This window comes from Mchenga conophoros, linkage group LG15 (genome assembly GCF_057382185.1).
Source record: "Mchenga conophoros isolate Kocher_MC1m ecotype Shallow Benthic linkage group LG15, M_conophoros_male_GT1.1, whole genome shotgun sequence".
Lineage (NCBI taxonomy): Eukaryota > Metazoa > Chordata > Actinopteri > Cichliformes > Cichlidae > Mchenga > Mchenga conophoros.
In genome coordinates, this window is record NC_140540.1 from 23969316 (window position 1) to 24040625 (window position 71310).

Below are 71310 nucleotides of genomic sequence, written 5' to 3' on the forward strand. Positions count from 1 at the left end.
CAATAATGACAACTTTTAACAAAATCACTCCAACACACACTCCCCTAGCCTGGCACATTGGTTTTCTCCAGGAGCTCATAAGCAGGTGATTGAGCTGCTTTTACTCTTTACAAAGTGAGTACTGTTAACACTTCTCTTTTTACATATACAACTAATTTAGGTTACAGACAAATGATTAAATGTGAACAGCTCTAACACAGGTTCTTTTCCTGACACAGGTAGGATGGCCAGTCCCCCTGTCTCTTCACCTTTAACGAGTCACTTAAATAACAACCCAAAAAGCCTAATAAAGAATCACAATCAACCAGTGTGTGTTTTTCTTCATTACGGTTTTTAAATACAAATCAGTCAGTCAATTAATAAAAATACAAGTAAGGGTAATGGAACCCCTGGTCTCCATTACACACATAAATACCATAAAGACACTAAGTCGTAGAGCTCTGAACTCCTTGCTTCTATGATATTTACACTTCTTCTTGGCCTTCTCCTTCACTCTGAGTCACTCCAGGATAAACGCATCAGCTCAGACATACAATAATTAAAATATGTGTAGGTGACCGTTTGGCAGAAGACGATGTCGAGGCGGTACTGCAGTGACACGTCCGTGGCTATCGTCGGGGCGGTGTCCTGCATCAGAAGGAAGTCAATAGACTTCTTGGCTTTGTTGCTCATCATGGCGCTGTAGTCCGTGGGCGTGGCCTGCAAAAAGTGTAAATAAACCATCAGAGACCAAACACAAATATGCCTTCCAACCACTAGTTTAGACAACATCTTGCAAAGAGTGTGTATTTCAGAGTGCAGTTGTTTTTAAATTTGACAGAAACAGAAATAAAGACGGAAGAGAAGGACAACAGGGAAAGCAGAAGCACCGACACACTGAAATCTTTTAGGGTCAAGCTCCAGAACTAGCCACAAATCCTGCTGGAAAGAACCTAAAAATACTTAAAAATACTTGCAGAGATCGAATGGAGCCGTTAACTCAAAAACCTGGTGTCAGGCATGTTCTTTAATAAATAAGAAACGAGCTGATATGTTACAGACCCCAGTCTTTACGTAAAGAAAAAGCTGACATTTAGAGAGAGAGGTCTGGGCTTCTCTGCTTGGGCTGCTGCCCCCGCGACCCGGCTCCGGATAAAGTGGAAGAAAGTGGATGGATGAATGAATCTTGAAAATGAACAAGTCTTCCAGTACAGAGTAAAATGTGAGAGTGAAAATATTGCGTGTACTTAAAACCCCTGGAGGGTCTTGGGTCGATTTGTGGCTATTTTCAAATTTTGATTACATGCCATTTGCACAGTGTTGAATGGACTATAGCCAAATTCTCCAAAAAAAAAGTTTGATATGATTTTATTTCAAAATTCAAGTCTGACTTCCTTCAATTAGCTTCAGTGGCTAAGCTACAGACAAACTTACACTATTGTGCTTAGTGGTCGATTTGTGCCCCATTGAAACCCATTATAAACGCTATTTTTCACTGCAAATTAATTACGGTCAAAGGGATCGTTGATGTTTAGCGTTCATTTTCATTTTGCAGGACGGGCCTTAGAGTTGTAATGTTTTTATTTGTCCACCGGGTGGCGCCCTTGCTCCACATTTGACCCCGGGCTGGAAAACAGCGGGCTGCTTAGATAGACCTGCGGGAAATGAAGCCTCATTTCCGGCGTGCAGCAGCGGCTTCGCCCGCTGATCGGGCGGGACAATTTTTTGGTCCCTAGGACCGTGAGAGGGTGCTTTTTTTTTTTTTAGTCAACAGGAAATGACATATTTGTTGTCACGTGGTATCGGGCGTGTGTGCTGGAAAAACGGGTCCCCGGTGATCGTGCCCCGGTAACAATGGCGTGTCCAGCGGGGTGGCCTGGGGGGGCACAGGCCACCCCCCAAACCAGACTGGCCACCCCAGGTGCCACCCCAAAGGCAAAACAATAAAATTCAATCAAATATCAAATGTCCGATTATGTTTTCACGGTGACGCTCAGATATCCGAGTGTAAGTGAATGCAGCATCGCTTCTGCGCTATGCGCGTCACGTTAGCAAAGGTAGGAGAGCCAAGCGCGAAAGATGGCACTGCAGGAAACAATTTTTCGGTGAAAGAAAATGAGGACAGAATAAATGTCCCGGTAAGTAATATCAAGTTTGTTGAGTTTAGTAAACTTCGGTGAAATTAGAATACCAAGGAAAAAAATAACACTTAAAGAATTATTGCAGCTGTGGAATATTTCAGACAGTATGCTACTGAGGGCAGCTAACATAAGAGTTATGCGTTATAAGATATAATCTAAGTCGTAACATTGCTGTATGGAGCTGCAGATTTGGTTGCAGGTTAACATAGCTGGACTGGCCATCGGGCATACCGGGCATATCCCCAGTGACTTATTTTTTATTTTTTTTGTAATGGCATGAACAATGAGAGGTGGTGGATTGGCCAGATGCAGGTCGATGTGTAGAAATAACTCAGTTGTTTGGTGGTGGCTATGGCGGGGCTTCCACAGAGGCAACAGGTGGATGAGGGAAGGGGAGGCAGGAGGAGAGACCCGAAGCAGCCACCAGTCCGAGTGTCAGGTGAACTGAACTTCAGGTAAGAAGTTATGACCTGCAGTCTATCTGGGTCAGATATAAACCAAGTTTAGGTGGAGTTTATTTTCATGTTGCTGACTTTTTACTGTCAGTTGCAATAACTCATACTGCGTTCTAGCCAGTTTGACGGAGTTTTTATACAGCTGGGTGGGTGCTATGATGTTACTGATAGTGAACTTTATTTTATTCATAAGGTTAGTAGAGTTGCCAACGGCTCCTTAAAAAAATGGAATGGTCCCTCATTCAGAGAAAATATTACACGTTTCGTATTGAGCTGAGAAGAGACGCAGTTTGTCCCGGACTTTAGCTAGAATGGAAAAAAGACACAAAGCTGGATTTATTCTGTCTTTATGCTGCACAGCTGCCTCTTCTCTCATTCTCTCCCCCTCCCTCTCCTGTTGCTACTTCAATCATGAAACTGATCAATGATCAGCTGATCGGCTTTTCTCTCTTGTTTATCGCCCACTTTGCGCCAGAAAGAGGAAACCAGCAGATGTTGCGCTAAACAACAGCAGCACGTTTAAGCTTGATCGGCTGTTGTTAGAATGTATTTAATATTAATTTCTAGTATCAGCTGATGTTTGCTGGAGCCACAGCTGTAAAGCTGCTGGTCAGGATGTCTGTTTAGATATGTGGTGAGAGGGAAACATGAAGATGAAACCAGGAGATGTCCTTACTGAACCATCAGAGCTGAACAGGTGATGGAGAAACAGGTTTACCTTTTAGGTGACATGAATGAGTTGAAGGGAAGTTATGAACTGTTTCTGAGAGACAAATAACACCAGGATCCTTTTTTATGTAGCAGACAGCTGGTAACTGTGCAGGGGCGGGTCTAGCAAAGTTTTGCCAGGGGGCCAGGTAGGGCATTAACAGGGAAAGGTGGGCACAAAGAAATACTTTTCTTTCTTATTCTCATTTAAAATACCTAGTTTTTATTAAATAATTATCTAAATCTTACAACCAAAGTTTTTATCTGACGTAAAATGTATAGAAATCATACATATACCAACAAGACTGTACATCACTGTCACAACAGGGTTTGTTTTCAGTCAAAGTCTTTATGGCTTTACTACCTGGTGGGTCGGTCTGTAGTAAAAATGCCCAATTTTTTTGTCCCAGTCCAGCCCTGCAGGTTAATACTGGCAGTGTCACCATGCCAGCTGACTGTATTTTATCATCAGCCAGTGTTGTTCTTTATCAATATTACCAAAGTTTACGATAAGGCAGCATAGAAAGTATTTACTTGCTTTCAGGTTTCATTCAAATGTTAGTCTTTTCAGTTGTTTCCCCACTTTTTTCCTGTTTCAAAATCAAACACCAGTTTGTGAGAAGATTATCTTCTTTTTTTAACAGGCAGATAAAGTTTTGCATTGGCATTGGCTAATTTGTCAATTGTTTGTTACAAATGTTCGTATTTTAATTTTCAAAAATGTTTTTGCCCAAAACATATGTGCACTATATGTCAGTAAAAATACTATGCAAATATTGTTGTCCTTGACTGCTGAGTAAACACTGACAAAGCACTGATTGTATCTCTTGTACTTTATCAACGCAGTATCTAAAAACTTTGCACCGTAGTGGTTAAAATCTCATTCTAATAAGAGTTAAAAGTGCATTTGGTTATTAGGTTTATAGGATTATTGAATTATGGTTAAGGGTTGGTAGAATTTTTTTTTAAAACATTATCTGCCAATTAAATCTGCCACCCTTCTCCAAATCTGTGCCCCTACCTGGCCCCCCCAACAAAAATTTTCTAGACACGCCACTGGAGTGACATGGTAAGTAATAGCCTGCATGTAACTCATGGTAAGAAGAGCAATATCGCCCCCTCCTGGTTCAACCTTTTTTTCTTTGCAGTAACCTTTCCAATAATAATACATATGCACTAACCTCATGCTTGCTGTTAACAATAGCCTAAAGACACAAAATCAAGTTTAGTTTTTTCCTTAAGTTTATGTTTTTTTTTATATGGTTGGCATTTATTTTGTTTCTTTTTAATAATTATATTGATTCTATTGATTGTTTGCCAAGCACTGAGGTCTCTGCTTAGACTGTGCTACTGGGATCACTGATTTAAAAATGAGGCAAAAGCACCAAAGTTGTGCTCAAAAATAGTACAGTGAGCTACAAGCTGTTGCTGTAGTAATTCTAACACACTTATTGTTTTTAAATACATACATGTTTAGTTCTTTTAAACCTAATTATATATATATTTTTTGCAAAAGTGTCACCTAAACACCCAAATATACGTAATTCAAAACTTAATTTAATTATTACCCATTTGGCTGGTAACATGGACCCAGTCTGATGGATAGTTACTGAACAGATAGTCTTTTCTTTAAAGGCTGCATTCAGAGCAAATCATTGTAAAAACAAGACAAGTCAATAAAAAACAAGTAATAACTATAATACTAAACTACAATAGAGAGAAAATCCAGTAAATATAATTATATTATGTAAAAAATATACAAATATTTACCTCTAATTTAAAAAGACATTACAAGGGTACTAGTTTCATTTTAATCTAAACATAATCTAAATTGACACTAAATCAGTTTAAATATTACAGCTGAAGGTGATTTTAATAAATGTACTGCTGCTTGACTTTGTTTTACTACTGCAGTATAATTTATCATGTACAAAAGCTCCAAATGTTGTTTCTCTGACTTAATGTTCTGATGACGTTTGTGTTACTTTGCAGGAAATAGTCAGGACCCAGATGAACCTGTGCTGGAATTCAGTGTGGGTGAGTAATATGAGCATTTATGAAGGCTGTCCATGACCTGTAATTAAATTTAGCGTCATTAGTGCCACTCATTGCAAGTGACAGTGCACATGCTTTCAGCATGGAGTCTGCTCTTATGGTAGCAAAATAAATTCAGAAAATCTCCATCAAAAAGCAGCTCAGCAGCAGAAATATATATGGTCAGCTGGTTGTGAGTTAATGAGCATGTGAAATCAGTGTGAACATTTTGAAACAACAACTCTCCAACCTCGTAATTGTAAGACTGCCTGTGCAGCCACAGGAGCCTTCAGAGAGTCTTCCTGCTTGTCTCTTGGGTTGATTTGCTCGTGTTTTCTCACCCAGTCAATGACTGTAAAAGGGCTGGACTAATTGGAGGCAGGTGTAATTGATTGCACTGATATGCTAGTCTACTTATAGCCCACATTACAAACACTGCTGTGTTATTTTGTCTCTCAGTGCAGGTATGTAATGTGACAAAACCTCTAATGATCTGATATGTTTGGGATGGATGGGCTGTGAATTATATAGTGAATTGTCTTATTTTGTCGCTCTGTGCAGGCTTTCTACTTACAGGGTGGTGGGTCTCAGAGGACAATTGCTACCCCTGTTGAAGTGAACAACGTGTGGAGTGCAACTGGCTTTGTGGCATAGCTGGCTCTGGCCTTGGACTGTGTGTTTTTACTTTGTACCTAAATGGGACACTGGACTTCTAACTACTATTCATTGTGTTTATAAATAAAATTTTAGAATTTTATTGACTGTCATCTTTTTGCCCACGGTTGGTGAGACCTAGAATCTCTTTGTGTGTGTGTGTGTGTGTGTGTGTAACATCAACAGGGTTTTGCATAAAAGAGTGTGAGCAGGTCAAAAGGTCAATTCATTTATTGTAGTTTTATGGCAGCACCCTCTAGTGGCCTTGAAGCAAACAGTCTCCTAACTAAGCCATGGCATCTCTGGTCTCTCCTACTTTTGTGTGCTCTGCTGGAGGAGCAGCATTGGATCTAGTGATACTGAGTAAGCTGATTAGGACAGGCCTGGAGAAATGTGGTTTGCATGAAGTATCAGGAAAAAAACAACCTTGTATTGTAAAATAATAATACACGAATAATAAATACTTTTCATGACATTCAGATTTCTGGACTCACGAGTTCATAGAACATTAATGTTACGAAACATTGAGAAGTCTTAAAACTACATTGTATACTTCTTATTTATTTACTTTAATCAGATTTGACTGGTATTTTTAAACATTAAGTTTTTGTTCCTTCAACTATTGTATTTAAGCTTATGACTCACTCCCAGTATGTTTATATAACTGCCTAAAAAACGGTGAGGATGTGGCCGCAGTGGCTGAGAAGCAAGAACTTTGCTTTTTCTTTTTTTTTTTCTTTTTTTTTAAATTGGGAAGCATAAATGAACATACCAGAAAACCCTGCACGAAGGAGCCATATTTGTTTTTTGTGTGTGCATAAGATGACGCTTTAGTATTATTACACATATGATAAGGATGTTAGCATGCAACACACAAACTCAAGTGGTGTTGCCAAGATAGTTGCTGACTGGCAAGAAACTTCTAGAAGAAATCTGGTGACAGTCCAAAGCACAAATTAGATATTCACTGAGATATTCAACATCTCTTTATCTCAGTCGGTGATCCCCACATGCTTCAAAGAGTCCATCATTGTTCCTGTCCCGAAGAAACTCCACCCTGCTTCTCTCAATGACTATCGCCCTGTAGCCCTCACCTCAGTAGTGATGAAGTGCTTTGAACGCCTGGTCAGAGACTTCATCATTTCTTCACTACCAGACACACTGGACCCACTACAGTTCGCTTACCGTCCAAATCGTTCCACAGACGATGCCATCTCTCATCTCCTCCACACATCACTCACTCACTTGGACACTAGAAGGGGGAATTATGTTAAAATGCTCTTCATAGACTACAGCTCTGCATTTAATACCATAATTCCCTCCACACTCACCACCAAGCTGGAGCATCTGGGACTCAGCTCATCTATGTGTCAGTGGATCTCCAACTTCCTAACTGGCAGACCACAGGCAGTAAGGATGGGCGGACATGTCTCAGCCTCCACCACTCTCAGCACTGGAGCCCCCCAGGGGTGTGTTCTGAGCCCCCTGCTGTACTCTTTGTACACATATGACTGTGTGGCCACTACCAGCTCCACCACCATCATCAAGTTTGCTGACGACACCGTCGTGGTGGGCCTGATCTCTGATAACAACGAGACGGCCTACCTGAAGGAGATTAGGAATCTGGAGAACTGGTGCCAGAGGAACAACCTCCTTCTAAACGTCAGTAAGACAAAGGAGCTGATAGTGGACTTCAGCACTAAGCAGGAGAGGAACTACCAGACCCCCGTCATCAACGAGTGCCCAGTGGAGAGAGTGGACAGCTTCAAATACCTCGGAGTTCACATCACGCAGGACCTGTCATGGTCCTGTCACATCAACACCGTGGTGAAAAAGGCCCGACAGCGTCTCTACCACCTCAGACGCTTGAGAGACTTCCAACTGCCCTCCAAGGTGCTCAGGAACTTTTACTCGTGCACCATAGAGAGCATCCTGGCGGGAAACATCTTAACCTGGTTCGGGAACAGCACCATGCAGGACAGACGAGCTCTACAGAGGGTTGTGCGGTCAGCTGAGCGCACCATCCGCTCCGAGCTCCCTGACCTGCACTCAATCTACAGCAGGCGGTGCTGGACCAAGGCCAGGAAGATGGTGAAGGACCTCAGCCATCCCAACAACAGACTGTTCTCTCTGTTGAGGTCAGGAAAGCGATTCTGCTCCCTGAAGACCAACACAGAGAGACTGAGGAGGAGCTTCTTCCCGCAGGCGATACGGTCTCTCAATCACACCACCACACAGTACTGACCCACACATGTGGTTCTTACACACACACTGGACTTTCTGGACTTTGGTTTTGCACAACACTGGTCACTATATTCTTCATTTCCGGTTAATACTTGTACAGCTGCTGTTATTGTGTATATATTTATTTATATTTAGATTTCTTCATACATTCTTATATAGTTCTATATTGTGTATTTTGTTGTACAGTTATTTTATTTTCAACTTTAATTTATATACACTCAACAAAAATATAAACGCAACACCTTTGTTACTGCTCCTATTCCCCATGGGATGGACGTAGAGACCTAAAATTCATTCCAGATACACAATATAACCATCCCTCCCAAACAGTGGTCACAAATCAGTCCAAATGTGTGGTAGTGGGCACATCTGCTATATTGAGATAATCCACCCCACCTCGCAGGTGTGCCACATCAGGATGCTGATCTGACATCATGAGTAGTGCACAGGTGTACCTCAGACTGCCCACAACAAAAGGCCACCCTGGAATGTGCAGTTTTTTGCGCTATTGGGGGTCTGGGGACCCAGAACCGGTCAGTATCTGGTGTGACCACCATTTGCCTCATGCAGTGCAACACATCGTCGCATGGAGTCTATCAGATTGTCAATTGTGGCCTGTGGAATGTTGGTCCACTCCACTTCAATGGCTGTGCGAGGTTGTTGGATATTCGTGGGAACTGGTACACGCTGTCGTATACGCCGGTCAAGCACATCCCGAACATGCTCAATGGGTGACATGTCCGGTGAGTATGCTGGCCACGCAAGAACTGGGACATTCTCAGCTGCCATCTGCCCTGAACAATGTGAACCATGATTCATCCGTGAAGCACACACCTCTCCAACGTGCCAGACGCCATCGAATGTGAGCATTTGCCCACACAAGTCTGCTACGGCGACGAGCTGGAGTCAGGTCAAGACCCCGATGAGGACGACGGGCATGCAGTTGAGCGTCCCTGAGACGGTTTCTGACAGTTTGTGCAGAAATTGTTTGGTTGTGCAAACCAATTGTTCCAGCAGCTGTCTGGGTGGCTGGTCTCAGACGATCTTCGAGGTGAACCTGCTGGATGTGGAGGTCCTGGGCTGGTGTGGTTACACGAGGTCTGCGGTTGTGAGGCCAGTTGGATGTGCTGCCATATTCTCTGAAACGCCTGTGGAGACGGCTTATGGTTGAGAAATGAACATTCAATGCACGGGCGACAGATCTGGTTGACATTCCTGCTGTCAGCATGCCAATTGCACGCTCCCTCATTGCTTGTGGCATCTGTGGCATTTTGCTGTGAGACAAAACTGCACATTCCAGGGTGGCCTTTTGTTGTGGGCAGTCTGAGGTACACCTGTGCACTACTCATGATGTCAGATCAGCATCCTGATGTGGCACACCTGTGAGGTGGGATGGATTATCTCAATATAGCAGATGTGCCCACTACCACACATTTGGACTGATTTGTGACCACTGTTTGGGAGGGATGGTTATATTGTGTATCTGGAATGAATTTTAGGTCTCTACGTACATCCCATGGGGAATGGGAGCAAAAACAAAAGTGTTGCGTTTATATTTTTGTTCAGTGTATGAAGACGTGGATTCTCCTTTTCACATGTTAGCATGTTGTTTGGCCAGCTGTGGCTTACATTACCACAGCTGTGATAAAATTATCAGGAGTACTTCTATGTCTATGAGGGGAAAGCTTTCCTTGTTTACATATAATATAATAATGATACAGATAATGAAAGTCAGACAAAGTGGATCATGTCTTTTACAAAGTGCATAAATAAATCAAGCAGATTTTTTTTCGGTTGTGGTTTCTGAGTTGTGAAATGTCTGCAGCTCCGGAGTGGACTGTATTTGATTTGTCACATTGAAAGAGGGCCAGAAAATTACATAATCAGTGAAGCCAAACACATGTCTCTTTCCTAATATGGGCAATGTCTTTAGTAAAACTCAGCTGTAAGCATGTCTCCAGGCTCTGAATTGAAGGATTTTAGCACACAATGTTATGTGTTTTCAAACTCACAAAATCATATTTTACGTTCTTGAAGCAATAACCACGTGAAACTGAAGTTTAAATACTTTTCTTCCCTACATCCTGTGTGCAAGAGTCAATTATAGCATCATTTGGAGAGTTATATTTCATTTAGCATGTTATCGCATATCTGAAGGGGACCTAAAATAAAGCACAGTTCAGTCAGAGGGTCTCTTATTGATTGAAATCAACTTTTCCTGCTTTTAGGAGATAACTGAAAGTATACATGAAAGTGCCTTATCTTTTATAACCACAGGTTTTTTTTTATAATGGGTGTTTGTGTAAACTGTGTGTCACAGAAATAAAAGGCTGCTGTGGCGTGATGGTTCTTCGTAGTGGTCTGACACCGAGGGCAGAGGGGCTGCTCTGAGATCCTTCCCTTGCTAGCATGTGAAAAACCGGTTGAGCTGTTCGTCTTGTTTCATTAACGGGAATAAGTCTCTAAAGCAGCGGGGCCTGTGGAAGCGCAGACCCAACACTTTCCAGTAGCATAAGATTTTTTGCCAAGAAGTGCGACAGCAAAGAACTGATTGTCCAAATATAAGTTTCCTTACTTTTTCTATGAAGTTTATATGTTTGTAAAAATAAAGTAAACCATCTGCTCTAAACAGGTTTACATAGACTCAAGATTCCTTTTATCATTTTCTTGAAAATGTGTTTTTGGGGTGTTTTGCAAAACTAACTTTCCTCAGTCACACACTTTTTTCCTTCAGTTAAAAAACTTGTAGATCTGGCATATTGATCGATCACAGGTTTGATAGCTTATCTCTGGACAGTCAGCTTAAAGAAGAATTTGCAAAGTTCATTGTATTTATTTAAGATCATTTTTGACAGCCACAGCTGTGACACATCAATGATTTTTATAAGATATTTATCACAGACTGACAGAACTACGAGAAACACCTTTTAGTTATCGTCCTTTTTAGTCGTCTGAAAAGTTCATATAAAAGCAGAGGTTTCTCTGTTTTAAAGACACAGAACATTTTTAAGACACAATCACACAAGTAGATATTTCAAGAAGACAGTGTAAACAAACATTTAGGGGCTGTGGTTTCACATGTTGCTCCACCTATCATGCGTTAGAGTCACCTTCCAGTAAGTTTCCAGGTCACTTACCCAGTATATGTACTCAGACTGGAACCAGTATGTTTGAGATTCATACAACCAGAAAACTGTCTCCTCTGTTTATTGTGTGAATTCACACTATTGAGATCCTGTTTCTCTTTAAACTTTATTCTACCTTATTCTAGTTGCTCCGACCTTTGCTGGTTAACTACTCCCTCCGTTTTCAGCCGATTTCCACCATTTAAACTTGAATCTGTTCTGCTCCCTGTGCTAATGCCAGCTGTATCTTTTGGTGGTCATACCTTTCATACTTTTTGAGATATTACAGTTTTTGCCCGTTGCTTGAACACTACAAACCCATGCTTAGACTAAAGTAACACAACTTGAAGCTTTTGTTACCATACCTCAAACACATGTACCCCTACCTTAAACAAAAGCGCTGCTTTGCACCCTAGTTGCAATTATGCAACACACTTACTCCTTTATGCAACACACATGGTCCTGCATGCTACACTCTATTTCATACATAAGACACTTTGTTCACAAAATGAAATTTCAGGGTGCCATTTGGAAAACACATGTACCCAAAATACAAAACACATCGGGTAATTGCAACCACTCAAATACACACCTGAAGGCACTTACTTGTAAAACTGAACACCAATTAGCCAACTACAAAAAGCCCTCAGTTTAGCCAATTCAAGAACTTTGCAAGCATGGATGGAGGGAGAGCAGGAGGAGGAGGAGCAGGTCGATGTCGAAGTCGAAGTCGAAGAGGCCATGCACGGACCCATATTTCTGATGATATAAGAGCAACTTTGGTGGACCATGTCATCAACCATGGCCTGACTATGAGGGAAGCTGGGCAGAGAGTCCACCCACATCTAAGCTGCTTCACAGTGGCATCTGTAATAAGAACATTCCGACTAGAAAACAGGTCTGTCTTCACCTCTCTACCTTCTACTCCACTCAGATGGTTTTTATAGCACTGTTCTACAGTATATACCATTACCATATCAAGTGTACAGGGTATTGCAGGGTGCTAAGGCTCCTTTTGCAGCCAAAGTGGTAGTTTCTGTGAAACATAGCATGATTACTTATATTGAAGTACAGTGGATGACACAGTACATACAGTAAAGTACTGTAAGAAAAATAAGCAAAGCGATGACAATATGTGGTTGTATTTCTCTAGACTGACTCGAAGACCTTCTGGGGGAGGACGCCAACGCCTGTTCACACAACAGCAGGAACTTGCCGTTGTGGACCTAGTGAGGGCAGACAATGCCATCCGTCTCCACCAGCTACGAAAGCAAATACTTGCAGACAGGCAAGTGTTCAACAGCATAAACCATGTGAGCATCACCACCATCAGACGCATCTTGGGTAAACACAGCATCACCATGAAGCAGCTCTACAGAGTCCCATTTGAGAGGAACAGTGACAGGGTCAAAGGACTTTGAGCTGAATATGTACGGGTAAGTGTAACTGTCCTTTACATGTACAATACAGTATTGGTGAAATCCAGTAGCAGCTGAATATGTACCATATCAGTACCACATGGATCCATTCTGAGAGCTACACAGGTACCTGTGTGATGGGGTTCTGTATGTGTAGCACTGTAGTACAGTAATATGTTCTCTTGGCCATGGATGGAGTTGCACAGCCTCATGAATTCATTTTCATTGATGAAGCTGGATTCGACCTGTGCAAAACAAGACGACGGGGTCGTAATGTCATTGGTCAAAGGCAATTGTGCACGTCCCAGGGCAGCGCAGGGGAAATGTCACATTGTGTGCCGCCATAAGCCTTCGAGGGCTTCTGCATCATCATGCAAAACTAGGTCCATACAACAGCCAACATATACTCACATTTCTAGATGCTCTCCATAACATAGTTGTACAGAACAGACCAGATCAGCCCAGGTTTGTTTCCATCAGGCTGCTCTGGTCCAGGCCTGGTTCTCCAACCACAACCAACTTGAAGTGGTATACTTGCCCCTTACTCACCATTTTTAAACCCTATACAGGAATTTTTTTCGGCTTGGAGATGGCGTGTATATGACCGCCAACCACATGCCCGCATGCCTCTTCTGCAGGCAATGGAACAGGCCTGCGGCGACATTCAGGTGACAGCAATCCATGGATGGTTTCGACATGCAAGAGGATATTTTCCCCGGTGCCTAGCGAGAGAAGACATTGCTTGCGATGTCGATGAGGTCCTGTGGCCAGACGCCAACAGACGGCGGGATCCATGAGCCCACGTATGCACAATTGTCATGATTTTTTGTGTTTACAGTATGGTGTTTTTTCTATTACTGTATTATGGTGTTTTTTGGTTTTTTTTTTGCTTTCTCTGAATTCATGGTAAATGGCCTGCATTTGTATAGCGCTTTACTCAGTCCCTAAAGACCCCAAAGTGCTTTACACTACATTCAGTCATTCACCCATTCTCATGGTACTGCAATGTACAATACTGAGTAGGCCTATTTGTTGTTTTTGGTTGTTTGAAAATGTGTCTCCTGAAAATATGCCTTCTGAATAAACAATGAAAGACTGCAGTGTTTTATATAAAGTAGACTAGTGTGCTCCCCCTGATCTGTAAGTGTTTGCATATGATGCAAGTATGTGTCATTTTGTCAACAGTTACATTTTGACAAAGGAATGTTAGGTTTTGACAGCAGAGTTTAGGTTTTGAGAGTTTCAATTTGGCACAGATGTGAATGGTATATTTCCCAGTGTTGTGTCGTGTGTACCCAGAGGTTGCCCTTTGTTACAAATTAAAGTCTACAAATCAATGACATCACACTGGCCTATGTTTATTCAGTCTATGATTACATGTCAGTGAGATCTTGGAGCTGCCAGCATGCAAAGCTGCAGCTTTAGAATTTAGGCTCTAATCCTTTTTTCCACCATTTTTTTTATTTTTCTTCTTCCTTTGTTTCTCAGACATGTATGTTTTTTTTTGTTTTTTTTTTTCTCCCATCATTTCCTCTTATTGTCCCTTTACATACTCTTTGCCTCGCTCCAGTCTACTGCCAGAGTTTCAGTATTTTATTCACTTAATAGCAGGACAGAATACCACGTGACTGTGGCCTTGTGTTATACCCTCTCTGCTGCAGTGATGCTGCAGACAAACACAAACATCGTGATCAGACATTTAAGAAAAGCCTCTTACAGATGAAGGTCTGTGTCTCTTGACCTAAACACATAATCAAGTTAAATCTAATTTATGTTCATCAGTGCCCCTCACACTGTAACTTAAAGTAATACATTTGTTACTGGTTAATTACAGAAGCACGTTTGTGAGCATAAAGATGTAAGCCTTGGACCATCGGGATGAAATGTGGTTGGGAAACTTAACAAGCATTGATAAAGCTTCATCAGTAGTTCGAACAATGCCTCAAAACCTTCGCTCACCACAGGTGGTTAGCAGACTGTGGTTGTACCATGCAGCCTAATAACATGCAGTAAATTGCAGGTTAAAGCAGTCTGCTTACACATTGTTAAACGAGGGAAGGGAACTAATGTGGCTGTCACATGACCCTTTTGTCCCATTTCATCCCAGCATTTGATTAAATTGCTGCTCACTACTTAAAACTGATCACATAAAACTATTTTTCTTCATCTTTTAATGATTACCAAAGTCTGTGAATCCCCAAATTGTTCAGTTGTTCTTTTTGCTCCCTATGAGGTCACTTTTACCATGTGACAAAAACAACACCCCACTGTACACACTTGAGCCACCAGCAACTTTATAAATCCCCAATAAAAAGCTGACAGGTTGCAATGATGTTCCAAATAACTTATTAAGAAAACAACTAAATACACAGAAAATATTATGAAAACTGGTTTATTTTATATCTCCTAGTTTGAAGTGAAGCAATAAACACATGTATAAAACATCACAAACTGTAATATTATACAAATGCTTACGTCCTGCTGATGCAATGGAGACATCTTCCAGTGACAGTCTTCATCCGTGTGAGTGTGAGGAGGCTCCTAAACCCACCGACACAGAAGTGCATGTTCACAACTCCCTCTGTGCAGGTGGGGTCAGGGCCCTCCTCACCCTGGGTGAAGAGGGGTGGTGCTGTGGCCAGTCAGGTATGAAGTGCTGAGAGTGGATCTTTGGTCCTCTGTGCAGCTCTGTCCACTCTCAGCTGCCCTGCAAAGCAATAACACGAGAAAGACGTCATTTTAACACAAAACAGCATTTCCATTGTTGGTAGCTGCAGCATGTTGTTAAAATGCAATTTTAAACTCAACATATACACACAATAACTATAACTAAACTTAAACCTACAGTACTGTAGGACGATGATTTACACCAGCTATTGGAAGGATTTAGTCTTCAAGACAGTTTGTAGCCAATGTGAGGTGATAACTTACATAGCTGGAACACAGCACCACTCTCCAGTTTGTCATTTGGTCATCCATCCTTCTCATCGGGTTGGGGTAAGGCTGTCTTCTGGGTGGAGTATCTCTCTGTGTTAGCTCCGTCCTGGGCGTTGAGTGTCTGAAGTGCTGAATGCTGGGAGAGGACAAGTGTAAAGCACCTGAAGACAAAAAGACAAAGAGAAAAGCATGAATTCACAGATCACAGAGTTGTTCACTTTACTTTTCTTCTGTTATGTGTTTTTACCTTACCTCTGATCCCTGAGCCACAGGCTATACCTTATGTAAAAACAAGAGACTACAGTCAGTTCACGACATCATTTTAAACCTTTTCTACTTATTTGTGTTGACATTAAGTACGGACTTACCTTTGTCCTGCATGGTGAGCTAGAGCTTGAGAAAAAAATGTTAGTCATTTACAAACACTGCAAAGGCCAACTTAAACATTTAAAGCTTAAAAACAAGTTCTAACATAATCTAGTCAGAATCGCTGTCATCAAGTGAAAGGTTAAAAGGCCTTTCCCAGAAGCGTCTGACACCAACAGAACCCGAGGATGTTGAAGGGCCATAAAACGTGTCATCACTTACCTTGCACCTCTTTGCACTTACCTCATCAGTGCAGGTGTCGTCTCCGCTTCTCTTTGCTGAGGAGGTGAGAGCTGAGGTTGAAGGAGAAGCTGAGAGAGTAGCGGAAGAAGGAGCAGGAGAGGAAGGAGCTGAGGGAGCAGGGGAGGAAGCAGCTAAGGGAGCAGGAGAGGAAGCAGCTGAGGGAGGAGCAGAGGAAGCAGGAGAAGCTAAAGGATCACCAACCGGGAAGAGTGGGGCGTTGGCCTGGCCGAAAGGCGGCATGGCGAACGGGGCAGCACCTGGAGCAATAGGATGTTGCCAATCGTGCCAAAACGGCTCTGGAGGGAGCTCCTGGATGAGAGGGGAATCAGCTCTCTCATCCATGGTGTCATACCCCGAGTCGTCACTAGGCCAATCGGCCCACTCTTCTGAGTTGTTCCAGTCAGAGGAATTGTCAGTGTCTTCACTCACCTCTTCGACGTCCTCAGGTATGTAGGGAGGGTACTCACCTTCCTCTTCACTGTCATCAGGATCCTGTGCTTCAGGAGAAGAGGGTGAGGATGGGAGAGGGATATACTCACCATACTCACCTTCACTGACACGCTCGGTATCAGAGTCATCCAGGATCCTGATGACCTCTGGAAGGCCTTCTTCTGCAGGACGCTCAACCACGTAGTCGAGACGACCTGTGAGGAAACAAGTTTAAAATAACATTAAGAATGTAATAAACATCAAGTGCTAAAGGAACAGAGCTACATCTGTTAGTTTGAGCAGACGATGAGAGAAAAGCATTTTAGGCTACATTTATGTCAGACTGAATGACACTTCTACTTGTTCATGCAAGCAAAAAACAGCTAAGTCAACTAAGTTCACATCATTAACTGCTATATAATAAGATATAGTAGTGGCATAACATAAGGATACCATTATTACTACTGTACTATGATTACTGTTTTCATATTCTTTTTTATATTCATTTATTTTTGTTATTTTTTATTATCATGTTTTGTAGCAGGGGAAAAGTTATAGTTTATTTCAATAAAGCCTTTGATCCAAGAAGAACAGGATGTTAGGAAGGGACCGGGATCTGGTGTGTTTACACCTGTGTGTTCTGACGTCATGACATGCTGAAGATGCTGTTACCACAGAGACTGATTTTGGGGCATTTTACAAATTTTAGTCCGTTAAGCTATTTTTAACCAAATCATTAAAAAAGTGTCAAATTTGAAGCCTTCAAATCAAAGTAACACCTTTTTTTTCAAATTCATACACCAGTCGTTAATAATTTCTACACCTCTCCCGGAAAATTTAAAGCATACAAACAATTTACGGGGAAAAATCTTGGAATAAGCATATTTTGATAACATTAAAACTTGATATTCACACTGGAACTTATTAAATTATTACAGTCATTTAGTAGCTCTTAAAATAACTGAAGAAATGTTAAAAGTACCTGCAGCGAAGTCCAGGGGGCTGTCGAGTCCACGACGAGCCATCTTCAGGCTTTGCTGTATGAAAAACAAGTACAAACAATCCAAAGATGAAGTACTTGTTGTGGCGAGCAAGTCAAATCCGCTTTCAGTAAATATTTTCCCGAAAACTTAACTTTCCACAGGCTGAGGTTGGAGCAGGTCAAAACAAGTCCAATAGCAAGTGTAAAGGGACGAATGGAACCTTGTGCAGCATTTATATACCCTCCGCAGGCCATGGTTACGGTTGCCAACATTTTTCTTTTAAAAGCTAACAATAACTTAGCGTTCTCGCTACTCACTATGCTGTTAAACAGCTATATGTTAGCAATGACAACATTTAACAATGCTAGCCGTGCTGATTAGCCTTAGGATTGCTTGAGGTTGTTTCCAGCTCTAGTGGTCATAAGCGAACTTAGTTCTGTGCCAGCTTTTAGCACGAAAATCAATCTTGTAAAGCTCACTATTAAACTGACAAAGCCTTAGAGCCTAGAAACTATGATACTTAAAACTGTGCTATGTTTGTCTCATAGCATATAGCAAGACCCCATAACTGACCTTTGACCTCTTCTCAAGATTAGATAATGCTATATAGAGCTATTTTAACACTATGTTTCTTACTGCCATTGTTTGACAACATATAAGCATAAAGGAAATGATATATGGAGATTCTAAATATCAGGTTATTATGACTTTATTATAAACTTTACAGTAACAGTTCAGAACTATTAAGCAAGCTTAGTTTTGGAAAAATCCCATTTGTGATCAAAACTTTTTACTTCATATTTATTACTAAATAATTCAATAAATTATACTCAAGTACTGAATAGTCACAAAAAATAGTAATTATGCTGAAAATTATGTTAAAGTGGTTTTCGACTGAGCATATAAACAAAAGCCTGGGAAAAAGTTCTGTTGAACAACACACATATGTTACCAATATTGTAGCCGGTGTTATTTAATAATTTGTTTTATTTTTGATACAATTTCAAACTTTATTAACCTTTTCAATAAAACAAAGTCTCAGATTTAATTATTCTGAAACTAAGTTTAAGCTTCCCAGAACGTTTTGTTGCAAGTTACATTACTGATATAAGAAATATAAAATGTTTGTATTGTTCACCCACAAGTGCAGTCTCTGGCTCAAACACAGAAGCTTGATATGTTTGGTTGTCAGTCCAGACATTCCTAAAGAAAGTTGTCCTTCTTCAGCTCCAGACCTTTCTAGATAAAAATGGCATTAGTGAAGTATTTCAGTCTGGTTTTAAAAACGCACCACAACACTGAAACTGCTCTTGTAAAAGTTTTTAATGACCTTTTAACTTTTCTGACTTGGGAGATTTTGCCATTTTAATACTGTTAGACCTCAGTGCTGCATTTGATGGGATTCTTATCGCTCGGCTTGAGCACTGTGTCAGAATCAAAGGGACTGCTTTGGAGTGGTTTAAATCTTACCTGTCCAACCAAAGTTTTTCTGTTAGATTGGGGGAAACATCGTCCTCAGAAGCCTCACTTTCTTGTGGGGTCCTCAAGGAGTCCAATCTTGGTCCAGTTCTCTTTTCTATTTATATGCTCCCCATGGGTTCAATTTTTTGAAAAACATGGGATCTCATTCCATTGCTATGCAGACAACTCACAGATTTACCTGCCACTGAAACGTGAATCTGTGAGTCGTCTGAAGGGTTTGCTAGATTGTTTGGAGGATGTTGAGGATGGCATGGATGGCTTTTAACTTCCTTAACCTAAATGAACAGAAAACAGAGGTGATTGTGTTTGGTCCCTGTGACCGCTGTGACTTTGGCCCTTTAGGAATTCATAATAATAATAATAAAAACCTTTGCAAGGAACCTAGGAGTGTTTTTTTTTTTACTCTAATCTAATGTTTGATAAACAGATTAATGCTGCCTTTGCTGTAACTGCTCCTAAGCTCCCTTCACGTCAGGACTTCCCCAACATTGGACACTTTTAACTGACCATTCATCCTCCTCTTTCTCTCATTTTTTACATTCATCAGGTCCTCAGAGTACTCGTTCCATCTTCCCAACACACTCTTTTCACTGTTTAGCACATTTCCATCTTTATCCATCTTACTCCACAAATAGTCTTTTCCTTCGGGGCCGACAAACTGACAACTTTCAACATAATCCATTTGATTTCCAGCTTCAAACTCGACGGACACTCTCTTCACCCTGAAACAGCATTCATGAAATCTTCCTTCAAGATTACAACTACTTGATTTACAGTGGAGTGAAAAAGTCTTTGGCTTCTTCCTTATTTCCTTTTTTTGTATGTTTTTCACATGTGAAAGTTTCAGATCAATAAACAAATTTAAATATGAGGCTATTTAAAAAAAACAAACATCAATCATCCAAACAATTTATTCAAAAAATGGAATTTTGAAACAAGTGAGCTGTAAATACAAAATTGCAGTTGCACTAAAACACATTTTTGCATTGTCCAACTTTCTTATCTCTCGTCTGCTCTCACAGTGAGTCACACACATTTGTATTTACAGAGCACACTTTGACAAGTAGTCTAAACTCTGGGTGAAGTGTGTGATCACACCGAGTCCCAGCTGGTTTGAGGAGCAGACTGAGTCTCTGCAGGGTTTAAACTCAGTCCCTGGAAAACAGACACAGTCCAGTTATATCTGGATGAAAACTGTCTCTGTGAAGGCAGTTTTGTTTTTGTTAACACTCCCTCAGAGAGGGACAGCTGGTTCATGTTTATTTAATCCCATTATCCAAAGACACTTCTACATCATCATCCACAGTTATGGGTCAATGACAATATCAAATAACAAGATCAGAATAACAACCTTAGGATTATTGAGATTTGTACTTACTGTGGTTTCATCCATCTGAGTTTTGTTCCCTAAAATGAGAGAAGAAAGTCAATTTCAGTTTTGTTTTAAAATTCAAAATCATTCAATCTTAAATGTACCTTTATGTCTTGTCCTTATATTGACTGTTGCAGCAGTTATTAAAAGCGCTGCTAATCCCACAGAGACAACAATGAACCTCAAAGAAACAAAAAATCTGTCAAACACAAAAAATGTGATTATTAAAATTATTTGGTTGCAGTTTTCTGTTCTGTGTAAATTCCTTTCTTTTAAAAATGTAACAGCATTTTATTAATAAATGTGCAAATTTCTGTGATATGATTTGTATTTAAAAGTATTTATATACAAAGTTAAAGTGAGTTTTCATTTGCATATCATTTCAAAAGCTCAAATAAATTTAAAATAAACAGATATTTATGCAACCAGCTTAATCTTCAGTCCTGCTTTTGAAGGACTCTTCATTGTTGGGGTTGTTTCTGATTTTGTGCTTATTTCAGTTTTTCTGGCTGGATTCTTTGTTGTTTTTGTGTCACCTGAATAAATGAAAAAGTAAAAGCACAAAAGTTTTTCATCTTTCTCATCTGATGTAAACATGAGAAACAATATTCTACTTTCACACTTGAAATATTTAAGTAAATGTTTGATGTGATTTTACTTATATTACAGTTTTTGCCCACTGCTTGAACACATTTTGCAAAACCCCGCTCGCTGTGCCAAAACTGTACACACAAGTACACATGACACAACACTGGGAAATATACCATTCACATCTGTGCCAAATTGGAACTCTACTCCCAAAACCTAAACTCTGCTGTCAAAACCTAACATTCCTTTGTCAAAATGTAACTCTGTTGACAAAATGACACATACCTGCACCATATGCAAACACTCACAGATCAGGGGGAACACACTAGTCTGCTGTACATAAAACACTGCAGTCCTTGATTCCCATTGTTTATTCAGAAGGCACATTTACAGGAGACACATTTCCAAACAACCATAAACGCAAATAGACCTACTCAATACTGTACATTGCAGTACCATGAATACAGGTACAGCAAATAAAACAACAACAACACAATAGTACTGCAATAGAAAAAACACTATACTGTAAACACAAAAAACCATGACAATTGTGCATAAGTGGGCTCATGGATCCCGCCGTCTGTTGGGGTCTGGCCACAGGACCTCATCAACATCGCAAGCAATGTCCTCTCCCGCTAGGCACCGGGGTAAATATCCTCTTGCTCTCCCTCCATCCATGCTTGCAAAGTTCTTGGAATGGCTACGCTGAGGGCTTTTTGTAGTTGGCTAATTGGTGTTCGGTTTTGCAAGTAGGTGCCTTCAGGTGTGTATTTGAGTGGTTGCAATTACCCGATGTGTTTTGTATTTTGGATACATGTGTTTTCCGAATGGCACCCTGAGATTTCATTTTGTGAGCGAAGTGTCTTATGTATGAAATAGAGTGTAGCATGCAGGACCATGTGTGTTGCATGAGGGAGTAGGTGTGTTGCATAATTGGTACTGGGGTGCAAAGCAGCGCTTTTGTTTAAGGTAGGGGTACATGTGTTTGAGGTATGGTAACAACAGCTTCACGTTGTGTTACTTTAGTCTAAGCATGGGTTTATAGTGTTCAAGCAACGGGCAAAAACTGTATTGTCTGTTTGTCTCTGTTTGTCTCTGTTTCCCCTGCGAAAGACTGGCGACCTCTCTGGGTTGTACCCCTCCTCTCGCCCTATGATAGCTGGGATAGGCTCCAGCTCCTCTGTGACCCTGGTAAAGATAAGCGGAAGATAATAAATATATGGAGTATGTTGATGTGGTGGAGGAGGTACAAGTATCTGGGCATCCACATCTGGCCATTTTCTCTAACAGGCTGATTCAGTTCCACTGTCACAAAGACTGAAACAAAAAGCATTTCATACCCCACATGTGATCACCTTCTATTATAAGCTACAACAATAATAATAATAATCATCATCATCATCATCATCATCATCATCTCATCATTGTTGTCCATGTATCTTCTCGTCTTCACTGCGTAGGCAGATCCTGAAGTTTCCTACGCTACGCTACACCAAAACCACGAATACAGTTTTTTTAATTGGTTTGGCGCAGTTTTCACAAGCAACTGGTACATTTTCAAAACTCTTAGTACTTATATCACAACAGATCATCAAAAGTGCACCTTTTTCAAACATTTCAGCATATTTTCAATTGTGTTAGTACAATACACATAATGACAAAATATCATTTTCACTACACAAAATAAGTGTTTCATCTAAATAAATGTTTCGTTCACAGTTACTGCCTTTCATAATGTTGTCACTATAAAATTTTTGATTTGCATCTCTTATCATTCAGTTTACAGTTTTTTCTGAATGCTTAAACCCTAACTGTGATTCCTGTAGCACAATCTCTAAAACTATTCAGACTTATAGCAAAACCACTCACTGAGTTTGCAAAACTAAAAGCACAAAAACTGCTTTGCACTCAGTTTGCAATTTTGTAACACACACTTTGCAAAACTGTAGGCACAATTCACTGCACAACACTCAATTACCAAATTTCCAACACACTCCTAGCAAAGTATACACATGTATGGCTATCATTAACACTATTTTGCCAACTGTCTGGCACACTTTCACATGTCAAAACTTTTTTAGATAATTAGTTCACTTTGCAATCAGCCTAAGCACTATAATACAGGTAAGCTGTGTGTGCGGAGTACAATGGAGGGAGCAGGAAGAGTGAGAAGTAGAGGAGGCCGAGGAAGAGGACGTGGAGGTGAAGAAGTAGGATGAAGAGGACGACAAGGACAAGGAGGAGCAAGAGGAAGACGAGGAGGGGGGAGAGGAAGATGAGGGGGGGGGAGAGGAAGGGTAGGAAGAGTAAGAAATAGAATTGTAGAGCTACAATAGTGGACCATGTAATCAACCGTGGAATGACCCTGAGGGTAGCTGGCCAACGGGTCCAGCCTAACTCGAGCCGCTACACTGTAGCAAGTACCATAAGGACATCTTGAAATGAGAATCGGTTAGCACAGTCACTTCGCACAAAGATTTGTAGCACTGCCATATGCCAATGAGAAACACACCAATACCATTGATGTAAAAATACTGAAATTGTTACTTTACAGAATTGCTAGATGACCAGATGCTGGGGGCAGAGGAAGCATGTTCACTGCAGACCAAGTAACCCATATAGTCATTATGGCGATTGCAAATAATCCTATACTTGGAAATAAACACTTGTGTTTGTTTTGATGTGTTTGAATAAACACCAGTACTTGAAGTTTGGATCCCTCTATGCTTATGGATCTATGACAGAAGTATGAGCTCAAACTGACATAGCCTACCTTGTGCACAGAGAAAGCAAAAGCCAGATGTGTTTTGTATTCATACCATCAGTGTGCAGTTGGCGCATTGTGTGCTTAGTAGATGATGGCTTGTGTGTACTGTTTGATACGGAAACACCACTTTTATGAAGGTGTGAAGAGTTAATCTAGCTGTGTTTGCTTTTGCAAGAGAACTACAATGTTTGATTATTAGGTGACAGGTTTTCTTATTTGTGTGAAGAGTTTTGCAAAATTAGCCAATAGTTACAAAAAATGTGCTTAAGCAATCGGAAAAAACTGTAATACATTTTTCTGTCATGTAATTCAACCGATCTTAATGTTTAATCAATGAATCATTCATTATGTCCATGGATTTTCAACTTGACTGATTGTTGTCTGGTCATTTGTAAGTTCCTTTTAAGAGGAACAATGTCCAGGTGAAACAACTGCGTTCAGAATATATTCAGGTACAACACTAAACTGGCATGCAATTACTGTAACAGAGGGTGATGGAGCTGGACGCTGCTGTGAATCATCACAAGTATATTTTTGTTGATGAGGCCGCTTTCAATCTAGCAAAAACTAGACACAGAGGACGTAACCTTATTGGGCTACCATCCACGTCCCTGGACAACGTGGGGGGAACATCTCATGTGTGCAGCTATATCTGAAGATGGTGTGGTAGGCTGTAGACCAGTTCTAGGGTCATACAACACTGAACACCTGATTTTTTTTTTTTAAATGAACTGGAGCAGGCCTGTCAGGGAGAAGACATCGTCTATGTTGTTGTGTGGGACAATGTCAGCTTCCACCATGCACAGCTGGTTCAGGAATGGTTTCAAACACACCATATTCCCCTTTCCTCAACCCAATTGAGAAATTCTTCTCTACATGGTGGTGGAAGGTGTATGATCGCCATCCCCATGAGCATTTCTCCCTTCTTCAAGCCATGTGTGGAGCTTGTGGTGATATAACTGCTGAGCAATGTCAAGCCTGGATTCGTCTTGCCAGGAGATTTTTCCCACGGTGCCTGAACAACGAAGACATCCACTGGGATGTTGATGAAAACTTATGGCCCAATGTTAATGACCGGCTTGATTAATTGTATAAAAGTGATAAAAAATAAAATAAAAAATATATTGTGCTTATGTAAATGACTTGTTGTTTTTTCTCCCTTTTTCGTGTGTGTGTGTGTATATGTGTATATATATATATATGAATATATTTTTTATTTTTTTTATTTTTTATTTTTTTTGTTATGCCTGAACATAAGTGTAATACTTGCTGTGTAAAGTTTTACAGTTCAGTTACACTCATTCATCACCAAGGACAATTTGAAACGCTTACCTTGTATTATTTGCTCCTGAATGAAATGATTGGTAAAAGTACTACGTTGAAAAAAGATCTTACTGTTTTGTTTGGGTGAGTAAAGCAAATGTTCTCAGTATATATCACAATGATCATATGTTCTGCAACAATGATTAAGTGGAATGAAAATATGTGCAAATACAATGAACTCATGACATCAGATTTGAAAGAATGACTAGTGGTGTTACAAATGTGATCAAATGTGAGTTTTGTACTGAGAGATTTGAAAATGCACACTTTAGTTGTGAAAATAGTACCAAACCAATTAAAAAAAACTGTAAAGTTCAGGTAAGGTTTTGTCTTTGTGTATTATTTATTTATTTACTATATTTATATTTATGTATTTATTTACTCAGTAACATCAGTAACGAGAGCTCACAGAGAGCACAACCCTCTCTGAAGGTCAAGGGCTATACATCAGCTATTACACCATGCAGAGTTTTTATGGATTGTTTATGCTGATGTGAGCATAGTTAACTGAGTCCTCCTGCAGCAATCATGTGAGTAACTACAAAACATTTGATGGGCGACTTGTTAACTGCAAAACAGAACTTCATAGACGTTGGTGGAGAGGCTGAGCATGGGCAAACAAAGAATCCATCATATTTGATCCACAATTTCTTTGAAAGTAAAAATAATGTATTGAACACAGAAGCATGTGATCTCTAAGCGCCCTTCCACTACTTCCATCGAACCGCTTATCCACTTCAGGGTCACAGTGTTATGTCACTTTTCCAGGTTCGTGGTGATGATGAAGGTGATGCAGTGACCTACAGCACTGTGAAGGCTCATTCCTCTTCTGCTGCAGCCACTGCTGATCCCAGCAGCCTCTACTCTACTCTCAGTTTCCCAGTCACATAGTTCAAGTTAACAAAAAGGACTCGCATTTAAGTTAAAGACTAATTTTGTGTTTGCATGCAACAGATTGATAGCGACGTGCTAATTATCATAAACTATTAGATAGATACCATTATTATAACAAACATTTGGTTTCAAATCCAGAAGCACGTCTTTATATCCTCCATTAAAACTATATAAATAAATGTAAATAGAAACTTTATTTTCTTTATGAAATCAGACCAGTGTGTTTCCAGAATGTGATCACTGGAGGGCAACTTACATGTGACAAATAAAGTTCTGATTGATTGATTGAAGTGTGAATATCTAAATGTACCCACATAAGCCTGGTATAGATATTAAAGATATAGTTATACATTTATATTTTACAAAAACATTTCCGCTAACATTTGTACATTATTAACATATTTGCAACTTAACAACAAAAAGTTGTTCCTGGTTAGTTCAGCAGAAGACATGTGGAGGTTAAATGTCATTTAAACCCTGCTTACACTTGCTGTTCACTTTAATTTAGCTTCAGTTTTTTATTTCCTGTTTTACTTTGAAGTTTACTTTTCTTTCATGTCTCGCATTAGTCCTACTTTTTATTCTGTTATTTCTCAATCTGCCCATATTGTCTTCATCTGTGTTTATCCTAAACCTCAACTAGTCCTCGATGTATATAAAGTCCTGTCCTCCTTTATCTTTCCCTGATCATTTGTTGGATCTTGTGATTCGGGTTTCTTCTTTAAGTTTTGTTTAGTTCCTTCCACATTCAGTTCTCAATTTTGTTTTCGTTACATTTTAATTTGAGCAATTTTTAAGTCTGCTGTTTTCCATTTTATTTCTGCACATAAATAAACATTCATATTTGTAAACCATTTCTTTATTAATATTATTTTTTATTACAAAGTTATACTACTAATCTCTTCTCACTATTACAACTAGCATGAAAACCACCTGACGTTCTGTAAGTCTCTGTTATCCCAATAGAAAAGCTCTGATACGTATAAGAATTTTCTCAAAGGACTTCTAAATACCCTCTTGGTTTTACAGCTTGACTTGATGAGCAATAACACTGTGATGGAAAATGTCTTTATTCTATGTATTCATAACATATTTTAACAATAGAAGAATATAAGGGGCACCTTTGGGGGTGGGAGGTATGCCCCCCACACCTCCACCAGTGACGGCCAGAAAGGGCACCTTTTGCACGTATGAGGACGCACACATGCACACTGATGCACGCGCGTTCGCTCATCTGAAAAAGTGGCACTTCCGGGCCACGCGGTCCCCACTGCGCACGCTCTATGGCCTCCATATTAATGATCAATGATAACTGAAGAGGAAGCTTGAACCCTGGCTCTGGACATTTTCATGACAGTGGCAGTGCAGACATCTGCATGTTTTTTTCCATCATAAAGACTGTGATATGAAGCATCATCAAAGTGTCACTTCAGTAATGCTGCTGAGAGAAAGAAGTGTTCACTCGTGTTTTTTAATAGGTGACTTAAAACACCAAACTCTAATTTCAGGGGTTTATTTTAAGTTTAAAGAATATAACAGCTGGTAAGACAGCTGGTTTAGTCACTGTGAATGTTAAAGGAGATTTGTTAAACCATTGCTTAATGGCCCGTTAAGCAATGGTTTAACAAATTTGCAGTGCAAGTCACTCTTTACTAACACATTGTAGATCAGTTTATCTACAATGACACATGATTTTTGAAGTTTTCTGTGTGAGGGTTTAGTCTCTCACACCTTACCCTTTCCTCCCCAGTATCACAACAGTATGACTCCAAAGTACGGTTCAGTAAACAAACAAGGACTCTAAAGTCAGAACAGAAAGATGCAGTTGGAAGATAATTGATTGTGTTTTTATGACGTGTAGTAAACTATACCCCTCTTCTTCTTCTATGTTGTTGTTCTTGTGTGTGTGTGTGTGTGTACATTAGTCATACTTACAAAAAACATTAAGCCTCTTCCCCCACCCTCAAAGACAGACAAAAAAAGGTTTTTGCACGTACCACTTTTCCTGAATGCATTTTAGATGCATCCTGAAGCGAAATCAGTTTAGTTGCAAAACTCATTGACAAACCAATGGCCATTTTTTTCAATTTCCATTAGTCTAACTACAATACTGAAGATATAAACCTTTGTGGATCCTTGAGCTGTTAAATGAGCTTTGAAGTATTAAAATAATTTACATAGTGAGAAACTTGTTCTTAATCAAGTGGCCAATTTAGACATGACCTTTGCCAGTACTGAGTCAGGATGAGCTCACAACCAATCATCCGTAACTACAACGACAAGATCCAAACAAGACATTAAATTATGTTACTAAAAATTCTGAAATAATTTGTGGGTATTACAGTTTTTTCTGAATGCTTAAACCCTAACTGTGATTCTTATAGCACAATTTCTAAAACTATTGATACTTATAGCAAAACCACTCACTGAGTTTGCAAAACTAAGAGCACAAACACTGCTTTGCACTCAGTTTGCAATTTTGTAACACACACTTTGCAAACCTGTAGCTACAATTCACTGCACAGCACTCTTTTTGCAGAACTGTAAACACAACTCACTGCTTTACACTCAATTTCCAAATGATCAATGCACTCCTAGCAAAGTATACACATGTATGGCTATCATTAACACTAATTTGCCAACTGTCTGGCACACTTTCACATGTCAAAACTTTTTTAGATAATTAGTTCACTTTGCAATCAGCCTAAGCACTATAATACAGGTAAGCTGTGTGTGCGGAGTACAATGGAGGGAGCAGAAAGAGTGAGAAGTAGAGGAGGCCGAGGAAGAAGACGTGGAGGTGAAGAAGTAGAATGAAGAGGACGACAAGGACAAGGAGGACCAAGACGAAGACGAGGAGGAGGGAGAGGAGGATGAGGAGGGGGGATAGGAAGGGTAAGAAGAGTAAGAAATAGAATTGCTGATGACATCAGAGCTACAATAGTGGACCATGTAATCAACTGTGGAATGACCCTGAGGGTAGCTGGCCAACGGGTCCAGCCTAACTCGAGCCGCTACACTGTAGCAAGTACCATAAGGACATCTTGAAATGAGAATCGGTGAGTACAGTCACTTCGCACAAAGATTTGTAGCACTGCCATATGCCAATGAGAAACACAACAATACCATTGATGTACAAATACTGAAATTGTTACTTTACAGAATTGCTAGATGACCAGATGCTGGGGGCAGAGGCAGCATGTTCACTGCAGACCAAGTAACCCATATAGTCATTATGGCGATTGCAAATAATCCTATACTTGGAAATAAACACTTGTGTTTGTTTTGATGTGTTTGAATAAACACCAGTACTTGAAGTTTGGCTCCCTCTATGCTTATGGATCTATGACAGAAGTATGAGCTCAAACTGACATAGCTTACCTTGTGCACAGAGAAAGCAAAAGCCAGATGTGTTTTGTATTCATACCATCAGTGTGCAGTTGGCGCATTGTGTGCTTAGTAGATGATGGCTTGTGTGTACTGTTTGATACGGAAACACCATTTTTACGAAGGTGTGAAGAGTTAATCTAGCTGTGTTTGCTTTTACAAGAGAACTACAATGTTTTGATTATTGGGTGACAGGTTTTCTTATTTGTGAGTTTTGCAAAGTTAGCCAATAGTTACAATAAATGTGCTTAAGCAATCAGAAAAAACTGTAAATGAAATCAACCACAAAGAGAAACATCCTTTTTCATTATTTATTTCTCCACATGACACAGAAGTCGTTTGACACTTTACAAACATCCGTTTGTATTTTGATTTTAAAAAAAAGTTTATGTCAACAGTGTAAGAAATTACTGATAGTTACAGAGATTACCCCAAAACCATCAAAGACTGTGCTCTGAGGATATTTGTGCGTTTCCACTTGCAGTTAATGCAACACATTTGAAGAAAGGGAAACAACCATTTCATACAACCAAGGATGTCACGACTCTGAAACAGACTGAAATCATGTGACAAACATGTGCAGTAAGCCGTATCGTACCATTATACTCATGTAGAGCTGGAATGATGAAGGTTTTCCGGTAACCTAGAAATATATTAGAGACACTTAGTTTTGCTTTTGCTCATTTTAAAACAAAATATCAATCGGATTGTTTGGTGTAGTAAAAATATTTTTTTCTCTGTATTTTGTTAGAAATTTTCTTTTGAAAAACCTCGAGGCGTAAACCACCATTGCTGGTTTTCAGAGGACTGTGCCAACCCAAACAAACATCTGATGAAGCTGGTCCAGTAAATTGGTCTAAACTTAAAAATGCATTCAGGATTTATCTTCTTTGACATCCTCATTGGTCCCTTTAAACATCATTAATCAGATGCAGCAGCTGCAAATTATATATATATGTAAAAGAGACATCGATAGCAGCACCCACTTCCTATTTCTTCCCTTTGCCCCTCGATTTGGCTCATCGATGCACAAACACTGATCATCTCTTAACCATTTCAAACAAGACAGATTCTGGTTCTATATGTTAATTATGTTAATGGTTTTAAGACATGTAAAAATAAAGGAATCTTGAAATACAGCAGGAAAGAAAACAAGTAAACATTTGTGTGACTGGAGAAAAAAAAAGTTCTGTGTTACAGCAGCATGTTATAAACTTTAACTCACTATTAAATCTAGTATTTAAACCTACTTGCACCCCTCGGGGGCAGGAAATGAGAAATGTATAGATTTCAGAAAAGATACATTTTTGTTTCTCTGACAGTTTGTAGGACAAAGAAGCAGCACACTGTCACAATCAGCAGGGCTGATTGTGTGTAGAGTGAAGGGTGGACCCAAATGCAGACGGAAACAAAAGGCAAAATGCAAGGCTAACAATAAACTAAACTGGGTGAGCTAAATTAACTTAAAAACCTACAACAGGAACATGGACTTGCCGCGAGGAGACTTGACGCAACTTCTTGGCTTGCAAACAAAGCAGACAATCTGACAATGACACACTGAAAACACAGGACTTAAATACACAGGAGGTGATTAGGGGAAGTGGGAACACATGGAGGAACAGCTGACTGACATGAATCTAATGACAGGACGGGGGAAGTGAAACTAAATACAATGAACAAAGAACACACGACTCCTTCAAAATAAAACAGGAAACACTGAAACTAGACATGACAACACAAGCTTAACAGACCTAACACGTGATGAACGATACAAGAACTCAAACATAGAAACCAAGGAAACAATAATTAATAACTGCCTTTCCTTAACTAAAGCTAAATAGGAATGACACAAACTAATCACATATCTAAAATGAGACAAATACAAAATGAACTCAGAGCGCTGGGTCAGAGACCCAGCCTGTGACACACACTGAGTTATCGGCCCAGTACGGTGGCCAGCAGGGCCATTCGGATGTACATGCCATTCTCTGCCTGACGGAAATATGCCGCCCTCGGGTCTGTGTCCACCTCCACGCTGAGAGAGAAATAACAAAGAGAAACAGATCATTAGTCCACTTAATCAACACAATAGCAAATAATGTAAGGTGGGTTTAAAATAAAATTCAGTTCAAATTTAAGTTAGTTAAAAGAAATCGTACTGAAATTAGACATTGTACACAAAACGTTACATTTCTGCAGCCCATTTAAGGGCTCAAGCAACATTTAAACAACACAGCTGGAACTGATATTGTTGTCAGACATTTGACTGAGCGCGTCTCACCTGATTTCATTGACTCTGGGCAGCGGGTGCATCACCACCATCTTCTGTTTGGCTCCAGTCATGATGTGAGGAGTGAGGACGAACTGACCAAAACACTGAGAGAAACAACAGAGTCACAGTTAAAGATCAAAAATACTCCGGGATCATCCAGTCACATGAGACCTGAGCTGATTGGTTCTGTCTGCACCTATGAATGCTTAGCTAAAGGGTTCCACTTCCATATTTCCCCACACGCTTACATCTGTAGAGGGGTGAGGGAACGCCTTCTTTCTCGCATATCTTCTTGTTTTCTTAAGACAATTCTATTTAATAGTTTTGCCTCTAGAAATATTTCATTTGGAAAGAACTTTGTGACGAATAACTGAACAAATCAGCTGCTTTCCACTAAAGATGAACTCCAAATGCAGACAAACCCCAGCTTCACCAGATGGAGTCAGTGGAGTTTGCAGTCCAGAATAGTGGATTAGGGAAAATGTCACCATGAGACCAACTGAACGATATCAAAAACGATTACCGGGCCAGCATGAGGCAGGAAGCACCAGGCCTAACTACAGATGCGCTGTGAGTATATGCAAGTATCTGTGTCACAAAATAAAACCCGTCGGTGAAATGAAACTTACGGCTTTGTACTCCTCCTCAGATGCAAACCTCTCCTTCTGGATCCTCGTCACGTAGAGGACGTCGGTGTCAGGCAGAGCCTCCTCGATGCTGTCAAACTCCTCCTGCAAACAAACATGTTTTTTTAAATTAGCAGTTTTTAGTACATATTTGTGAAAACTCCTCTTTGCTGTGTAACCATGTTTAGTCCTCACCTGTTTGATGCCCTTTGAGGCCACGTAGCTGACGATCTCTGCTGGCATGTGGAGGTTTTTGGGAGCCACGTAACGCAGAGTGATGCGGTACTGGGTCAGCAGTTTGGCGAGGGAATGAACCGTTCGGCCATGTTTCAGATCTCCAACCATCGTTATCTGACAGACGCCACAGTTTTAACATGTTTTCATGTAAAGTTTTATTCTGGCTGAAGATTAAATTAAAAAGGAATCATGTCGCTCACCGTCATGCCGTTGACCGTTCCCAGCTCCTCTCTGATGGTGAAGACGTCCAACAGGGCCTGAGTGGGATGCTCCCCGACACCGTCGCCAGCACTGATCAGCGGCTTACGGCACTGACGGGACGCGCTCTGAGAAGGAGGAGTCACGTGCGTAAGATATTAAAAACTCATCTTCAAACTAAACAAGCATCAAAAAACACACAACAGGGTGCTGCTGCAGTTACTTTCATGACCAATTAGTGTTTATTTTCTTTTACGTAAAGAAAACTTTTAATAAAAAAAAGTATCCATCTAAAATCCACCTCTACTGCTCCAGGTGTTGGGTGACGCAGCACGAGGACGTCAGCGTAGCCACTCATGATCTGGACAGAGTCCGCCAGCGATTCTCCCTTCAGCGAGGAGGAAGTGGCCTCGCTGGAACGGACGACGGAGCCGCCCAAACGCTGCATGGCCGCTGCGAAGGAACTGCTGGTGCGAGTGCTGACCTCATAGAATATGGAGGCCATTACTTTACCCTGAACAGGAAGGCATGAGGAATGAGGGATTACTTTAAGGTACCTCATCATTCTATAACTTTGGTCATGTTTGATACGAACATCCACCATTGTAACAGCACATAACTGAAATTAGTGAATAGTGCAGTAACATGAGGCACGTTTAGGAGATACCTTGAGTATTTCCAGGCTTCGTTCCTTCTGAACCATCAAACGTAAAGTGTGAGCAACATTGAACAGGTGTGAGATCTGAAACAAACGAAGGACACAAAAATAAGCTTTTGTTCAGACCCGAGATCTTGTTTCAAACCTGTCAGCATTCCCAGAGTGTGTTTCATCTTCTTCGGCGTACCTGCTCCTTGCTGAACTGTCTGACAGACAAGATGTGCTGTCCCACCAGTGGGTGAAGCAGAGGAGACATCTGCAGGTGTGACACCTGACCAGGAGGCACCTGTCCTGACCCAGACTGTGGGGACAGCAGCCTGGACAGTGGGGGAGGATGGCTGTACCCGTCAACAGCAGCGGCTGGTGGGAGCATGACCATCTCTGTGGGGATAAGAGTCGCAGTGTATCAATGACTGGAACACAGCAAAGGTGTTTCACTGAGAATCAGCAGGAGAACATCAAACAACTTTAATTAAACTTGTTTTTATACGGCAATGAACAGTTTTGACATACTTGATTAATGGACATACCAGCTGAACATGTGAAATGATATGATAACATCTGCTTCATTTTTTAACCCCTCTTTCAACTTATTGATACCTTTTGCCTAAAGAAGGCTTTAAAAATCCCCTGTTAAGGCCAGTGTGGCGAGAATAAGGCACGGCGGGACCACGGAGTATCATTCGGAGCCATCTTTATTTACATCTCACCACTACACACCCAAACCCCTGAGTCCCCGTGTTTTTAACTAGGCGGGCGTGATTAAGGATGCCGTGCAGGTACGTCCGCCCTCCCTGCACGGCACCGCAGACCACGCCCCACCACAGCCAGGCAGGCTGATAATACACTGGTAGAAACATTGGGAGAAACCCTCGAGGTAAAACAAAAATCTGCTGTTCCAAAGCATTCTGGGAGCTGTAATACCTGGTGGCAGGCCGGGATCAGAGGCACGGTGGATGCGGGACGGCAGCAGGTAGCGGCTTTCTCCACCAATGCGTCGTGGGCTCACAGCTCGAGTCCGCACTCCATCCCGGGGTGGAGTTGGACGCCGACGCTCAGGAGTCTGATGGAGCAGAATTAATGTAAACAAAACACATCAAGTAATCCCCACATAGAGGAGTTCAAGAAACACTCAAAACAGTTCTAAGTACAGGCTTTAAATGTTTTTGTTTGTAATTAAACTCTGTTAGCTGTACGTTCACCAAATTCTGTGAACTTTTTAGATGTCATCTACGCTCATAAGAAAGAAGACCGGGGATATAAGCACCGGAAAAGAGCTTCCTCCAAACGGTGGCGTCTAAGACCTCTTTCTTAGGAATAAAGTGAGGAGCTGCTATTCCTCCACATTTCAAAAGGAACAAGTTGATACCTGCTGTTTGCCTCCTACCAGACATTTCAGGCATGGAAGAAACACCAACTTTAATCACTGATCTGAACCTCTCGATTTTGCTTGCTGTGTCTTTTACAGCATTTTAAACTAATTACATCTAAGAAGTTCTTTTATTCAATTTGTTGAATGAAATTCTAGTGTTTTCTTTCAGTTACGTTTACTTAGCATCAACTAGCCGATATCTGCTGCTGTGTGCACGTTCTTCATGGCTATGGCTGCTAAAGAAGTGTGTTAGTGTTGGCAGATAACTTCACTCTCTTCTTAAATCTGGTCAATTTTGGCTCCAAAAATAATCATGGTGGTGGCCAAAACACCAATGTGATGTAATATTATTGTAGAGTCTTTATCTTACAACAGAAAGCATGAAAGGCAGCTGCATTATTACCGCATTCACTTTTATTACCATTGGAGTTTCTTTGACAGGTTCTGGAGGATGGGTGGAAGAAGTGGGCCAAGCCTTCACATCCTCACCGTAACCTGGAGGCACGAGCACCTGAAGGAGACAGGACACGTACTTTATTAGATCAACTACATTTATTCTCTTTGTTTTCTTGTTCAAAAGCAAAATGCACGAATGCTGACCTGGCCGTCGATGTAGGCCACCTCTCCTCGCAGGACCACGCGGCGGACTTTACCTTTCACCTTCATACCTTCGAAAGGAGTCCACTTAGACTTAGTGAACTGCATGGCCTGAGGAATAACCCACTCCTGCTCCAGGTCCACCTGAAAGACACGTAATTGATAAATAATTAGGAACATATTTCATCAGAGTACGGATAGGCTGCTAATTACTGCATCAAAATAATGTCTCCTTAAAATGAATTCCCTTTAATTGTGTTTGTCTGTGTACCTCCACGTAGGTGTTTTCCTGAACGGGCAGGTTGAAGATCCTGCGTGGATTGTCATAAAGACGTCTGGTAATATCATCCAGAGTCAGACGTCCATCACTGACGGCGGTGAGCAGCAGAGGCAGCATTGTTTCCAGACCGGGGTAACCAGGAGGAGGACGCTCACTGTTCTTCTCGTCTACAGAGTGAGGAGCTAGCAAAACAAAACAAAAACCGTACAGTTCAGGAAGGTCGAAGACAAGTCTGTCTGCATGATCGGTGACAGAAAATGAATGCTCTCTGACCGTGGTCTGTAGCAAAGCAGTCGATAATGTCCAGATTTTCCCAGAGTGTCTCCATGTCCTCGCGTGTTCCCAGCATGGGTCGAACCTGCGCTCGACCGTCGCCGATCTGCGCCACATTATCCTCACACAGGAAGAGGTGGTGAGGGGCGACCTCGCATGTGACCTGGATGCCCTTCTGCTTTGCAGCTCGGATTACCAGGATCTGAAAACCATTAAGAAGTATTAAAACTGTAGGAAAGAATCAAAAAAATTAAGATAAGATGCACTTTAACAGCCGAAGCAATCGATAATAAAACAAACTAATTAAAAGTAAATTACCTCAAATCCACTAAAATAGTTTAAAATAAAGTAAAAGTTGCATAAAATTAACAACAATAAGAAACAGCTCTTTACCTCATCTTTCTTGGCCACGTGACAGATGTGGACTGGCCGCTGGTACAGCTGGGCCACCATGAGGATCGCCGCCACCGTCTGCTTCTCAGCGTGAGCCACGATGGGCATCTGCTTGGGCCATTTCTCAAAGTGCTTTAAACAGATCCACACAGTTAGGGCTGAAGCATCTCTAATGGCCTTCCAGCAACACTTAAAATCCAGCCTACCTCCATCCACAGGGAGACGTTGTCCATCTTGAGGGTGGAGTATGTGTCATTCAGGTACATCTTAAGACCGGCGGTCTGGCTGGCGATGGGCGGCAGGACAGCAGCGTTGTCCGTGGCAGCGCCCACATACAGGGCGTAGTCGCAGCGGCTGCCTGCTTTGGCTAACTGGTGACACAATATAACAGGAGTCAATGTCCTATCGCTTCAAATTTTACTGAAAACTGAAGTACTCATTTCTAATCTTGTCCTTTCTGGTCACTGCCAACAAAAATCTTAACATTTCTGCATTAACAGGATCAGCCAACAGATTAAAAAGTGAATACAATTTAAAAACGTGGGTTTACCTTCTGCACCAGAGCCAGATTATTAGCATCAGTGATGGTGGGGGAAGTGTTGGGCATCGCACACACCAGGGTCACTCCTCCTGCCAGAGCAGCTGCTGTGCCTGAGGAGAAGTCCTCCTTATGGGTGGCGCCAGGCTCCCGTAGGTGAACGTGGACATCGATCAGACCTGTGATTCAATCAAAAACCAAAATACTTCACCCGGTATCTTTGTACTAGTTTGTCTGCATAGCTCGACTTCAAATATTTAGAAAAAAACAGTACTATGTGAAAAAGAATTAAAATGAGAAGCTGAACTATTAGTGCAAGTAATTAGTAAAGCTTTTAGTAGGATGAAGTATTTACTGTTTAAAGAACCTCAGTCTTTGAACAACTTTGCTTTAAAGACTCAAGAATTCCTGTTTCAGAAACAAACATCTAAGATGACATTAGTGTTGTTGTTGCCGTTTACGACCACTCACCGGGCAGACGGACGAGTGTCTGGGATGCCATGCTGTCAACATGAGTTTTCACTGGTGGAGTCCTTCCAATCTGACGAAGAGCCTGCAAACGAGTCACCCTTTATTAATCATGTTCCCATAGAACCACATCACACAAACATCCTAACAAAACAAAAAACAAACAACAAGAAAAAAACAGATCGCGTACCTGAACAAAGAGCTTGGTGCACTTGATATCGATGATGAGCGGGACAGAGTAGTCGATAGCCATACGCCTGGTCCTGTAGCCTTTGGTGACAAAGGAGGAGAGCCTTCGACCTCCGCTGTTCCTCATGGAGAGGTTAATGACAAGGTCGAAGTGGTTCTCCTCCAGGTAGTTCATGATGCTGCGCTGCTTCTCTTTGGTGGCACATTCATCGCTGTCGTACTCCTCAAACGGCCAATCGATTGCAGTCACCTGTACAAGGAGACAAAACAAACTTAAAGTTTCTATCCTGATTTCATCCTGTCATAGATTAATAACACTATATTTTAAGTATTAAAGTACTTAAGTGAACGCCACAATTATGAACAATGACATTTCTAAATAAATTTCTGCTGTTTTTCAAAAGCTCTAGCAAAATAAAACATTTTTACAGTTACATTGTATCCATGTATAAGTGCTGCTCATCTGGAATCTTTGGTTTAATGTGCAATTCAAGAGGAATGATAAAGATGTAAAGGGTTACCAGGATTAAAGCATTTAAAAACAAATACACACAAACACGACCATATTCATGAGTCACTCACAGATGTGCCACTGCAAAATAAGTCGATTTTGATTTAAATAAAGTTTGTTACTCCAAAAAACGAAGCCCGTGTTAAAAGAATTACCTTGACTCCATGCTCTGTGTAGAAGTCAGCCGTGCCCATGCTGGCATACAGGTCATATCCCAAAGACTCCAGGGCCTGCACGGTGGGCAGCAGCTCACTCTTGTTCTGCAAACACAAGTCAATGCAAATAGTTTGGATAAACAATAAAATCATAACATCAGTGCTGAAAGCTGGAAAAATCTATTTCGTTTACTATGCTTCACACAACCGGAACACTCTGCAGGTGCTCCTTAAAATCAGATCACTCTTAAACTTCTTAAATCTATTGTGGTAGACAGACAGTTTCAGTTTCAGCTCATCTTATCTGACATCGATGGCCTTTTCATACAGTTCCATTTGCTGTTTTTTTAACCCAGCATTCATATCTTTAGACTTCCCTGAACCACGGTCGCCCCTTAATATAGTTTTTCTATATTCAGGCAAACAGATCATAATATTTCAACGCCGCAGAAAAATAAATGTGGTCCGATGATTTTTATTCCATTTGTGTTGCTGAGATAGTTTTGATCGAGTTTAACTACATCTGGTCTCATGGTGATAATATTTACAGTTATCAGCTGTTGGTGGAATCATCAACAGCTGCAAAAACAAATAATCAAGGTTTGTTGCTTTTCTCGTTAGGAAAGTAGCAGATGCATAAAATCTGTTGTTTATTCCCATGTGACTGATCAGCCACAAAAACATCTGCACCTTTAATGTGCCACTAAAATGCATCATTTGTACTTCCAGCTGCATCACTTGTGAGCTGAACTCACTGTTCACATCTGGATCCCTATCTGTTGTGTTTTTGTCAGTCGAAACCTTTAAGTACCTTATAGCTGCCGATGGAGAGCAGGATGTTCTTCTTGGGGATCTTGAAGCCTGTGGAGAGCATGGCTTTGAGGTAAGCCTCGTACCGGTTCTCCCCAAAACAAGCTACTTCTCCAGTGCTGGTCATCTCCACCCCGAGCACCACATCAGCTCCGGCCAGCCGAGAGAAAGAAAACTGAGGGACCTGGAGGACATTGAAGCAATCCGTGATGCTCAGTCAGATGAGAAGACAAAAGTGATTTAACATGAAGGGAAATTTATGATTGCTTCCACACTGCTTACCTTGACTCCCACAATCCCTTTCCCTTTCATCAGGCCCACTGGCTCCACGTCCTCCCCCATAATGTACTGGGTAGCCAGAGCCACCAAGTCCACTCCCAGCGTCTTGGACACAAAGGGGAAGGAGCGAGAAACTCGGATGTTGCACTCGATCACTTTGAGCTGGTCATCCTGAGAGAAAAACACAGCGGTGAATGAATGCTCTGACCAGTGTTGATAGAAGACATAACTGTCCTTTGCATTATTGACACAGCTTAATTTTCACAACTTAATGAGGACTTTCAGGGTCTGTACTTTACAATGTAAACACCTTAAAGTAACGGACAAACAATGCCATCTGTGGTGGCTGTAAACGGGAAGAAACATATCTGTCGCTTGTTTTCCCAAATCTACAGCAAAAGCATCACATTTACTTTTATTTTTCATGGAGGTAACTTGTTAGTTTGCTTGCTCTGCATGAAGATGACATAACTCTTATATGAACGACTGGCACCAAGCTCAGCTTCTCTCAAAAACTAACACTGCATTAATCTTTGCTTTCCTGGTGTCCTTGGTACTCGCTCTAACGCAGCGGTCCCCAACCCCCGGGCCTCGGACCGGTACGCGAGTCGTTTGGTACCGGGCCGCGAGAGTTGAGGCTCAGGTGTGAAATGTATAGTTTTCAGGGTTTTTAATCAGTTTTCAGCGTTATTTTGTTATCGTTTTTATCGTTAACTCTGTTTTCCTGGATCTTTTCATGTGTGTTATGAATAAATCTTTTTTGGTACTGGTACTAGTTTTATTTTGTTGTATTTATCTGTGACACCTTAAAGGCCGGTCCGTGAAAATATTGTCGGTCATATTGCGTGGCGCAAAAAAGGTTGGGGACCGCTGCTCTGACGCATAGTTTTTTTGTTTTTTTAAATGACCCCAGCTGCCTTTTAAAAGCTTCAGGAGCACAACAATGAGGTCACCTGAAAAAAAAAATCCATGTAGCACTTGTATATTTCTGTTACACCAGAAAATAACCCCCAAACATTTCTATGTTTTTATTAAGTACACGCAATATTTTCACTCTCACATTTTACTCTGTACTGGAAGACTTGTTCATTTTCAAGATTCATTCATCCATCCATTTTCTTCCACTTTATCCGGAGCCGGGTCGCGGGGGCAGCAGCCCAAGCAGAGAAGCCCAGACCTCTCTCTCCCCAGCCACCTCCTCCAGCTTATCCGGGGGAACACCAAGGCGTTCCCAGGCCAGCCGAGAGATATAATCTCTCCAGCGTGTCCTGGGTCTGCCCGGAAAACCTCGCCCAGGAGGTATCCAGGGGGCATCCTTGTCAGTTGCCCGAACCACCTCATCTGGCTCCTTTCGATGTGGAGGAGCAGCAGCTCTTCAAGCTTCTCTCAAATAATTTTTCACCATATAAACTAAGGTTTTTTTATTTAGGCGTCATAGTTCTGAAGAGAGATATGTGTTTTTTAATAGGTGGACATTTCTGCCAGCAGGTTGGGGATTAAAAAGGTCGATCATGCTTGGCTAATTTGAGCAACTGTGCCAACTTTACAAAACTATACGTTTTTATACCACAACTCCCCGTTCAGCCTTAAATGCCAGAAGAAGAAGACTAGTCTCCCTAAATCTGACTCTGTTTATTACCGGAATCTGGAAAATACTGTAAGAAAGCTACATAAAGTATCAGCATTGAGTAACAATTTAAATTCACGTCCTCAGCAACAGCATTTAACAGTATTTCCATGTACTTCTTACCTTTGCAATTAACTGCAGGTTAAACGGCCCGGTGACTTGCAGCTCCTGACCGATGGCGTGAACGATCTGCATGATCCTCTCTATGGTTTTCTGATTGAGGTCCTGAGGCGGTGTCACCAAGGTGGCGTCACCAGAGTGAACTCCAGCGTTCTCCACGTGTTCAGAAATCGCAATGCCCATCACTACACCGTCACATGCGACAGCGTCCACGTCTATCTCCTGCGAAATTTATAAACAGTACAGCCTCAACTCAACTTGATAATAATCAATAATTCTGCTGTAATTATCGGGTCTTTAACTACCTTAGCCTCCTGAATGAATTTAGAGATGACCACAGGGTGTTCCTTGGACACTGCTACAGCGTTACTCAGGTATTTCTCGAGGTCGCTGTCACTGTAGGCGACGTTCATGGCCGCTCCGCTCAGAACATACGAGGGGCGAACGAGTCAGGGATAACCGACCGTCTCGCAAAACTTCACAGCAGACTAGAGCAAAGAAGAAACGTAAACGTCATCGAACGCTGGCTTTGCAACTATTTTTCTTAGTGTTGTATGTACAATAGTAAATAACAGTAAATATAATTTACTAGCATATTAAGGCAACATTTGAGGGTTAAACATCTTTAACTTTACAGACCGAGACATCGGTGACATAAAACGAGCTCATCGTCAGTCTGCTGTACCTCAGTGTCTGAGAGCTCCTTCCACTGCGGCTGGCTGATGCCGATGGTGTCCAGCATTCGGGAGAACTTGAACCGGTTCTCAGCGCTGTCGATGAACTCGGGCGAAGTCCCCAAGATGTGGCACTGCTGGCGGTGCAACGACATGGCAATGTTGTTGGGAAGCTGGCCTCCCATAGACAGGATCACTCCCTCCGGGTTTTCCCTTTCATAGATGTCCATCACCACCTGAAAGATGCATAGAAATACTCATCTCTAACCACGAAACACTGCAGATTAATACGTGTACAAGGAAGTTAATAACAGTGTTAGAAAGTTTGAGGGGATGACTTGCAACAAAGAGCCCAGAGGCTACTTTCACCCAAAATGTGAGACTTGAATCAAGTCACATTCACCACAATCACACTTTCCCGTATCAGCTAAAACTTACCTCAAAGGAGATCTCATCGAAGTAGAGGCGGTCGCACATGTCGTAGTCTGTGCTGACTGTCTCGGGGTTGTAGTTCACCATGATGGTCTTATAGCCCATCTGCAAATGGTTTGATGCTTATTTCGTAACATTTGGATTACTGGCTCTGGGGTGTAATAATACGTGTAATAATCAACACAATAAATGACAAAAAAAGATCTAAATTTGTATGTTTTTTCATAAATAAGTAAATTAATCCTCTCAAGCTAAAAAAAAAAAAAAAGTTTAGTAAAGGAAATAAAGAGATGAACTGAACATGGAGGCGGTTCTTCCTGCTCCCTGGATTCAATTTCAGTGAGGTAAAAGACTAACTCAGTCATAAAGAGAGCATCCGGTATTAAAGTCTCACGTAGGCCTTACCTTCCTGAGCTCGGTGATGCACCCAACAGCGCACCAATCAAACTCCACGCTGCTGCCGATGCAGTACACGCCCGAGCCGATCACCATGACGTGCTGATCGTTGAAGCTCAGGTCGTCCTCTGTGCCGTGGTAGGTCAGGTACAGGTAGTTTGTGTAAGCCGGCCATTCAGCCGCCACTGTGTCAATCTGCTTCACCACTGGCAGGATGGACCAATCGTGACGCAGCTTTCTGACGGCCAGCTCTGTGCTGTTAGAGGGAAACGTGGATTCAGTGATAGAGGACAAACCAAGGAAGTTTGGATTCTTTAAAAGCACTTTATCTAAAATAACATTTCATGCTGATAATACCCTAATCACAGAGAAAGTTACCATTAAGTTAAACTAAGACAGTGATTATTTCCTTTCCTACCCACCTCTGTACAGCCAGTGCTATCTGCTTGTCTGAGAAGCCCAGCTGCTTGGCCTTAAGCATCACCTCTGGAGGCATGGAGCTCTCATCCTGGACGGAAGGAAATTAATCCAGCATCTTAATCCATTTCGAACAGCTCTTAGTTTTTTCACGTTATGTCTTATCGGCCTTACCTGATTGTAGGTCTCCAGCAGCAGCTCGTGGTCGGCGATGTTTTTCATCTTGTGCAGGAACCAGCGGTCGATTTTGGTCAGCTCATACAGCTTTTCCACAGTGTAGCCAGCTTTGAATGCTGCCGCCAGCACAAAGATACGCTTATCTGTAGGAGTCTGCAACTCCTGGTAAGCAGAGGGAGCACAACATACTAACTGTGAAGTAAAGTGCTGCTAGTTATTTGCCAGCCATGAGCATCAGCACAGACATTTGGGCTTATTTTCTCAAAATAAATAAATAAAAATAAATCAGCCACACACATAGTAGCAGAACATGATTAACAGCATGCAATGAAACATTCCTCAAAAAACCCAGAAGCAGGAAGCATTACAGTAGTAGATCGCTCAGGGGAGATCTGGCACCATCTACTGGTCCCGTTAAGACAGAACAATACAGTTTTGACCTTTTAAAATGTCCTTATCACAATCATTTATAGGGTCACCATCCTAATAGAGGCGTAGTAAAACAGATCAACATGCTTTAATGTGCAGCACCATCACTCATCCTTAAAAGTCGATGGCATTGCATAGCAAAAGCACTAATGTTGTGTTCTGACCAAATATGAAGCAAATCATTGCATGTTTGGCTGAAAATGGTTAAAAATCTTTCAACCTGGGATAAAGTATTTGCTGACACTGTGCACTGAACAGGTCGTGCAGCAGCAAGGCATTTTTTAACCAGTACAACCATTTAACCTGGACTTCAGCTATGGGAGGTTACCTTTTCAGAGACAGGCTTGATGGTGTGGTCAAAGCCAACACAGTTCTCATCCACCATCCTCAGAGCTTTCTGGAAGGCTTCCTCAAAGCTACGACCAATAGCCATCACCTCCCCTGTCGAGGAAAAGGTTCAAGCACTGAGCACAATATCCATAATAAGCACCTGACTTACTGGCTTCTCTGCCCGCACTGGTAAAGGTTAACTTTATAATCAAACTGTGAAATAAAGCAGTAGAGTAAAACTTTAATGCCCTCATGGAGAAATCTGCTGTGATAGCAGTGCAGAAAAAATGAATAAATAAGAATAAAAAAGAAAGAAAAAACATAGTAGGTGCAAAAAATGACCATGTGAATTTATTGTTAGCTTTACTGAGACCAAACTAAGTATTTTTAAAATGCTCTGGAATACTAACAGTACTAAATCTACTACCTATTTACAATTTGTTACAACATATTTTTGTTCCAAGCTCGCTTTTGCCTCTTACCAACACTCTTCATGGAGCTGCCTATCTTGGTGGAAACCCTGAGGAACTTGCTGAGATCCCAGCGAGGCACCTTCACCACACAGTAATCCAAACTCGGCTCAAAGTTTGCCGTCGTTGAGTTTGTCACTGAGTTTCTGGACAAAAATACAGATGCAGTGCAAATATTTTTCATTGGTGAATCACTTAATTTAAAGGCGCTTTACAGTTAAGACATTTATGCCAAAAAAATTTAAAAAACTACAATGCTTATGTTGCAACTGCTCAAAGCAGCTTTGTCAAAACAATAACTTCAAATTAACCAAACTGCCAGCTGTGCAGGTGATGAATATCATCTTGTTTCCAAATTTCTTTGCTGATGAAAAATTGAGCACGTTTATACTAAAAAAAGATTGAATTTCAATGATCAGATGTCTTTAAGTGTAATGATTGACTAGCTACATGTTTCCTGGGTCTGTGTGACACTGTGGGGTCCACATGCAGTGAAGGCAGAGAGTCTGTGCTGCCTTACTTTACAGGCATCTATGCGTCACAATTATTTTTTGGTCGTTTAATATACAAAAATTGATTTTAAGCTTGAATACTTTAAACCCCACTTTTAAAAAATGTTCAGTTTGGCAGAATACTGGAACGTCTTTGTTGGATGTCATCATTCTGTAAAAGCAGCGATGCCCCTGTTAGTTCATTATCCGCCGTTCTTAAGCTGAGAGACGTACTTGAGCTGTGGCAGCGGGATCCCCAGACCAAGTTTAGCTGCTACGTAGGCCAAAGGATAACCAGTCGCTTTACTGGCCAGAGCAGAGCTCCGTGACAGGCGGGCATTCACCTCAATGATGTAGTACTGCAACACATTATACATAGAAGATACAATTCAATCACAGACATTACGGGAATTAGACCAGGAGCAGGAATACCAGCTCCCCATGCACACAAGACCTGTTTAAAGGCCTGTTCTGATACATAAAGCCTATTCATACAAATCTATTCCTGGTTTGTATGAAATGAACTTGGTCACATTGATACCTAAAACAATTTTCTTTTAAAACTTATTGAACTAGGATTTATTTTATTTTTTTTTTTGTATAAGTCAAGTCAAGTCAACTTTATTTGTCAATTCTGCCACATGTACAGGACATACACAGAATAGAAATTGCGTTACTCTCAAACCCTAGTGATTAGAAAAATGCAAATAAAATAATTAAAAAGTAAAAATTTAAATAAATTTAAATAAATACAATACAATTTTACGTATAACAAAAAAAGCTATGCAATATACAATATACAATATTTAAGTAAGAAGGCATAGTGGTGCAAAATAGGCAAATAGTGCAAATGGGGATTTAGTAGTGTACGGTAAGAGATAATGTAACAACAAAGGCTTATGAGGTCCAATGCTTAAGCAGTCCAATGCTCCACAAAGTGACTGGAGCAGGCCAGTGAGTGCGTCAGAGAGTGAGTGTGTGTGTGTGTGTGTGTGACAGAGTTCAGTGAGACCGTGGTGGAGAAGAGGGGAGAGGGGGGCAGAATCGGGAGGGAGTTTAGCTTCCTGACAGCCTGATGGATGAAGCTGTCCTTCAGTCTGCTGGTCCTGGCCTGGAGACTCCGCAGTCTCCTCCCTGACGGCAGCAGCTTGAAGAAGCTTTGCATTGGGTGCGTGGGATCAGCCGCTATGCAAAGGGCTTTTTTAGTGAGACGGGTGCTGTAAAGGTCCTGGAGGGAGGGGAGAGAGACACCAATGATCCTCTCTGCAGCTCTCACTATGCGTTGGAGGGTTCTATGGCAGGACGCATTGCAGGCTCCAAACCACACAGTGATGCAGCTCGACAGGATGCTCTCGATGGTGCCTCTGTAGAAAGTGTACATGATGGGGGCTGGTGCTCCTGCTCTTCTTAGTTTGCGGAGAAAGAAGAGACGCTGCTGTGATTTCTTGGCCAGTGCTGTGGTGTTGTACGTCCAGGAGAGATCCTCTGTGATGTGCACACCCAAGAACTTGGTGCTGCTCACTCTCTCCACAGACGCTCCGTCAATGGTCAGAGGAGCATGTTGGGTGTGCATTCTCCTGAAGTCCACAACAATCTCCTTCGTCTTCTCCACATTCAGAGAGAGATTGTTGTCAGCACACCACGTGGCCAGGCGTCTCACCTCACTTCTGTAGTCGGTCTCATCCCTGTTGCTAATGAGACCCACCACCGTTGTGTCGTCCGCAAACTTGATGAAGAGGTTGGAGCTGTGTGATGGAGTGCAGTCATGGGTCAGCAGAGTGAAGAGGAGGGGGCTCAGCACACATCCCTGCGGGGCCCCCGTGTTTAAAATGATGGTGCTGGATGTATTACTGCCGACCCGTACTGCTTGAGGTCTTCCGGTGAGGAAATCCAACAGCCAGTTGCACAGTGAGGTGTTGAGCCCCAGCTGGACCAGTTTTTGAGTGAGCTGTTGGGGGATTATAGTGTTGAATGCTGAACTGAAGTCTATGAACAGCATTCGAACATATGAATCTTTTTTGTCCAGGTGTGTGAGTGCTGAGTGGAGTGCAGTGGAGATGGCATCATCGGTTGAGCGATTGGGCCGATACGCAAACTGGAAGGGGTCCAGGGAGGGGGGCAGGACAGTCTTGATGTGCTGCATGACTAGTCGTTCGAAGCACTTCATCAGGATGGGAGTAAGTGCAACAGGACGGTAGTCATTAAAGCAGGAGGGAGATGACTTTTTTGGAACCGGAATGATTGTGGTGGCTTTAAAACATGTGGGGACGACAGCCTGGATGAGTGATATGTTGAAGATGTCTGTGAAGACATCAGTGAGTTCCACTGCACAGTCTCTCAGTGCACGACCAGGAATGTTGTCAGGACCCGGAGCTTTACGTGCATTGATCCTGCTGAGGGATCTCCTCACGCTGTCCGGGGACATAGCAAAGACTTTTTACAACCTTGTTATGGAGCCAAAACAGTAAATGTAAGCCGTTGACATACCTGGCTGTTACATTATCTGCAGATCCAGCCGCACACTCTGTACATCCTATAGCCATATAAACTGTATATACTTCAAGTCATGTTACCACCCATGCTTATTTCAATATACCTACACTTTCTGTACTATTCATTACAGCATGTCACTGGCTTTAAAATAAGGAAATGCAAAACAGATCCACTTTATAGGTGAACACAGTCCTATTTGTGCTTTTCATCACCCAGGTCTTCACATATATGCTTACCTGTTCAGATTCGGGGTTAAGAGCGTACTGGATGTTACACTCTCCCACGATGCCGAGATGTCTGATGACTTTAATGGCCGTGTTTCTCAGCATGTTGTACTCGCGGTCATTAAGCGTCTGACTGGGAGCCACTACAATGGATTCCCCAGTGTGGATACCCAGTGGGTCGATGTTCTCCATATTACACACCTAAACAAGAGGAAACAACAGCCACTTTAAATCGCCCTCAGTTTTTTTTTAGTGAGTATAAACCGTTTGTTCTCTGGTCTCCTTTTACTCACAGTCACACAGTTGTCATAGGCGTCCCGGACCACCTCGTACTCGATCTCCTTCCAGCCTTTCAGGGATTTATCCACCAGCACCTGAGAGGTGTGAGCGAATGCTGCCGTTACCAGAGAGGTCAGCTCCTCTCTGTTGTTGGCAAAACCGGAGCCGAGGCCTCCGAGAGCGAACGCTGAACGAACCAAGACGGGGTAGCCAAGACGCTCAGCAGCTGCCACCGCCTACAGCAGAGTTAATCAGATAAATTTAGACTTCACTGGGGCAAAAAACAATCCAGAAGCTATTAATTTATAAGCGAACACGTCTCCTCACCTGTTCCACCGACAGAGCTGCTTCACTGGGAGCTACATGCTCATTGATCTCTTCCATTTTCTCCACAAAGATTTTTCTGTCTTCGGTCATCTCAATGGAGGAAACAGGAGTTCCCAGAACCTGCACTTTATATTTCTCCAGAACGCCCAGCTTGGTCAGCTCTACACCGCAGTTCAGAGCAGTCTGACCTCCAAAAGTCAGCAGGACGCCGTCCGGGCGCTCATTTTTTATCACCTGTAACAACAAGATGTAATGACACGAAGCACTCACAACACATGAAAATGAGACAAACAGCTCTGTGGATTTCACACTGGGAATTTCATCCCGTCCAAGACATTTGGAAGTCTGCAACTGAACTAAAAGCAGCTTAAGTGATCTTTGATTTTTTACTGTAAAAGCCTTTTAGCCTCTTCGTTTCCACTCTATACTGCCATATGATGGATGCAGGTAGAAAGCTGAGCAGGGATTTTTATATCTTTGAGCCAGCACATTTTTACAGAAACGTATTATGAACACTGAAATTTAAAAATAAAAATAATAACATAAACTACATTAAATAAACCTGGGCAAAGAAGGTAAAAATCTGAGGGAATATTTGTCCTCAAACTTGTTTCTTTTCATTATCATTATTAATCCGCACTCTTATTTTTCCTCTTACTAATTACTGGCTGTTGTCTCTATATTGCATCTATATAAAAACCAGAGTGGAGCAACGAGCTCTCTTTAGTCCACCAGCACCACCCTTTATCTTACATGATGACTTCCATGGAGCCGCGGATTTAAGGGCTGCAACACAAAGCTCATGTTTTGCCTTTGCTTTTAAACACTTGTGCTGCATTCAAGTGTTCAACCAAACAAAGTGATGGACCACGTAAAAGTATCTTATCCACAGTAAAGAAATAAAAATAAAGGTTGTCCTAGAACCCACTGTCCCAATTCCTACAATACAGACACAAAAGAAGACTGAACTACCTTCAACAGTCACCAAAGCTACAAACACACCTGTACAGAACTGCTCTGTGTTCTTTGGTGGGTGTTACGGCCCTAGCAGGGCCTCCTCCTGAAGGTGCCTGTGTGGGCGTGTCACACTACCTCTTCTGCCTGAGGTGCCACCTTTCCCTTTTGTGCAGCTGACTCTCGTCAGTAATCAAGGAGATTTAACTTGTTTATTTAGTTATTTGTTATGCCCCACTGTTTGTTTGCCACTACACCTCTGTAAATAAAACCACCGGTATCTCATCCACTGCCTGCATCTTGGGTCCTTCTTCCAACTCCACGCGGCTCGCCTCGGCAGCCGTGACAATTAAAGCTTCTGCTATAATAATGCCTCATTAGAGGGCACCTTGGTTAAGCTAAATGTATAATTATAGATTTTGTTAACCGTGGGAAATGTCTTTTATCCATCTTTTAATTAGTGTGTTATTTCCTCTTGTTTCTCAGGTACGGTAACCGTGGACACAACCAACCGTGCATCCATAATGGGACAGAGCGCTGCTTCATCACCAGTCAGAATCACGGCTTCGCTGTCGACCCTGACACTTTGCCCAAAGACTGGGACGTGCTCTTCACAAATGCTAACGACCACACCAACGAGGGCATCGTACACAACACAAAGCCTCTGTTCAGGTAACAGTCTGTGAAAGATGGAGTCCAGTGGTGATTCACTCTAGAAGTGACTGGTTCTGGTGCCTTAAGTGCCTCTGTACTGGCTGGAAAAAACCCAATTAACAAACTCCCCCTCACCATGACAACAGCAGATTTCAAGCACAGTCGAAGGACGAACTGTAAGCTCCGCGGCTCTACGGTTACAGCTGGTTGTTCAGCCTAGCAGTGGCGTTAAACGATATTAACAGGGATATATTTAATGTAGGAAGGCCGTCTGTGCCGGGAAGGAGTTTCATGAGCGGGAGGCCAGCCGGAGGCAGAGGGAGACGCCGTCTGACTGTGTGATCAACAACATGGCTCTGCTTCAGCATCCCCGGCTGCTGCTCGCCTGTGTAGGGCTGCTGCTGCTGCTCACCTTTGGCAGCATCGACGCTCGATCTTCGCCTATATCGGACTTGAAATCCAAAATATCCGGGGTGGAGGAGCTCTTGGAGGAATTCCGCAAACAGCTGCAGCAGGACCAGACCTACAGGACAGGTGAAGTGATGGACTCCTGCGTGGGCGACTTCAGTGCCGCGGGGGATCGCATCATCCGGGCCAAGGACTCCATCGAGCAAGGAGCCACCTTCCTGCTGGCCCCGGACAGGGTGTACACCAGGAAGGACTGTGTGCACGCCTGCTGCTCCCAGCCTCACTGCACAGTTGCGGTGCTTCACGAGGACCAAAGGCAGCCCGGGGACAGTCTCCGCTGCTACCTGTTTAACTGCACCTACAGGAGTAAGAATGTGTGCGCCTTCTCGGCTCAGAAAGGCTTCACGACATACAGCCGGACTCCCAACACAACGCAGGGACACCTCCCTGTTTCATCTAGCGACTCAGCCCGGAGGCCCGGAGAAGAAGCTCCTGATGAGGATGATGCAGACGTGGATGAGCCTCCTCGCAGTGACGCTGGACAGGATGTGGTTATCCAGCTGCCCACAGATTGGGCTGTGCTGGATGGCCGTGACAGCGTGGACGACCACGGGATCCGCCGCTATGAGTGGAGTCTGATTAAAGGAGACACAGCCATCAATATGAAGTCAACACATCCAGAGGTTTGCTGAAGATCAGTGGCCTCCAGGAAGGAGTCTACACGTTTCAGATGACAGTCACTGACACGGCGGGACAGAAGAGCTCCGATAACATCTCTGTCACCGTACTGGCTCCAAAACACCAAGCAGAAGTATGTACCGGTCACTGCTCAAACTACCAATTTAAGTGTGATGACGGTTGCTGTATTGACATCACCTATGCCTGCGATGGGAAGCAGCACTGTCCAGACCGCTCAGACGAAGACTTCTGCCCAAACTTCGATGGCAGCCGAAAGTCAGTGACCCACGCTGTGGACCTGCCCAGCCCTCAGCGGCCTGTCGCTCAGACAAAGAAAGCTGAAGACGACTCCATGCTCCCGACTGGAGCCAGAAAGACCATCACACCGCAAGACACAAGCAAGGCGGCTCCTTCTCAGAGTGCCAGTGAGCAGGAAGCTTCAGTCAGTCAAGACCCATGTGCTGCTGCTCCAGTTGTGGGACCCTGTAAAGGCACCTTCCCACGGTGGTACTACGACCAAAATGTGGGAGAGTGCAAACACTTCCTGTATGGAGGCTGCCAGGGAAACCACAACAACTTCCTCCAGGAGTTGGACTGTGTCAGTGAATGCATACAAAAAAGTCCAGCTTTCAGACCTGCCAGTGTGGCTCCTCCAGTCACCAAGCAGACTGAGATAGCTTCCCCTAAAGCCAACCAGAGCCAAGCAGTGAGTGACGCCCCCATCTCCAAACCATTTCCAGTTCCTCTGACACTTGGCCTAATCATCACTGCCGTGCTGCTGCTCATGATCTGTCGTCTGATCTGTGAGCCAGCATCAGCTGAGAGATATAGAGGAGAACAGGGGGACAACAGACAGCTCTCTGTAGTTGACAGACTGGTAAAAACATTGAAAACAGTTTTTAGATATTTGCTTCCTGTATTTGCAGAAGTATCTCCAACACAAACTGTAACAGCTGCATGCAGGGAACCACTCAGTCATGTTTATCCTGCAGGACAGGATCTGACAGGGAAAGAAGGAAAAATAAGGGAACCACGGACAACTTTGATAATGCTTTGATTTATCCGCAGTACATTTAGTTCAAATATTGTTTCCATCACAGAGGGATTGTGCTGGTTTCAGTGGGGAAAGTATGCAGCTCATTTAAATGTTCAAAGAGCTGTGAAAAGTTGTCCGTTCATAAAGTGTGTCAGTATTTTATAAGGATGCCATGTTTCTGTATCATCTCTCTCCTGTCAGAGCCTCTTCCAAACATCAGCCTGTTTAATGCTCTCATATCTTCAACATCTCGAGTAAATTATACTGCACAGTTTTCTCTCCAATAAAAGAATATTTACTGCATGAGTCTGTTTTCCATTTTATCTGAAACATTCAAGGAGGAGATCTTTTACTGTATTTTGGTGATATTGCCCTTAAATGTGACTAAAGCTTTCATACAGTGGTGATCACGGACATAACTCTGAGATCAGTCTGACTGAACTCTGAAAATCACTGAGTGTTATTTCACAGAACCATAATTAGATTAACTCAAACGGAAACACGCGGTGTTAAACAGTAGTATAATTATCATTAACTGTCAAAGTAAGTGCGTATTTTGCTTGTTTCCGTTTCCATCAAAAATCGAATTAATTAATAATTGTTTGATTTGTGTTGATGAAGGCCTGCCTCCTTCTCCTCACAGTCACTTTTTACGAGACCATGAGTGTGTTTCATTTTTTGTTCTGTCAGTCTTGGATGTGACTCCTGAAAAGAGATTCACCATGATTCTGGTTCTCCTTTCACAGTCAGTACTGCTGGTTTCTCTCTCAGACTGACTGACACACGTTGAACCCGAGCTCATCTTCGAACAGGTAAAGCCACTTATTACCGCACAAAGTAACTGATTTTGTTGTTAGCAACGACTGAACGCTGGGTCTCGCTTTGAGTAACCGGAAGTATAAAACCGGACAACGGAAGTAGTGGTCTGTCATGGCAGCCTACGTACGCTCTTACAGAAACCTGTGGATACAGCTAAAAAACTGCGACCTCAAAACCGCTAGGGAGTTATTGTCACCATATAGAGAATCTAGATATGCGAATATTTTCCTAATCTGGTCTCTATCTTTTTCTTCTAACACGCTTACTTGACGCTTTGCCTCACCGCTTAAAGCCCCAATTAAAATTTCTACTTTCCGGGCCTCAGCTATTTCTTGAGCATTCAATAAACCTTGTATTTGTTCTTTCCAATCTCCATATGAAACATCTGCTTCAGTACCCTTATATTTTGGTACCCAAGGGGCACCCGGATACACCGACATCATCATCTCTATATCTGCACTCCAGGTGCGGAACACTGCTCCCCAAACTTGTATCCTGTCGACAAACGCCAAAATTATGTAGCCGCTAAACTGGTAGAACTAAATCTTCACCACCACGCCTATACAAGCAGAAAGGGGAGTGAGTGGGTCAGAGCTCAGAGGACAGAAATTTAGCTGGCTTCAAACACACCATTTATTTTCAGGATAAAACACAGTCAGAACCCCAAATACAAGCTAAAATCCCCGTATACAATAAAAATAGTGTTTACAACCCGCTAAAAACCCTGCCGGCAGGAATGATTACACGCTAAAAATACAAAGCTAAATGAATGTTTTTCCCTATACTAAAAACTCCCCCCCAGGGTCCTAATTCTCCCAGTCCCGCAACACACGGGCAAATTCTCCTGAGCTGAGAGAGACAGGAGAGGAACTCCTCTTCCGGGATGTGGACTCTCGCCAGCAGAAGACCAGGGAGGAGGCTCCTATCTCCACCTGACTGTGCGCAATCGTGCAGTCCAGCTACTCTCCACCTCCGCGCACGGCCTCCCTCGTAGCTCCGCCAGATGCAGGCAGAGGCGTACCCCTGCCCTACTGTGGATTTCACGCGTCGCCTCCCACGGTCGCTATTCTGTCCGTCGGGACTGGATCGCCGGGTTGTGCTGGCCGATCGCCGAATGTCTCGTGGCGCCCCACAGTCAGGCCAGAGGTCCTTCTTCTCATATGCTGGCTTGCACACGTTTTGTTTTCCAGCTCTCCACTTTTCGTGTGTCTCTCTCTTTTTAGTCTTTGCGCTCACTATCTCCCTTAAGTCAGTTTGGTGGCTGATAGGCCACCACGGGGAACGCCCCCACCTCACAGGTGCCTACAATTGTCCGCTTAATCCACAGTGGAATAATAAAAAACATATTGTTCAATCAACACTAAACACACACTATAAATATGGAGATAAAATCATGCAATAGGAATATCAATAAACAAACATGCAATATCACTATTACAATAAAATCATGCAAATAAAATCGACACCCTGTACCAACACAGTCTGATCCAAAACAAAATATAAAAACACAATTTTCCACTGTGTGACATTAATAAGTTTGAAACCACCACTCAACCCATTTGAGTTCAGATATATACACTTAAAAGGGCAGGTGCAACAAGCCAAAAATAAAATTAATAATAATGTTGTCCCCTGTTGAAGAAATAGACAAATCTACAGAGGCACAAGAGGCCAGGTCCAGCTCCATAGAGCGAAGACTAACAGAAAAGGGGCAGGAGATGCATGAACAGGAAGCCAAGAAAAATGAAAGGTCATTTAGCAAGGCATATGAGTCCTGGAAGGAGTTAGCAAGAGGAGTTAGAACAAAGCTGAAAGGTTTCTGCTCAAACGAAGACCTTGTTAGAACACAAACGGACATTAAGGCTAAAGAAGTATTAATGCATGAACTGTATGAGCCTATCCGACGTAATCATACTTCTACTCCAGATGTTGTCAAGAAAATGCGTGTGTTGCCCTAACAACAGAAATTTGTGATCTCATTAGTAAACGACTAGAAGATATAGATAAGACTTTTAATGACAGGCTCGAGAAGGAGCGTGTAAGGATGATATTAAGTAAGGAGGAGTATGGATCTGTTTTTGGGAAAACAGAAACAGTTATTTCAGAGCATTCAAAGGGCTCAGATTCATACTCTGGAGCCACCTCTACGACTTCTAGCAAACGTGTGGATGCCGAAGCTGACCTTGCAGCTAAACTAGAACAGGCGAAGGCAATGCAACGAATACATGAACAGCAAGCCAAGTTGAGTAGCTTAGAGCATGAGTGGAAAATCAAGGAAGCACAAATGATTGCAGAAATGACAGCAAAGCTAGAGGAAGAGAGAACTAAACTGCAACAGCTACAGGCAGAAAATGAGGTAAAAGTAGCAGCAGCCAGAGTGAGAGCTTACAACAACTACGATGGATTGGAAAGCCTTAAGTATGAAGCAGATGACAAATCACAACTTGATAGCCAAATCATTGAATCTCAGAATCCATTGAATCCACAGGCTGAATCATTTCGACCTCAGTGTGCACCACCTGAGATTTTGCAAAAGCAACAGGAGGTCAGCTTAACACAGGAGCTTGCAAGCTTGTTCGTCTCCAACCGTCTGCCTGCACCTGAACCCACAGTGTTCACTGGTAACCCTTTAAAGTTTATACACTGGAAGATATCCTTTATGGCATTGATTGGCCACAAACCCCTCCCCGCAGGAGAAAAAATGTTGTACTTGAAAAGTTATCTTGCAGGTGAGGCACGGAAGGCGGTCGAAGGATTCTTCTATCGAAACTCAGAAGATGCATATCAGGGTGCCTGGGAGATTCTTCAGGAGAGGTATGGAAGTTAATTTGTCGTCCAAAAGGCTTTCAGGGATAAACTGATGAAATGGCCAAAAATAGCTCCCAATGACCCAGTAGCCCTCAGAGAGTTTTCAGATTTCCTTCAAAGTTGTGCCGAGGCCATCCCTCATGTTAAAGGGCTGGCAATTCTAAATGATTGTGAAGAAAATCATAAACTTCTCAAAAAACTACCCGAATGGCTGGTACGCAGATGGGGTCGCGTTGTTGTGGATGAACTAGACAGATGTCAAGAGTATCCACCATTTGCTCATTTCACCAGATTTCTACAAAGGGAAGCTAGAATAGCCTGCAACCCCATTGCTTCTCCCTTCTTATTAACCACTAAAGTAACAGATGAAAGGCTTCCTAAGAGAACCAAGGCACTCAGCACCAATGCTCAAGCTAAGCACTCTGCAGGTAAACCAGGGACCTTAATTTCAAAGCCAAGACCACCATGCTTCGTCTGCAACGATGAAACACACGGTGTCGCCAAGTGCCCAACCTTTGCCACAAGGCTTCCTGATGAAAAGAGAGCTTTCATTCGTGAAAACCGTCTTTGCTTCGGCTGTTTAAGAAAGGGCCACACTAGTAAAGAATGCAAAAGAAGGCACACATGCACTATATGTGGTCGAAATCATCCAACTTGCTTGCACATAGAGAGAATTGAGGGAGCCAGTGAAATGTTAAACAGTGATTCACCATCTGCAGGAAATGAGACAAAGGAAGTCCGTAATGTCATGTCACACACATTGACAAGATACTCCTCAGCTACGTCTAGCATTGTTCCAGTTTTTGTGTCATTGGCAGAAGACCCCCACAGTGAGATTCTCACATATGCTCTGCTCGACACACAGAGCGATTCAACTTTCATCTTGGGAGATCTGGTCTCTGCACTAAATGTGAAGACTCAGCCAGTGCAATTAAGGCTCAGTACAATGACAGCAGTAGACACAGTCATAGCTAGCAAAGTGGCTTGTGGATTGCAAGTTCGTGGGCTCCATAGTGAGTCGCATGTTCAGCTACGCCAGGCATACACAAGGGATTTCATCCCAGTCGATAAGTCTCACATTCCTACAAAGGACACCGCACTTCAGTGGCCACATCTGAGGCAACTGGCAAACAAGCTGCAGCCACTTCAAGACTGTGAAGTGGGATTGCTGATTGGCTATGATTGCCCATCAGCACTGGCCCCTCTAGAAGTCATTGTAGGGTCAGAAAACCATCCATTTGCTCAAAGAACCGTGCTTGGCTGGAGCATCATAGGATCAGCAAATCCATATCTTGATAGAAAGGAACATCAAAGCTTTGTACACAGAGTGGCAGTAAAGGAAATGCCATTGCCTCCGGTCAATGATGTGTTAAAGGTCCTAGAAATGGATTTCAGCGAAAGAAACTATCAAGATAAATATGTTTCTCAAGATGATGTTCATTTTGTAAAACTCCTCGGCAGCACAATCACAAAAAGGAAGGATGGACACTATGAGATGCCACTTCCTTTCAAGGGCAGCTCTCCACCCATGCTGCCAAACAACAAGCGACTGGCTGAAGCTCGTTTGCAACACCTCAAGAGGAAGTTAAGGTCCAATAGGCAGTACCATGACCTAGAGCTGGGCGATATGAGATTTTTTCATATCACGATATGTTTTTTTTCATTTCAGGCGATAACGATATCTATCACGATATAAGCCAAATAACTATATTTGTAAGATTTAAATGTGCCGTTGCTCACAAGTAAAATGTGAAATAATCAGCAGCTTGTTTTTATTTAAATATTTATTTCCCATAATAAGTTCAACAGGGTAGATGTACTTAAGGAACATGAGACTTTTTCAGATAAATAAAGGCAAATATTGCAAACTACACAAAAGGCAGCCGCTAAAGCGTTTAAGTTTCAAAATAGAACAAACGAAACAGACTAAATTGTCAATTCCACTTATTCTAAAAATAAATCTTAGTTTGTTTTACAGAAGAACAGACAAAACTGACTAACTTTTGTCAATATCAAATAAACTGAAAACTAAAAGGAAATTCTCAATCTCTCCTTGTTGTATAGCTGAGCTTTTCAAACAGTTTTAACAGTTACTTTAGTCTGACAAAAGCCGAATGACGAATTAGCGCTTCCAGTCAGAGACTGAGGCTACGTCCACACGTACACGGGTATTTTTGAAAACGGAGATTTTCCGTTTTCGTTTTAAAAAATAATCCCGTCCACACATAAAGGCAGAAATGAAGGAAAACGCTGCTATGAACATGCCAAAGCAGCAGGTGGCGCTAGATTCCTAACCGTGCGGAAATGTTGGCCAATCAGAAGTCTAGAAGCCTCGGTGGGAAAAAGTAAACAAAGCTGGGGCATAGAAGCAGAACCGAGTCGTATGTGTGGAGGGACAGTAACTGTGTGTATATGTAAGCATTTAAACACTGCAGAGAGTACAATTAACAGTATTGTATTGACGACAAACACCGACAACTAACGCCGAGGAGAGGGGCGGTGCTGACTCACGAGCGAAGCAGCGAGTGAATAAAATCAAACAGCCGTACCAGCCTTATGCTGTTCTGTGGTTTCTAAAGCTGCTTTATCACTGAGTAAATTAAGGAAATTATTTCTAAATGTCGCCTGGAGGACAAACAGATGTTAAATAATACGTCACGTTTCATTTGAGGTTTGATGCTAAACAACAGCAGGACTGTTAGAGCTTATGTTTTTACAGGAATGAATTATTTATGACGTTACAATAAGAGGCAGTTCCAGCAGAAACAGAGCCAGTCACAGGCTGTCACTGCAGAGAAGAAGTTAACTCATTTTTACTTTACTTAGAAAGCTTAGGTCTACTTTTCTGTGCATGTATTTATCCACACAGACAGATTTGGTCTTGATTACGGTTACAGTTTAAAAGCGGCAGAGGTGAATTTAACTGTGTAGCTTTGAAGCGCTCAAAGCAAAATTGTAGAAAAAAACACAGATGAAACATGGTGGATACATAGACGGACCAACTACAATGACAAGACGCGACTTAAATACACACAGAGAACACAGGGAGATTACACACAGGTAGGGAACACAGCTGGGAGTAATCAACAAGACGAGACAGAGGTAAAACTGAACACACACACACGAGACGCAGACCTTCACAATAAAACAGGAAACAAGAACACTACACAAAGACGCAGACTCGACACTGAGAGACAGACAGAAAATGACACATGGAACTAAACCCACACAAAACATGAGAACACAAATAAATAGAAACATGGAACTCTAATAATAATCATCATAGCACCCAAAACCACAACAATCATTCAAAAATAAACTAACAATCAAAACTCAAAATACTGGTTCGAAACTGACCCAGAACCGTGACAGTACCCCCCCTCCAAGGGCTGGCTCCTGACAGCTCTAAACAAAAACCCAGAACAAAACCGAGCACCAGACCAGGGTGGGCGGAGGGGATCCAGGAAGGAGCGTCCGAAACAAAAAACAAGGAGCACAAGAGTCCAGAGTAAACCAAAAACACAAGAAAACAGTCCAAGAACACAGGACAACAGATCAAAAACAAAACCAGAGCTCAACAAGAGTCCGAGAAAAGTTCAGGGGGTCGACACGGGGGTCGACAACACAAGGACCAAGACAGTTCCGGAGGCCGACCGTGCACACGGCAACGGCGGCAGAGCAGGCAAAACCAATCAGGAGATTTGTAAAATAGCAATTGTGTATTTTGTTCACCTTGTATATATTGTTCACTGCAGCAGCCTAGTAGGCGTGACAAACCATTTTTGTTGATTAAGTTTTCTCCTGTTTTTCGTTTAGAAAGTTAGGTAAGTGAATTGTCTTTTGGTTGGTTTTCATTTTGTGGAGGAAAGTGTAGGGACCATTAGGGAGTTTTGTTTGTTATTTTTGGCACTGCTCACTGCTGAAGCAAATAAATGGCTTCTTAGCGCTTTAAAAGATACTACTGTTTGTGTTCTTTCTTGGGTGGTGCGTGAGTGGGGCCAATTTGTTGTTGCGTTCAATACACGCCTAGACTAAGAACGTAACACATTGAAGAAACCTGTAGCATGGCACATGGTGGACCCACTTTTCAGTCGGGTTGAGTTCTGGACTTTGACTGGATCGCTGCAGCACTTTGATTCTCTTTAAGCTCTTCTTATGGAGATTTGCTGCTGTGCTTCGGATCATTGTCCTGTTTCCTGACCCATTTTGGTCAAACTCTAGCTGTCATGCACATGGCCTCAGATTTGACTGTAGAATACTTTGGTGTGCAGAGATGTTCATGGTCATCTCAGTGACTGCAAGGTGCCCGAATCGCCACCCCTCCACTGATTCTGTCCTGTAGCTTCATAAAGTAAACAAAGGAAATCGCTGCAGTTTGTCAACAGATCAAAGTGAACTTCTCTTTTTATTGAGTGATATTATTGCTAATAATTAGCCTACACGCTGATCTGCTTTCTAGTGGCTGGAGCTCCAACAGAGTAAATGAATGTGAATGCATGCAAATTCCATTCATTGCTGGTTTCATATATAAAGAGTGAACATCTAGGCTTACAGTGTTGTCCGACAGTCCCTCCTTGGGTGTTTGCCATGCATTCTCTGGACACATAGAAGAAGCAGCAGAAGTCATCTGGTAGTTTATAAGCACTGATGGGTCTTAGATTTGGTAAATCACATAGATTAGATATTATATAGGAAATATATCAAAGTTCGCAAAGATTGTGAAATGGGGGTGTAAATGTTGGATTTTGGGGTTCCTGCATATGTAAGTGTAGAAGGAAATGAGGATTTGTACATATTACCAAAACATTAGGTGAAATTACAGTCATTTAATTTACAGATACCATTAGGCAAAGCTGAACTTAAACCTACAGATCATGGCAGGAGTACTGAGACATCAGTGATACAGGAAAGCATCTATACAACATTGAAAAACATGTTGGTTGTGGGAGGAGTGGGTAGGAGTGGAGTAGAAGAAATCATTTGTCTCGGGGTAGGACACACAGGTGCTGCAGCTGATAGGTAAGCACCCAACTAGACAGTGTGTGTACTGCACCTGAGTTTGTTCATGTAAGTGACGGCGAGTGCCTCGCTCATGTCATTGCCTGGCCCTATTTGGTTCATAACAGACAGAAAGTACATTACCTTAAAAAGGTACAAGCTGCAACAGGTTTTGGCATTTATCCAGTAAAAACTGTCACTAACAGAGAAAGAGTCAGAAATTGCAACAAATATAACATGACAGTTTCTAAAAATGACTTGACTGATTATAAGTAGAATACAAGGTCCGTACAATAATGCTGAGTCATAAATATACTCGGAAAACCGGTGATTTCTGCCAACATAAGGAAAGATATTGGAATTTAAGGATAAAAACACAGAAACTTCGTGAAACACCGCGTGAGTTGAGTACGAGCCAATGAGGGTACGAGCAAAAACAGGGCTCGTACTCAACCGACCAATCAGCACGCCCCTATGGTTTTCTGTCCGAAGGGGGTGAAGCAACCTGAGTCCAGGGTGTCATCATTCGGATTGGAAGTGGTCTGTGTGGCGGGTTTCTTCCTGTATTTATTGAAGGACTTTCTTCTCGGATATGCACTTCTGAGTAAGTTCTATGAACCAGTTGCTGAGTCTGCTAGCTTTAGCTTCCTACATTTGGGTAGTATTTGTGTAACCGGTAACAGCAAATGACCGTACAGTAGTACAGTGACACGTTAGCTCGTCTGACCTGACCGTCTGAAGCCAGCCAAGATGCCAACTTATATTCAACGGTGTCGATTTCCGTAATTGTACAAAGAAAACGTGCGCTCATTATGTGCTGTGTAAATGCTAAGTACACGCCGCATATCTGTGGTGGCAGTGGTGGCTCGCTGTGTGACGCAGTGTTTGTGTTGAAGAGCACCGGAGAGTTTGCTGCACAGAGCTCGTATCGTATACAAGACTGTACTGGGAGTAATCACTGCTAAATCACTTGATGTGACTCATCGGTGTCATTATATTAGGAACTGTTGCACAGATGCTGAGCGTTTTCTTGATGGTCCTTTTGTGATGTGTTGCTCGCTGATTTTGGCATTATGGATATTCACTCGGCATCACAGCAGACTGTACTTGCCAGATCTATCAAATTTAATGAGTTTGGGATGAGCTGGCATAAAGCACAGAGTAATGTAAGGTCCATCATTTAAACTTCCTGCTTCCCTCCCTATAGTGTTAACGGATATAACATCTGAGTCTCAAATTAAAAACCAGGCAGGTAGCCAAGAAGAAAGAGTTTAACATTGTACTACTGCCAAAAAAAATAGGAAACGGACAAATCAGCTGTTTTAGTCATTTGGAAGACACTCTGATTTTTCATTGTTTTGTCTCCTGAAAACCGCAGATATTTGTATTATTTTACATGAAACCGTTTTTTCTCTTATTTCCTGCAGTCTGACACTTGTGCCCATGCTCCATTTCCACACCTCAGCTGCCAATAACCACTCAAGAGGAAGAAGATGATTTTCACAGCCCGTTCAATCCTGTCACCACAAAGATCGTGCAAAAACCTCTCGAAGTAAGTTATTTATTGTGATAGACTTAGTATTAGAGTTGTCATATGTCTGAAAGTTTTCAAAACTGTTAGTTTGAAAGTTCTTTTGAGGCAGAATAAACCAGCTTTTCTAGCAAATAACTTTACCCAGGAAACACTTTGTGATTTAAAGGATGTATCCCTCTGTCTTTATTGTTTCTTCAGGATGTGTCTTCAAATCTGCATATGGCTTTCTTTGGCGCTTACTTCAATAGTTGACGCTGTGGGTAAGTAGGTTTTGCTAAAAAGTTTGTAAACTACTGTTAAATCCTCGGTTACATTAGATTGCTATAACTGAGAACAAGACTAGTTATAACTGACTGTATTAATAGGTTATAAAGTCATTTCTTCCTTCACCCTCGTATTCCTCACACCTCTCTTCTTCTCTTGCTCATTCCCTGCTATGGCTGTGGGATATTATATGTATCGATTTAGAAAATCAACTTTTACTGCACTGCAAACAACTGCACTCAGAAAACAACTTAAATATATGAAAGAAATATGATAGTATTCCCTTAAAAGTAAATACTGGCTAGACAGTGAGCTCCCTTGGTGGAGGTTTGCGCTCTTGGAGTGCTTCTTGTTTAGTACATGCATTTCTGATGTATATTTTTATTCTTAAACCTCTGTCTTGTTTCTTTTGTCCTTCAGACTGCAAAAACATCATATGTTCACTTGGCCAGCAGGTCATTCTGCCATGTAATGCTCCTGGAAATATGGTAGTCCTCGCCATGCAGTGGTCCAGACGTGACCTGACAGAATACGTGCTGCACTATCGTGATGACCAACTTGATCCAGACGACCAGGATCCGTCTTATACGGGCCGGGTAAACCTGACCAATACCCACATGCAGAATGGGGATTTCTCAATGATACTGATGAACATGACAACTGCTGACATTGGAACATACGAGTGTATAGCCTTCCAGAGAAGACCAGGGATGGACTCTGAAATCCTCAGCATCGTAAACCTGAATGTCAGTCAGTCAGGTGAGTTTGTGCTCATGTCAAATGATGACACTTTAAAAGAGTTTTCACCTCCCTGACTCCTGACAATTCACACCAATGCATTTTTTTTTCTCGACAGATGAAGGAAGCAGGAATGGAGTCAGCAGTGGCGCAGCTACAGGAAGAAACCATCTTGGTCTCATTGTGTCACTGTCAGTTATTGCAGGGATCATTCTGGTGGCTGGTATTCTCTAATCTATATTAGGTGCCAAACTAACATTGGATCCTCAGCTTCCCCCCACTATGAAATGACATCAACATCTCAGCATGTCTAAATTAGAAAGACCCTCAAATTTATTCCAAACATCTAAAACTTAAAATGACAGTTAAAAGCTGAGGTGTGGCTTGTAGTGAAAAGCACAGAGAAGTTAATTAGAGTAGAATAATAGAAGCTCGGATCCATTTATCGTTTAACCTACATTAAGCAAATTCAGATTGTGGTTCGGCTCGGAACCACTTTGATTTGTGCCTTTGTCATATGTTTTCTAATGCTGGCCGTATATATGTCACGTGATAGATTGGCTGGGATGTTTTAGAGATTTCTTTGCACTGTTTACCACTAAGAGCGCTCTGGAGCCCATCGAGAATGAAATTTTAACTTTGGTTAAAAAAAAATTACCGAAAGAATTTATATTTCATAACGAAGTCAACAGAGCAAACATTATGGCGCACAACAAGTTCATGCACCAAATTTGGAACGAGTCCAAATTAAGTTTCTTTCAAAGCTTTACTTCACAACATGAACCTTAACAAGTCATACACTAAATGTGTAAACCTTATGCAAAAGTATTTATTATAATGCACTGAAACTTTTTCTTATTTATTTATTTGGTTTTTAGTATAAAGGTGCTTTTAAAACTCCTAAATGAAAAAAGGTCCTACGTTTTCCCGACAGAATTTTGTGTGTTTTACATCCAAGCACAAATTTCCTGAAAAGAGAAACATGTTTCTATTGAAGTTACTTTCTGCCAGTAAAATGTTTTCATGTTTGCAGATCCGTTTTGTCTTTAGGTTGTTCTAGCTGCCAAAAACAACAGTGTTGTGGTGCTAAGAGGGAAAAGTCCCGTAAATTGTTTAGTAAGATTTAAATTATGAGGGATTTTTACTGACACCGTCTTGATGTTTTCGAACTGGACATGACAATGAGGGATGGATCTCTCTGAAAAACTGAGTTTACTTACAGGGTACCCACACGCTTAAGGTATTACCCTGCTTCATCTCCCTTATGACTCTCATGGGGATCATGGTTTAGAAAGTGAGCATCATGTTTATCTCATAAGACTAGAAAAAGGTGGCTGACAGCATGAACTCATCTGGGAGATGTTTACAGAGTTCACAAAGTAAATCGCCAGTCGACCCCAAGCTGTTCAAGTATTTAAGCATTATTGTATTTTCACTAAAGCACTGCATTATACTGAATAATAGAAGTCTTTAACTTTGAGTAGCATTCCAGATGTGGTTATGTATTATGTGATACTGTATGGTAGACAATGTGCCCATTAAGCATTAGGGCACTTTATTAGATACTTTATCAAATGTTGAAAGTTGAATGTGAAGGATCATAGTCAGAGGGCTGTGGGACATTGGCTACCAGCTGCTTATCACTAAAGGAAAGAAAGGTGATTCATGCCTTACGTTTTTATCTTCTGTCGTTTTCTGCTTCATGGCCTGATTACAGTGAATTTGTGGGACCATACTGTATGTTTTTTGACTCCCCAAGAAATGCATTAGGCACATACAGAGTATACATTTTTGTAGCAATAATAACTGCTCTTTAACTGTTGAAATGGATGTTTTCAGGTACATGATCACATTTTTACCTGGTTAATGAAATTTCCTTGGTATCTCTAACAAAAGGGTAATGATAAGTGGCCCTATCATTATATTTATAGCGACAGTTTCATGTCTTTCAATGTGCTTTCCTATGTTACACTATTTAACATTGTGTTTGTTTTTATTTCCTTGGTCCAAAAAAGTTTGGGTTTAGTATTTTACAAAGGGCAAAGCATCCATACTTTTTACTGTGATGATGACATGATGACACTAAAGCCTTGAAACAAACTTTGAATATTTGTTCTTACTTTGTGAGTCTGTATATTGCTATGAACTGTGCTTTTTTTAAAAAACATTTTTACAATGGAACATTCCAAGTGCCATCGTTTCTTTTGTATGTTCTGCACATGCTCTGTACAATCATGACCCTGAGACCAATAAAGATCTATTTATTCTTTCACTTGAGTGTGCTGCTCTTGTTGAGTCTTTATGGTTCACATAAAGATAATGTAGAGCAGAATTTGCGTTTTATTTTTTTTTATTAGTTTACATTTTTGTTTCCTCTTTAAATGTTTAGCTTTTGTTATTTTCAATGTCTGTTTTAGTTTTTAATTGAGAATATGAGGACTGTCAAATGGAAGATAGGTGTGACGATACACATATATACTAGCCTAATGATAAAATGGATCAGTTTGGCAAATATATTTTACAGTGTTTATTTATTCGACAAAATACGTTAAATGTCACCGTTATTATTGGCTGGCCGGAAACAGCGGGGGTGTCCAAATTCAGAGGCTGCTTCCACCTGAGGACCCGCCTTCGCGGTCTAAAGAAAGCCGCGTAGTACGTCACGAGCTCCCTCGGTGGAGTGAAACTGCGTCTGCTCCTTGCTGTCTAAAATGTAACCGGGCGCTGGCGTCAATTCTCCACCGTCTCACACTTTGTTTAATCAGTTTTCTGTTTGACGTTTATTCAGCTTTGTGAAAACCCCAGAGGACCCCTCCCGAGGGATTAATAAAGTTACATTTAAAGGAGCCAGCATCAGCTGAGAGATATAGAGGAGAACAGGGGGACAACAGACAGCTCTCTGTAGTTGACAGACTGGTAAAAACATTGAAAACAGTTTTTAGATATTTGCTTCCTGTATTTGCAGAAGTATCTCCAACACAAACTGTAACAGCTGCATGCAGGGAACCACTCAGTCATGTTTATCCTGCAGGACAGGATCTGACAGGGAAAGAAGGAAAAATAAGGGAACCACGGACAACTTTGATAATGCTTTGATTTATCCGCAGTACATTTAGTTCAAATATTGTTTCCATCACAGAGGGATTGTGCTGGTTTCAGTGGGGAAAGTATGCAGCTCATTTAAATGTTCAAAGAGCTGTGAAAAGTTGTCCGTTCATAAAGTGTGTCAGTATTTTATAAGGATGCCATGTTTCTGTATCATCTCTCTCCTGTCAGAGCCTCTTCCAAACATCAGCCTGTTTAATGCTCTCATATCTTCAACATCTCGAGTAAATTATACTGCACAGTTTTCTCTCCAATAAAAGAATATTTACTGCATGAGTCTGTTTTCCATTTTATCTGAAACATTCAAGGAGGAGATCTTTTACTGTATTTTGGTGATATTGCCCTTAAATGTGACTAAAGCTTTCATACAGTGGTGATCACGGACATAACTCTGAGATCAGTCTGACTGAACTCTGAAAATCACTGAGTGTTATTTCACAGAACCATAATTAGATTAACTCAAACGGAAACACGCGGTGTTAAACAGTAGTATAATTATCATTAACTGTCAAAGTAAGTGCGTATTTTGCTTGTTTCCGTTTCCATCAAAAATTGAATTAATTAATAATTGTTTGATTTGTGTTGATGAAGGCCTGCCTCCTTCTCCTCACAGTCACTTTTTACGAGACCATGAGTGTGTTTCATTTTTTGTTCTGTCAGTCTTGGATGTGACTCCTGAAAAGAGATTCACCATGATTCTGGTTCTCCTTTCACAGTCAGTACTGCTGGTTTCTCTCTCAGACTGACTGAAGATGAGTGATCTGGAGTCTCCAGGATCCAGCCGTCTGTCTGTGACCGACACAAAGTAAGATACTGTCTCTAATGTACACGAAGGAAATAGAGAACATAGGTGAAATCAGTATGTAGAAACAATTACAAGTTTAAAAGGACAAGTAAGATTGAGTGGGAGAGGACTGGTTTAACAGGAAGAAGAGAAAATTCCACAGTATCCGTGCAAAAAGTTTCACTTTGAAATCTTTAAAAGAATGTGGACAAACAGGTGGACTTGGTGTCAGTGGAGTTTACTCCTGGAAGTTTGAGATTATGATGATTATTACTTCAAAAACACCTGTACAGACGTTTATCACTCATTCCATACCAGCGCAGTGCCCAGTAACACTTTGAGGTGACTGGAGCTTTATATATAAAATGAATGCAGTCCGATCAGTTTATGAGAATAGTCAAAGTGACTTTGGTAATATTAGTTGCCAATTTTTAGTTGGTATTGGTTTGTAAGATTAGTTTAAAATAAAGACTTCATTTTAACTGAATTTTGTTACGTCTCAAGAATTTGGACGTTTAGCCTTAAGGACAAACCTAAGGAGGAGGTTGGACTTTAGAGTTGAGCCCAGAGATGTACGGCTGAGTGAGGGGCTACTTTTTGTCATCAAACTAAAAAGAAATAAAATGTAGGCTTAGAAGACACGGTTGGTTGTTTGGTTCAGCATCTCTGAATATCTTCAGAGCTGTAGAGGCTTCAGAATGTAGAAGTTTGGATGGAAACTCCAAATACTTGAAGCCCACAAGATGCATCTTTAAAAAGTCAAAAAGAAGCGAAGAATTGCTGTCGCTAAAACCAAAATAACATTTATAACAACAACAAAAGTGTATGATTTGGTAATATGATTGGAATGGAACAAATGGATTCTGAAAATCAGAGATTGAGTTTCCAAGTGAATAATGCAGCTGAAAAATTTTCCTGTTATATGAAGACTTTTAACCTGTAGTTCAGTATTGATCTGCCACAGTCAGCGAACAAAACTGCCAAAAAGGAAAAAGACATTAAGATCCTCAAAAGCTTGGCATAATATAGTCATACATTTTCACCTGAATACATCTGCCCTGTGCAAATCCGTTTCGAAGGCCTTTGCAGCTAATAATGGTCAATATATTAATTTAAAGAACACAGAAAAACAGCTGGTTCTTTTTCAGGGTTTCATAGCTTTTTTGTGTAGAATGCCAAGCTTTAATATTATAGAGATTTGCAAGTATCTACAAAGCATGATATGATGTGAAGTTCAACATCTGGGACATGTGTCCCGCTATGCATTGCAGAAAATGACTCAATCTCTTAGTACAGCAAACAAACAATGCAGGAGGGCGGGAAAATAATGGTCTCCTCTGCCGTGGCATCAGAAGTTGAGAATTGACGGGACAAAGTGTTGGGTTTCTCGTTTTGGGTTGCCGGGTCTATAGATCATAACACAGTTGAACCAAGCAAAGGAGAGGGCCCACCTGGTTTGTCTTGAGTGGCTGCTGTGAGATATGCAAGATGCTTGTGGTCAGTCAAACGATGAACAATGAGCAGGTGTTCTGCTCCCTCCCGCCAGCTAGCAGTTCCACTTCTCCCACGTCATAGTTTTGCTCAGTTCGAGAAAGACAGCAGAAGGGAAAAAGCTGCATTTTCCCTTCCTTGTTCTGGAACAAGATGAACTCCATCAACGATAAATTGTTGGGTGGTCACACACAGCTGACTGCAGCTTTCCAGTCTTATAAACAGTACATTTGTACAATGACTGAAACCAGCCCACTGGCTGTGACGTCAGTTCCTTGATCATGAATATGCAAATTGTCATGACCATTGATCAACAATCATTGATCAAAGACCATTGATCGTGGAATAATCTTCCACACTGCACCTAACGTGACAAACTGAAAGCAGTCATTGGGTGGGAAACCTTGAGGAGAACACTTTTGACCTTAGAGAAGAGCTCTGCATAGAAAAGGATCAGGTTTGAACTTAGTTTGTGCAGCTGTACCTTTAACTAAGGCAAGTTCCTGCATCAACTCGTCCTGTTGTCTTTTTGAACTGTGCTTCACTATTCACTACAGATGAATGCACTGTAAACACCTGCGTGTGAGTCACTTTGGTCACTTTGACAGTTGCACTGGTAATAATAATTTTCCCTTTGTGTCCTCAGAGAGAACAGTGATGTTGGTGTGGAGGAGGAGGAGCAGTTGTCCTGCTGTGCTTTGGGTCAAGATGTCTCAGAGGATTCAGTCGCTACCAGTTGTGGCATCTCTGTCCAAAGTAAGAGTCGGTATCCGTGTGCTGATGAACACATTTTTGAAAACTTGACTTCTTGTTTTGTAGGTGCATGAAAAAGATTTCATTCGATTTTTTATGGTATAGGTTTTTTTCCTGTTTTACTTTGAATGTTGTTTCCTTTCATGTCTCACGTTAGTTTTACTTCCTGCTTTGTGATTGTCTTAATTATTTTTCACCTGGTTTGCTAAAGTTCAGCTGTCATGTTCCCCACCTGCTCACAATATCAGGCAATCCTCAATATATACTACTCAAAACAATCAGAGGAACACACTGAAAACATAATGGCTCTCGCGCGGAGAAAAACATGCTGGAGATCAATACTGATGCAAACTGGGTGATGTGTTAGAAACGAAAGGATTCAATTGTTTGTTGGAAATAAATGATCAAAATACTGGATACTGGCTGAATCCAAATACAAACAGAAAATCAGAGTAAAAAACGCTGCAGCAGGCTTTTCCATTTGGCTCTGATTTCATAGCAGCAGCTCAAAATGAAATAGTTTGTATGGCTGCGTGTGCTGCTGGGCCAAAAGTTTAGCTGGTCATTTGTAGATTTTTAGATGAAATAAAAAACAAAAAAAACACTCAACAAAAGATCATCTAAAGAAGAGCAGAGTTCATGTACACACTTTATTAAGCAGCTACTGTACAACAAGAACAGAATCATGTAAATGGCCAAACAACAGCAACAGTAATCCCAGGGTGTAGCACAGCAGGCAAAGAGACGCAGTAGCACAGAGAGAGTAAAGGATCACATGGAGAACAAATGGAGCGCGCTCACGAGCCCTCTCTTCGTACAGAGCCAGAAACGTCTGACCCACAGAGCTCACTAAGACGACAATAACTCGTTTTTCCCACACAGATTACATATAACATCACACTGAATGAAATTACATGTAGCAGATTACATGAACTATATAAGATGAGGATTCGCGTATTAAGCATATTCAGAACTATTTCCTTCCATTATTTTCTTGGGTTAACAGTTTTTGTTGCTTTTCTGCTATCGCTTAAATTTTATTCATATAGCACCAAGTCACAACAGCCACCTTAAGGCACTTTATAGTGTTAGGTAAAGCCTCAGTAATAAAGCCTCAGACAACTCCCTACGAGCAACGACTTGGAGACATTAAGAAAGAAAAACTCTCTCTTTGTACAGTCGAACACTGAGACGGAACCAGGTTCAGTGACGGGCCGCCATCCACCACGACTGGTTGGAATGAGGGGAGGAGGGCAGGATAAAACCTGCAGGCTGAGAGCAAAGTGCTCCATCTATCTGATATGATACTGTGAGGCCTCTCAGATAAGATGGGGCTGTTTTATTATGGCCCTTTTTATGTGAGAAGCATTTTGAATTCAGCTCTGGATTTAACAGGGAGCCAATGATGTGAAGCCAGTATGAGGGGGATTTTCCCTCCTCTTAAAATGTCTCATTAGGAACATTTTTAACAGTTGCTTCTTGTCTCTGCTGTGACAAAAAAAGGTTCTGATTATGAATCAAAATGTTTTAAATAAGTCACACACTGGTTATAACTTAATGCCGAAAATGTCATGTTACACGATTTACTATTTTCTGAAGCTTATTTACAATTTACAATGCTTAACACCATTCCCATCCCTCCCGTCAAAAGATAAAAGTCTGTTTTTCATGCAGTTTCACACACTAAAGACATTTCATTCTTTTTGGTTTCTTGTTGTCAATCAGCAGATGCGAGTCTGGAAGAGGTTTTAGAAGAATATAAGATCAGTCTGAGGAGGAGGTTTGAAAGTGTGACTGAAGAAACTGATAATACAGGAAGTGGAACCCTCCCGAACAGGATCTACACTGAGCTCTACATCACAGAGGGACAGAATGAAGACGTTCATAACCAACATGAGGTGATGCAGCTGGAGACAGCTTCCAAGATGGAGGCTCTTGATGACATTACAGTCAGGTGTCACGACACCTTTAAAGCCTTACCTGACCAACAGAGACCCATCAGAGTGGTTCTGACC

The 71310-nt window shown here is 41.7% G+C and overlaps 4 protein-coding genes, 1 long non-coding RNA gene and 1 pseudogene across 8 annotated transcripts; 3 read left to right on the forward strand and 3 right to left on the reverse strand.

Annotated features, from left to right (window-relative positions):
- The first annotated feature begins 4856 nt into the window (after positions 1-4856).
- On the forward strand, positions 4857-6450 carry LOC146558415 (uncharacterized). Its single transcript, XR_014888587.1, has 2 exons — positions 4857-5320; positions 5894-6450. It is a non-coding gene; the product is annotated as an uncharacterized LOC146558415 (long non-coding RNA).
- Positions 6451-13029: 6579 nt separating this feature from the next.
- LOC146558416 (uncharacterized) lies at positions 13030-17959 on the reverse strand. Of its 4 annotated transcripts, XM_085247343.1 has the most exons (6): positions 17716-17959; positions 16844-16948; positions 16064-16088; positions 15948-15974; positions 15690-15856; positions 13030-15465 (listed from the first exon to the last, which is right to left on the reverse strand). In XM_085247343.1, the coding sequence occupies exons 1-5, from the start codon at positions 17756-17758 to the stop codon at positions 15730-15732; spliced, it is 327 nt and encodes a 108-aa protein (XP_085103469.1). In that variant the 5' UTR covers positions 17759-17959; the 3' UTR covers positions 13030-15465; positions 15690-15729. The 4 variants fall into 4 exon arrangements, 3 of the variants coding, with proteins under 3 accessions (XP_085103469.1, XP_085103468.1, XP_085103466.1); XM_085247342.1 differs by lacking the exon at positions 16064-16088; XR_014888621.1 differs by lacking the exon at positions 13030-15465 and having other exon boundaries at positions 15765-15856; positions 16064-16948; positions 17716-17958.
- Positions 17960-31113: 13154 nt separating this feature from the next.
- Positions 31114-36240, reverse strand: LOC146558417 (multifunctional protein CAD-like). The gene is made up of 13 exons (XM_085247144.1): positions 36043-36240; positions 35761-35951; positions 35493-35633; positions 35314-35403; positions 34445-34583; positions 33708-33901; positions 33530-33604; positions 33164-33376; positions 32865-32990; positions 32623-32778; positions 32431-32532; positions 31811-31905; positions 31114-31564 (listed from the first exon to the last, which is right to left on the reverse strand). The coding sequence occupies exons 1-13, from the start codon at positions 36116-36118 to the stop codon at positions 31465-31467; spliced, it is 1698 nt and encodes a 565-aa protein (XP_085103270.1). The 5' UTR covers positions 36119-36240; the 3' UTR covers positions 31114-31464.
- Positions 36241-36264: 24 nt separating this feature from the next.
- On the reverse strand, positions 36265-48523 carry LOC146558418 (multifunctional protein CAD-like). Its single transcript, XM_085247793.1, is given in 22 exon segments — positions 36265-36270; positions 36436-36567; positions 36642-36806; positions 36986-37152; positions 37445-37526; positions 37632-37880; positions 38297-38401; positions 39108-39290; positions 39389-39556; positions 41136-41354; positions 41438-41620; positions 41818-42042; positions 42245-42343; positions 42644-42890; positions 43057-43142; positions 43226-43390; positions 43986-44098; positions 44470-44603; positions 45183-45307; positions 47678-47866; positions 47959-48180; positions 48272-48523. Coding segments are annotated over 22 exon segments (3354 nt in total). The 5' UTR covers positions 48362-48523.
- A 1488-nt stretch (positions 48524-50011) lies between these two features.
- On the forward strand, positions 50012-53756 carry LOC146558419 (low-density lipoprotein receptor-related protein 11-like; annotated as a pseudogene).
- A 7327-nt stretch (positions 53757-61083) lies between these two features.
- On the forward strand, positions 61084-65435 carry LOC146558420 (uncharacterized). Its single transcript, XM_085247609.1, has 5 exons — positions 61084-61230; positions 62054-62178; positions 62359-62420; positions 62845-63183; positions 63281-65435. Exons 2-5 carry the CDS (start codon positions 62120-62122, stop codon positions 63394-63396), a joined length of 576 nt encoding a protein of 191 aa, XP_085103735.1. The 5' UTR covers positions 61084-61230; positions 62054-62119; the 3' UTR covers positions 63397-65435.
- Positions 65436-71310: the final 5875 nt, after the last annotated feature.

What these genes read in the sequence shown, in the direction of transcription:
- LOC146558417 (XM_085247144.1), bottom strand. Translation starts at nt 36,118, where the DNA reads ATGCTGGGAACACGCGAGGACATGGAGACACTCTGGGAAAATCTGGAC. An exon ending in GAAGCCTGGAAATACTCAAG is followed by an intron (nt 33,377 to 33,529) that starts GTATCTCCTAAA and finishes CTTCCTGTTCAG; the next exon opens with GGTAAAGTAATGGCCTCCAT. An exon ending in GAACGGTCAACGGCATGACG is followed by an intron (nt 32,779 to 32,864) that starts GTGAGCGACATG and finishes GGCGTCTGTCAG; the next exon opens with ATAACGATGGTTGGAGATCT.
- LOC146558416 (XM_085247340.1), bottom strand. Translation starts at nt 17,758, where the DNA reads ATGGCTCGTCGTGGACTCGACAGCCCCCTGGACTTCGCTGCAG. An exon ending in CCCCCTGGACTTCGCTGCAG is followed by an intron (nt 16,949 to 17,715) that starts GTACTTTTAACA and finishes GTTTCCTCACAG; the next exon opens with GTCGTCTCGACTACGTGGTT.
- LOC146558420 (XM_085247609.1), top strand. Translation starts at nt 62,120, where the DNA reads ATGATTTTCACAGCCCGTTCAATCCTGTCACCACAAAGATCGTGCAAA. An exon ending in TCGTGCAAAAACCTCTCGAA is followed by an intron (nt 62,179 to 62,358) that starts GTAAGTTATTTA and finishes TTGTTTCTTCAG; the next exon opens with GATGTGTCTTCAAATCTGCA. An exon ending in TTCAATAGTTGACGCTGTGG is followed by an intron (nt 62,421 to 62,844) that starts GTAAGTAGGTTT and finishes TTTGTCCTTCAG; the next exon opens with ACTGCAAAAACATCATATGT.